Consider the following 72089-nt stretch of genomic DNA (forward strand, 5'->3'; position numbering starts at 1 on the left):
AATACCTATTTTTAAAACATAAGTCTGTTACTTACTTTTGCAAACATTGATGGTGAGGTTGAAAGAAATAGTTAAAACATTGTTCCATTTTACTTTATAATTTTTTTATTTGATTTGTTAAATAATAAAATTGCTAATTTGTCTTACTTTTTGACATGCTTAGTGGCCAATAAATAACAACCATGAAAACAAATATGATTTTGAATTACCGTGCGTTTATCTGATAAGACTATTCTGGTTAAACAAAACAAATTATTATGATTATTATTATTATTATTATTTTTTGTGTTATTATCATTCTACTTATCACTATAATTCTTATTATTATTTTTAGTATTGTTCTTATCAGTAGTGGTATTATAAATACAATTATTAATATCAGTACTATTTCTTTAGAAACAAGTTTTGAGAAATAAGTGCTTGCCGTATTTGGATTTAAAAAATCATATTTAAAAACCTTCCAAACTGCTATTAGAAATGTGTGTATTATTGTCTGTATGATTAATCAAAATCTTCTAGTTCAACCATAAGTCTTTCATCAATTATAAAAGTCAATAAACAATATGTTTGCAATTTGATTGTGAATGGAGTAGGAATAGTTTTGCCTGTTATAATAAAGGGTAATATGGGATTAACTTTTGACGTTTGAGTTCATTTAGGTTCTATAAGTGATGATCATGATGACCACTGAGAAAAGAGATGTCAGCCATGTCACACAGCTAGAAGTGAGACCCTCAGAGCTGGATTTGTTGTCGTTGCATTTTGATTCAGTACAACATGATGTGCAACTGGTAACACCATTCGCCGAAGTGCAGTAAGGTCCATCTCCATGCAAGTTAGCAATGCATGGGTTATCCGTGCATCCACGCGACACAACCGTGTGTGATGAGTTCTCATAATGATCAGTCTGCAAGAAAAGAAGAAGTTTTATTATTTTATACGGTTATCTAACTTCATCTTTCGTACCGTGTTGAGTTTGTGACAGTATTCATTTTTTAAACGTTATTGTAGAATTTTCATTTCATCATTTGATTTTTTCAAAATACAAATCGCACGGCTCTTTCCCCTTTCCAGTTAACTTGGTGATTTTTGTTTGTTTTTGATGGACGTACCCCTGTGTTTGGTCTCTTGCTCTGTAATGTATTTGAATATCTGTTTCCTTTTATTAACCAAAAAGAGAAATAGGAGAAAAATCAAACGAAACAAGAAATAAACTAAAACAGACGGACGAACTATCACTTACCCCAAGTATGTGAAAACGGAATGAATATACAATTAAGACAAAATATAACATCAGGTGAAAATTCTAGATTAATGTTTACTTTGTATAAATTCATGTTTTGCGTTTCCCAACATCAATTTAGAGACACATCCTCTTTGTATTTTCACTTATCAACCCAAACTATATACACATGCCAGATCAACCCTGTGAAGAAATGTAAATGTCAAAGTAATTAAATACCCAACAACGCTGTCCTTCATAGCATGTAGGAGTTAGTACTCCAGAACCGCTTGCAAGGTCATCAGCAGTAGAGCAAACATCCGTTATGGAGTTAGTCGAACAGGAATAACATTGAAGAGTCTGGAAGGAAAATCAAGATGCACATTGAATTATTTGCAATGGTACTGAAAGAATAGATTATCTTATTATCTTATTCTAGGATATGTGGACAGCATTTAACACTAAAACTGCACAAATAATATCCCCTTCCATGTTCCCCATCAAAGGTAAACCAAAACCATATTAAAACAAAATTATGTGTAGTGACAAAAAAATGTAAACAGCAGAATTGAAAAATATTTTATAAACAATTAATTTCTGCTTTTTGTTCAGAATATATATTAGATGTATTATATAGGCAACAAGTCATTAACTTAAGCACGAAGAAGAAGGTTCTTTCTCAAGAAATCTCTCTCATATATCTTCCTAACAAAGAATTATACATGTCTAGCTCATTATTATTGGTAAAGATATTATACATAGCCACAAAAACGTGTACAATATTGAAGAAGCCTCTCCCATCAAGCTTTAGAATATTTCAATTCACTTACCCCTAGCATTCTTGTGGCCGGGGTAGGTGCTGTAGTGGTGGAAGTTTGATAAGGTATCATTATTGATATGATCTACAGACATGAAATGTTAGCAATACATAATTATGTTCCATACCTTGCTAGGTCATTCAGAAGGAGGTAGGGGTGGAGCTGCTGAACGTTTCCAATATCATTTGGAAAGTAGGGGCAGTGTTTCGAGGGGTAAGTGAGATGTCAAATTTGTGAGGAAATGTTTCAAAAGTATCCCAGAAATATAATTATAAAATATATATTGTTATTAAATAGATACGTTAAACTTGTTCTGATCTTTGGAATGTTTTGTTTTCCTTTAATCCATTTTCATCATTTTGTAAGTGTTATTCCTCATGTTTACTGACAATTCTAGATATTTGTGCTTTAAAATAAAACTCTTACTTTCGGTGTAATTTATTAGCATTCTTAAATAATGTATAGTTTTTGGTCACAGCTGGCCGTGGACATCCCTGCTTCCCTTTATGATGGATTCCACAGAAAAATCGCTCCTTTAGACGCAGTGTTCCGCACCTTTTTTTTGGGGGGGGGGGGTTCTCGGCAGTTACGGGCACACAAGGTGGCAGCGAGAGGCTGGTACGATAGGCATGTATGTCCAACACGTACTTTGACAATCACATTTATATGTGCCAAAAAGCGCACGGCAAGATGAGACCATAGCATAACTTATCCAGAACGAGTATAATTACTGGCTATAATACAAACTACTTTCAAATAGAACATCTTACCTTCGCTGCATGATGTACAGTCTACACACGTCACCCCATCGCAGATAACTGGGAAATTAAAAAAAAAATGATAAATCAATTTACTGACCAATGAAATCGTATGATGTTTTTAACATGTTTGATTTAAGTCTTCCAAAAATTCAATTTTGAACATAGTTTTAGGGGCGCATATTTTCAAAAGGTTTCCACACACTTGACAATAGCTGTACACAGAAGTGATTGTCATTCAGTTTCTTGGAGTTGATTCAAATTCGAAATAATTCGAGTTACACTTTTATTTGCATTCAATACTACACGCTATTGTTATATTTCATATCCGTAATAATATCCACATGTTTGTACGTGTTCTGTCTGTATCTCTTGTTTATTCCTTCGCCACCGGAGATGTCGCGGATGCATTATGTTTTTGGAGTTGTCCTTGGAGGTGAACTTCGAACTTGATGATAATATGTATCATTATAGGAGGACAATCTGATTATAGGTAAAGTAAAAAGGGCATAAGTAAAATATCCCCCTCTTTTTTTCCCTATTTGTGTCACATATCCACAGGAGCTACCGTTCGAAATTTCTCAATTTAAACGTGGGGTTTGCTGCCCACTGATCAGGCGCAGTAAGGAAGATGGTCAAGGGATACAAGAAGCCTAGCTGCGTCTAATTTATGTTTATCATGCATTCAGCGTGTGTATTTAATTTCTCACAATTATCTTTTCATATATTTGGACATGCTGTATCAAAATAATATGTGTAGTATGTGAACTTATACATTGCCTCCATGTTACATGTTACACACACATAGATAATGTACACTGTTGTGTGGTACTCTGTTATACCATGGACCTATTACGGATGGACATTCAACGTGATTCTTTCTTTGATCCAATGATAGTCACCGCCTCCTGATTATGTGCATCTTAAAATGAGAACATTCAGCTGTTTTAACAATAACGACTGCGTAAGCATTTTCTTTATAAACCCTGTGCGTTGTAATTCTGGAATATTATGAGGAAATTGGGGAAAACGGGATTTTAAATCACAAACAAAACCTTTCTCGTAATATCAACATGTTTTTCAAAAATAGAACACAGTACACAGAACAACAGAACTGCACATCGATTTCCCATGATTTAAGCGATTTATTATCTTCTGCGCATGTATATTAACATGTTTAAAATCACTATCTTGATTATGTCCCGGCTTATTGGCGGTGACCATCATGAGATCAAAGTGAAGAAACATGTACGGAATGTTATTGAGACGACATTAACGGAGACAATCACAATGAATTCGTTAAGAAAACGATGAATGTCCATTCGTAATAGGTCCATGGTTATACCCAATACAATCAGGCTGGCTGGATTGAAACCTAACTCTGATATATATCTATGTGTCATCATTTCAGTACTAATCACACAGCTTAACCAACCCCATTTTATACTATGCATGTTATGAAATTGTTCGTAGGGAATATGGAAATATCAACCAATAAAATTGGTTAATCAAAAGGTGACAGAAAAATCTTAATGTTTTGTAGGAAATATATATATAGCGCGCTAGGATTATGCTGTAAATCTTTTTATCGCCTCGCGTAGTTTAACTTGTCTGGCCTATGCTTTTATTGAGATCTTCTTTACCAATGCACTCCACCACATTGTGGTAGCTTATATCTATAGTGTCGAGCGCATTGCTTTGATATAAAAACACTATGTGTGTGTTATTACTCACGAGTTATGCCAGAAACCGTTGTACCGTAGGGAACTCCATTTTCGTTCAAGATTTGGATATTAGATGCATTCAGAGTGGAAGCCACAGAGCTGTCAAACTCAGCATTGAAATTAACTACTAGAGAACCATTGAAGAATCCTGTTACATTCACCATGATTCGGCAAGCAGTGCCGTCCCTTGAATCGGCTGTAGCATTGCAGTAACCGCCAGCGATCTATGAGTAAGCAGGCAATAATTTAATGATAGAATGCACCCTATAGCGAATTTTCAGGTACATCTAGTTCACATAAATGATGACGATGATGGTGATTTTTTGTGCACATAGATAATATCAGGCAGTGTACACACATAAATGCATATTCATAGTGTGCTTCAATAGTACATGTACAATGTACTACGGAAATGACTTGCTGAGACAGTCAAGTGTTTTTTTGAAACATACACCTAAATTTTGTAATGTTCATATGAAACAAACGAATGAATTGATTTCTGTAGAAATAAATGGTTATCGCATGAACAAAAATTAATGTGAACCACGACCAGGATGAACCGTGGAGTTATACTAACTCCATGGTAAAACTTGTGTTGATTATCGTTTGTAAGTTAGTGAATTTGAAATGCATGTTATGATGCGTTTTAATTAGAGGAAACTATCCTATCGGTTGAAAGGGCAATTGCAATTGTAAAAACAGGTTTGTTTGTTTTTAATACCAAAATCATGAGACTGTATAACATTTTAAGGCATTTGAGGCCCAATAGCTTTAAAACGTTTTTTTTTTAACCACCTGTGACAAGCATCTTCTGATCCAATCTAGGCAGATAACTGAAGCCTGCGTTGTATGTTAACGCGCCCCTCCCCTGTTTCATAGTTACAGTTTCATAGTTCTATGATACAGTGGAAAACACTCTGTTATAGCCCCATTGTACTACTTGTAGTTACTTGCTCCCTTGATATAGAAAACAATGCCTAAGCGGTGCGTGTTGGTCCCCCATGATCCTCTTTTTCTTCTCTTAATTGAGAGCTGAGTTGATGAGATAACCACCTGTCAGTGACCACCCTAATTCCTCTAAGCCCCCCCCCCCCCCCGGCCAAACTAGTGCAGAGGAGCTTTAAATGGAGGCTCTGTGTAAAGGAGAGTCGTTGCTATTCGCATAAGAGTAAGGGGAACGTACCCCTGTTTAGTGGTCCATCTGCACACCCCAATCAGTTATACTGGGAGGAGAGACCAGAGGGTTAAAGCTAAGATCACCTTTTCACCTTTCAGTTAGGTGATGCTGAATATTTGATAATGATAGTAATAATAATAGATAAATAGATAAATAAATAAATAGATTGGTTCATTGATATGAAAGGTTGAATAAAAAAATAGGTAAGCTGCTCACCCTTTCTTCCCACAGTTCAGCGGCTTCCACGAATTCAGTTGAAGAAGTGTCACCCAATTCAGTTGTATATTTTACCCCACTGACTTTGATCGCAGCACTTAATGAGTTGAACTCTGTATCAAGATAATTATATAAACAAATTATTAAGTTTCCGCTTAACAATTACTACATGAAATGTAAAGATAAAAAATGTTTCTCTGGTACATGATTAATTTGAAATTGTTAAAGCTTGGAAATCATGTCAGAATTTTCTTCCTCCCACAAATTGCACAGAGGCTTAGACGAGGACCCCTAAAATTATGGAGTGTAAATTATACACGTATTATATACTAATAATCATCGCACATCTGTTGGATAGACTACAGTTGGATTAGAAAGAAACGGAACTAGAATTACACAGTAACTGTGACAGGTATTTGTAAAAGTTACAGATTTTTGAAGAAAAAATGTTTTCAATTATGAAAACTCCGTAGAATCTTTTCATTCCATGTTCACGTTGAAAAGCAACATGCATCTGTGATAAAATACAAAGTGGAATCAGGGAAATTTGAAACCCAACGACAAGTTGTGAATACACATTTGGTATCTTAAAAATGGCTATAACTTATATATAGGATTTCCCGGCCAAATTCGCGTGTTTGTCATTCGAATTCATTTACTTTGCATTTAAGTTAGCGCAGATCGGCTTTGCCATGCCAATTATCATTCAACTTTCCAGTTTTTGTATTTAATTTAGGATTTTGGTCGAAGGGTTTCATAGATCTGTCATTCAATTTAGAAACTGCTCAACTAGCATTCAAATTAATATTTACTTGTCGAAGCGTAATTTTTATCTTTCAAATTAACACATGTCATTCGTATTCGTAATATTTGTATTCAAGTTAGGAATGTTAGGGGGAAAAATTGCAACAAACTTTTATAGTTTTTAAATAATGCAGTTAAAATGCATGATTTGCCATTGGGGTCTAAGCTGTTATTCCATTTATTTATTGTCAGGACAATGCAGATGGGTGTAGTCAGACATAAAGTAAAGAAGGGGTGAAATCAATTGACATGGTATTTCTGCACGGACATGTTCATATACCCGGGAAAGGTGGGGGTACCCTCAGTCGCCCCTATTTACTACAGACTCGGAATTTTACAAAAGTAATTCACACCGTCTCTTATACCCAGCACATCCCTCTGTTTTTCTTAAAGAGTTTCATAGTTTACTTGCCCGCCAGCAGATCGATGGCTAAAGATATGTTGAAATGGTTGACTCTAGTCCCTACCCCAGTCACAATATTGTACCCTTCTGCCATAATGAAATTATGATGAAACTATGATCAATTTATGATGAAACATAAGACAAACAACTTCCTTACATGAACATTTACAAATTATACTGAGACCATCAAGTCCGTAGATGCATGTCGTTTTTTTTTCTTATTAACAATCAAACTTAAATGCTGATGAATATCAGATAAATCTAATAAGTATGAATAAATATGGTGAAATTCACATGAAAAAACAATCTTGAAAGAAAAAGAATGAGCTATAAAAAGTGTGTAATAAACGAGAAATGTGTATTGACCATCAAATTAAGTGCACAAAGTGCTAATTTGAATGCTATAAATGAATTAGAATGCTAAAAGTAGACCGTCGTGTTGTCAGAAAATCGTGTTGCGCCAAGTCGAATGACCAAATAGCGAAAGAAGCACATTGTTCATTAATTTGAATGAAACATACGTAAATTCTAACGAAAATTCCATAGATTTGAAAACTAGAAAAGGGAATATAAACCCGAGATATACCTGACTGCACTATAACCGTCGAATTTGAACGCAAGACAAATTAATTTGAATGACAAACTCGCGAATTTGGCCGGGAAATCCTATATTATGATGAAATCATTGGTTCCGGTCTATCTATTCATCCGCATATGGCCTAAACGTCAGACGGACAAGTCTTCGTTAGGATACCCCAGAAGGAAGTGATACTTAAACTCAAAACAAAACTGTAAATCTTCCTCCCGCCCCCCCCCCAACCCCACACACACTCCGTGAACGGAGGGATACCATGCGTGTTCCCAAAATGTCCGGTAAAGGTGTTTTGGTGATGCTGCCCCCAGTGTTCCGTCTTCTATAGGTTAAAAAGATCATATTTTGGTGGGTGTCTAGTGTGCGCTATGCAGGTCATATTTAATGACGGATTTCTTTCAAATTTTGTATTGAGAATTAGAAATGTATCTTGGTACGTTCCGTCTTTTATATGGTCAAAGGTCATATATGTCTTGTATGCGCTCTAACTGCACATTTCTTGGCAGATTTCTTTCGAATTTTCTACAGAGATGTATTATACTCTAATCTACACAGATTGCTTCAGTGATGCTGCTCCTAGTCTTGACAATAGTCTGAGCCACTAGTGGCGATCTCTACGTCATCTTTTTGTCTCAGGGAGGAGAGAGGGGAACTATGTGCCTCCTTCAAACATTAGGATGACACAAAATCGCTGCAACTGCCAGGGGGTACATTCGCATTGCGCGGCAATACGGATTGCGATATTTCTAGTAAGAATTGTGAATCTAGAAAGTGTGAATAAATTACAATGACCATCATGACATTTATAGTAAAACATCCTACTTTGTTACTCTTTAGCTTGATCACTAGTTGGTTACGTTTTTTAAGTTGATCTTAAATATTTTCTATCACAAATAAATACGATTTTATATATGGCTAGTAATAGGTGTCTTCTGAAGAGATAGCAGATAAAAAACAAGTGTAAGTTTCATTTGGAGTAAAAAGATAACTTCTGGTAATGTTTTCAGAGCATTATTTTAAAGTAATACGATGTGGAAATGTCAAAATCGTTTTTAGTGAGTGTTGTTGGGATTACCCCTCAAAATGAATCCTTGTTTAGATATAAAGGCCCGGTCACACAGAGGGGACGCATGGGGGACGCACGGCCGGCGCATGGAAAATTTGTAATTTTGGCCAGTGCGTTGTCGTGCGCCCAACTTTTGTCGAAGCTATACAGCTAGCTGACACCAAATGCATAGCGCGCTGGACGCATACAGGGCGTATACAGGGCGCACACAGGGCGCACACAGGGCGCACACAGAGCGCACTTGAAAACAACTTCCACGAATGCACAGCGTGTTGCTAGCGCGCTGGACGAATGGTCCACGCATGCACCGCGTTCTACGACGCACGGCCAGCGCATTGGAAATCGGAAAAGAACGTGTGCCTGAAGGCCCGGTCACACAGAGAGGACGCATGGGGAACGCACGGCCAGCGCATGGGAAATTTGCAATTTTGGCCAGTGCGTTGTCGTGCGCCCAACTTTTGACACCAAATGCATAGCGTGTTGCTAGCGCGCTGAGCGCATACAGGGCGCATACAGTACGCATACAGACCGTACCCAGAGCGCACATGATAACAACTTCCACGAATGCACAGCGTGTTGCTAGCGCGCTGGACGAATGGTCCACGCATGCACCGCGTTCTACGACGCACGGCCAGCGCATTGGAAATCGGAAAAGGTCGTGTGCCTAACTTTTGTCATGATTTTGGAAAAGTTAGCGAGCTGACACAAAATGCACAGCGTGTAGCTAGCGCGCTGTGCGTATACAGGGCGTGTGCCCCGCGTATGTCTGGCGCTGGTCTAGCGCGCTCAACGCACGTCTGGCGTGCCTTTGGCGTGTACATTCATGCGTCGAGCTCCGCGCACACTTTTGAGCATGCTCAAAAAATCCTGACGCACACAGCGAATGACGACGAATGCATAGCGCTGGTCCAGCGTTGGTCCAGCGCGCTCGACGAACGAGTAACGAGTGATGACGCACGCCTAGCGAACGACAACGCACTGGCCAAAATTGGAAATTTTCCATGCGCCGGCCGTGCGTCCCGCATGCGTCCTCTCTGTGTGACCGGGCCATAAGGAGAAGTGAATAGATGAATAGGACGAATAGTAATGAACCACACAGACATTTCAAAGAATAGTTTGCATGTTTTTCCAACTTAATTTCTCTGCGTGTATTATTAGGTCCCAGCCCTAAGTTGTTGCTTCATTTGCGCCTTGTAACAATATGCACTTGGTCTTTATTAAAATGCAAAATGTATTGAGAAGAAAACACACATTAGATCTGCAATTCTCTAATAAGAATCGACAATTTTGTTAGTAGTAGCAGTAAAAGCTTAATATATCTTACCCGCTGTAACGCAGGTAGCTCCAGTAAACCCTGTTGCACATGTACATGTACCGGCCGCCTCACAGGTACCACCGTTCATACACTGGCTGTTTTCAGTACAGTCGACTAAAGAAGGAGAGAAATTACCCTTATATTAATTACAAATCTTACATTGATCGCTAACGACCGAACAGCTCCAAAATCCTGGAATTTAAGAATGGTCTAATTAGAATTGTAAATCTAGAAAGTGTGTAGACTTTTTCACCTTCTTAATGAAAACTCGGGGAGGAGGGGGGGTTGAGGAGCGTGAGTAAATTACAATGACCATCATGGCATTTATAGTAAAACATCCTTCTTTGGTACTCTTTAGCTTGATCACTAGTTGGTTACGTTGTTTAAGTTTGATCTTTAATATTTTCGATCACAAATAAATACGATTTTATATATGGCTAGTAATAGGTGTCTTCTGAAGAGATAGCAGATAAAAAAAACAAGTGTAAGTTTCATTTTGAGCAAAAAGATAACTTCCGGTATTGTTTTCAGAGCATTATTTTAAAGTAATACGATGTGGAAATGTCAAAATCGTGGTGAGTGAGTGTTGTTGTGATTATCCCTGAAAATGAATCCTTGTTCAGATATAAGGAGAAGTGAATAGATAAATAGGACGAATAGTAATGAACGACACAGACATTTCAAAGAATAGTTTGCATGTTTTTCCAACTTAATTTCTCTGCGTGCATTATTAGGTCCCAGCCCTAAGTTGTTGCTTCATTTGCGTCTTGTAACAATATGCACTTGGTCTTTATTAAAATGCAAAATGTATTGAGAAGAAAACACACATTCCATCTGCAATTCTCTAATAAAAATCGACAATTTTGTTAGCAGTTGCAGTAAAAGCTTAATATATCTTACCCGCTGTAACGCAGGTAGCTCCAGTAAACCCTGTTGCACATGTACATGTACCGGCCGCCTCACAGGTACCACCGTTCATACACTGGCTGTTTTCAGTACAGTCGACTAAAGAAGGAGAGAAATTACCCTTATATTAATTACAAATCTTACATTGACCGCTAACGACCGACCAGCTCCAAAATCCTGGAATTTAAGAATGGTGGAATTAGAATTGTAAATCTAGAAAGTGTGTAGACTTTTTCACCTTCTTAATGAAAACTCGGGGAGGAGGGGGGGGGTTGAGGAGCGTGAGTAAATTACAATGATCATCATGGCATTTATAGTAAAACATCCTTCTTTGGTACTCTTTAGCTTGATCACTAGTTGGTTACGTTGTTTAAGTTTGATCTTTAATATTTTCTATCACAAATAAATACGATTTTATATATGGCTAGTAATAGGTGTCTTCTGAAGAGATAGCAGATAAAAAAAACAAGTGTAAGTTTCATTTTGAGCAAAAAGATAACTTCCGGTAGTGTTTTCAGAGCATTATTTTAAAGTAATACGATGTGGAAATGTCAAAATCGTGGTGAGTGAGTGTTGTTGTGATTATCCCTGAAAATGAATCCGTGTTCAGATATAAGGAGAAGTGAATAGATGAATAGGACGAATAGTAATGAACGACACAGACATTTCAAAGAATAGTTTGCATGTTTTTCCAACTTAATTTCTCTGCGTGCATTATTAGGTCCCAGCCCTAAGTTGTTGCTTCATTTGCGTCTTGTAACAATATGCACTTGGTCTTTATTAAAATGCAAAATGTATTGAGAAGAAAACACACATTCCATCTGCAATTCTCTAATAAAAATCGACAATTTTGTTAGCAGTTGCAGTAAAAGCTTAATATATCTTACCCGCTGTAACGCAGGTAGCTCCAGTAAACCCTGTTGCACATGTACATGTACCGGCCGCCTCACAGGTACCACCGTTCATACACTGGCTGTTTTCAGTACAGTCGACTAAAGAAGGAGAGAAATTACCCTTATATTAATTACAAATCTTACATTGACCGCTAACGACCGACCAGCTCCAAAATCATGGAATTTAAGAATGGTGGAATTAGAATTGTAAATCTAGAAAGTGTGTAGACTTTTTCACCTTCTTAATGAAAACTCGGGGAGGAGGGGGGGGGTTGAGGAGCGTGAGTAAATTACAATGATCATCATGGCATTTATAGTAAAACATCCTTCTTTGGTACTCTTTAGCTTGATCACTAGTTGGTTACGTTGTTTAAGTTTGATCTTTAATATTTTCTATCACAAATAAATACGATTTTATATATGGCTAGTAATAGGTGTCTTCTGAAGAGATAGCAGATAAAAAAAACAAGTGTAAGTTTCATTTTGAGCAAAAAGATAACTTCCGGTAGTGTTTTCAGAGCATTATTTTAAAGTAATACGATGTGGAAATGTCAAAATCGTGGTGAGTGAGTGTTGTTGTGATTATCCCTGAAAATGAATCCGTGTTCAGATATAAGGAGAAGTGAATAGATGAATAGGACGAAAAATAATGAACCACATAGACATTTCAAAGAATAGTTTCCATCAACAATGTTTTTCCAACTTAATTTCTCTGCGTGCATTATGAGGTCCCAGCCCTAAGTTGTTGCTTCATTTGCGCCTTGTAACAATATGCACTTGGTCTTTATTAAAATGCAAAGATTATTGAGAAGAAAACACAAATTCGATCTGCAATTCTCTAATAAGAATCGACAATTTTGTTAGCAGTAGCAGTAAAAGCTTAATATATCTTACCCGCTGTAACGCAGGTAGCTCCAGTAAACCCTGTTGCACATGTACATGTACCGGCCGCCTCACAGGTACCACCGTTCATACACTGGCTGTTTTCAGTACAGTCGACTAAAGAAGGAGAGAAATTACCCTTATATTAATTACAAATCTTACATTGATCGCTAACGACCGACCAGCTCCAAAATCCTGGAATTTAAGAATGGTGGAATTAGAATTGTAAATCTAGAAATAGGTAGACTTTTTCACCTTCTTAATGAAAACTCGGGGAGGGGGGGGGGGTTGAGGAGCGTGAGTAAATTACAATGACCATCATGGCATTTATAGTAAAACATCCTTCTTTGGTACTCTTTAGCTTAATCACTAGTTGGTTACGTTGTTTAAGTTTGATCTTTAATATTTTCGATCACAAATAAATACGATTTTATATATGGCTAGTAATAGGTGTCTTCTGAAGAGATAGCAGATAAAAAAAAACAAGTGTAAGTTTCATTTTGAGCAAAAAGATAACTTCCGGTATTGTTTTCAGAGCATTATTTTAAAGTAATACGATGTGGAAATGTCAAAATCGTGGTGAGTGAGTGTTGTTGTGATTATCCCTGAAAATGAATCCTTGTTCAGAATTAAGGAGAAGTGAATAGATAAATAGGACGAATAACAATGAACCACATAGACATTTCAAAGAATAGTTTGCATGTTTTTCCAACTTAATTTCTCTGCGTGCATTATTAGGTCCCAGCCCTAAGTTGTTGCTTCATTTGCGCCTTGTAACAATACGCACTTGGTCTTTATTAAAATGCAAAGATTATTGAGAAGAAAACACAAATTCGATCTGTAGTTCTCTAATAAGAATCGACAATTTTGTTAGCAGTAGCAGTAAAAGCTTAATATATCTTACCCGCTGTAACGCAGGTAGCTCCAGTAAACCCTGTTGCACATGTACATGTACCAGCCGCCTCACAGGTACCACCGTTCATACACTGGCTGTTTTCAGTACAGTCGACTAAAGAAGGAGAGAAATTACCCTTATATTAATTACAAATCTTACATTGATCGCTAACGACCGACCAGCTCCAAAATCCTGGAATTTAAGAATGGTGGAATTAGAATTGTAAATCTAGAAAGTGTGTAGACTTTTTCACCTTCTTAATGAAAACTCGGGGAGGAGGGGGGGGGGGGGTTGAGGAGCGTGAGTAAATTACAATGATCATCATGGCATTTATAGTAAAACATCCTTCTTTGGTACTCTTTAGCTTGATCACTAGTTGGTTACGTTGTTTAAGTTTGATCTTTAATATTTTCGATCACAAATAAATACGATTTTATATATGGCTAGTAATAGGTGTCTTCTGAAGAGATAGCAGATAAAAAAAACAAGTGTAAGTTTCATTTTGAGCAAAAAGATAACTTCCGGTATTGTTTTCAGAGCATTATTTTAAAGTAATACGATGTGGAAATGTCAAAATCGTGGTGAGTGAGTGTTGTTGTGATTATCCCTGAAAATGAATCCTTGTTCAGAATTAAGGAGAAGTGAATAGATGAATAGGACGAATAGTAATGAACCACACAGACATTTCAAAGAATAGTTTGCATTAATAATGTTTTTCCAACTTAATTTCTTTGCGTGCATTATTAAGTCCCAGCCCTAAGTTGTTGCTTCATTTGCGCCTTGTAACAGTATGCACTTGGTCTTTATTAAAAAGCAAAGATTATTGAGAAGAAAACACAAATTCGATCTGTAGTTCTTTAATAAGAATTGACAATTTTGTTAGCAGTAGCAGTAAAAGCTTAATATATCTTACCCGCTGTAACGCAGGTAGCTCCAGTAAACCCTGTTGCACATGTACATGTACCGGCCGCCTCACAGGTACCACCGTTCATACACTGGCTGTTTTCAGTACAGTCGACTAAAGAAGGAGAGAAATTACCCTTATATTAATTACAAATCTTACATTGATCGCTAACGACCGAACAGCTCCAAAATCCTGGAATTTAAGAATGGTATAATTAGAATTGTAAATCAAGAAAGTGTGTAGACTTTTTCACCTTCTTAATGAAAACTCGGGGAGGGGGGGTTGAGGAGCGTGAGTAAATTACAATGACCATCATGGCATTTATAGTAAAACATCCTTCTTTGGTACTCTTTAGCTTGATCACTAGTTGGTTACGTTGTTTAAGTTTGATCTTTAATATTTTCTATCACAAATATATACGATTTTATATATGGCTAGTAATAGGTGTCTTCTGAAGAGATAGCAGATAAAAAAAACAAGTGTAAGTTTCATTTTGAGCAAAAAGATAACTTCCGGTATTGTTTTCAGAGCATTATTTTAAAGTAATACGATGTGGAAATGTCAAAATCGTTGTGAGTGAGTGTTGTTGTGATTATCCCTGAAAATGAATCCTTGTTCAGATATAAGGAGAAGTGAATAGATGAATAGGACGAATAGTAATGAACGACACAGACATTTCAAAGAATAGTTTGCATGTTTTTCCAACTTAATTTCTCTGCGTGCATTATTAGGTCCCAGCCCTAAGTTGTTGCTTCATTTGCGTCTTGTAACAATATGCACTTGGTCTTTATTAAAATGCAAAATGTATTGAGAAGAAAACACACATTCCATCTGCAATTCTCTAATAAAAATCGACAATTTTGTTAGCAGTTGCAGTAAAAGCTTAATATATCTTACCCGCTGTAACGCAGGTAGCTCCAGTAAACCCTGTTGCACATGTACATGTACCGGCCGCCTCACAGGTACCACCGTTCATACACTGGCTGTTTTCAGTACAGTCGACTAAAGAAGGAGAGAAATTACCCTTATATTAATTACAAATCTTACATTGACCGCTAACGACCGACCAGCTCCAAAATCCTGGAATTTAAGAATGGTGGAATTAGAATTGTAAATCTAGAAAGTGTGTAGACTTTTTCACCTTCTTAATGAAAACTCGGGGAGGAGGGGGGGGGTTGAGGAGCGTGAGTAAATTACAATGATCATCATGGCATTTATAGTAAAACATCCTTCTTTGGTACTCTTTAGCTTGATCACTAGTTGGTTACGTTGTTTAAGTTTGATCTTTAATATTTTCTATCACAAATAAATACGATTTTATATATGGCTAGTAATAGGTGTCTTCTGAAGAGATAGCAGATAAAAAAAACAAGTGTAAGTTTCATTTTGAGCAAAAAGATAACTTCCGGTAGTGTTTTCAGAGCATTATTTTAAAGTAATACGATGTGGAAATGTCAAAATCGTGGTGAGTGAGTGTTGTTGTGATTATCCCTGAAAATGAATCCGTGTTCAGATATAAGGAGAAGTGAATAGATGAATAGGACGAAAAATAATGAACCACATAGACATTTCAAAGAATAGTTTCCATTAACAATGTTTTTCCAACTTAATTTCTCTGCGTGCATTATGAGGTCCCAGCCCTAAGTTGTTGCTTCATTTGCGCCTTGTAACAATATGCACTTGGTCTTTATTAAAATGCAAAGATTATTGAGAAGAAAACACAAATTCGATCTGCAATTCTCTAATAAGAATCGACAATTTTGTTAGCAGTAGCAGTAAAAGCTTAATATATCTTACCCGCTGTAACGCAGGTAGCTCCAGTAAACCCTGTTGCACATGTACATGTACCGGCCGCCTCACAGGTACCACCGTTCATACACTGGCTGTTTTCAGTACAGTCGACTAAAGAAGGAGAGAAATTACCCTTATATTAATTACAAATCTTACATTGATCGCTAAGGACCGACCAGCTCCAAAATCCTGGAATTTAAGAATGGTGGAATTAGAATTGTAAATCTAGAAATAGGTAGACTTTTTCACCTTCTTAATGAAAACTCGGGGAGGGGGGGGGGGGGGGGTTGAGGAGCGTGAGTAAATTACAATGACCATCATGGCATTTATAGTAAAACATCCTTCTTTGGTACTCTTTAGCTTAATCACTAGTTGGTTACGTTGTTTAAGCTTGATCTTTAATATTTTCGATCACAAATAAATACGATTTTATATATGGCTAGTAATAGGTGTCTTCTGAAGAGATAGCAGATAAAAAAAAACAAGTGTAAGTTTCATTTTGAGCAAAAAGATAACTTCCGGTATTGTTTTCAGAGCATTATTTTAAAGTAATACGATGTGGAAATGTCAAAATCGTGGTGAGTGAGTGTTGTTGTGATTATCCCTGAAAATGAATCCTTGTTCAGAATTAAGGAGAAGTGAATAGATAAATAGGACGAATAACAATGAACCACATAGACATTTCAAAGAATAGTTTGCATGTTTTTCCAACTTAATTTCTCTGCGTGCATTATTAGGTCCCAGCCCTAAGTTGTTGCTTCATTTGCGCCTTGTAACAATACGCACTTGGTCTTTATTAAAATGCAAAGATTATTGAGAAGAAAACACAAATTCGATCTGTAGTTCTCTAATAAGAATTGACAATTTTGTTAGCAGTAGCAGTAAAAGCTTAATATATCTTACCCGCTGTAATGCAGGTAGCTCCAGTAAACCCTGTTGCACAAGTACATGTACCAGCCGCCTCACAGGTACCACCGTTCATACACTGGCTGTTTTCAGTACAGTCGACTAAAGAAGGAGAGAAATTACCCTTATATTAATTACAAATCTTACATTGATCGCTAACGACCGACCAGCTCCAAAATCCTGGAATTTAAGAATGGTGGAATTAGAATTGTAAATCTAGAAAGTGTGTAGACTTTTTCACCTTCTTAATGAAAACTCGGGGAGGAGGGGGGGGGGTTGAGGAGCGTGAGTAAATTACAATGATCATCATGGCATTTATAGTAAAACATCCTTCTTTGGTACTCTTTAGCTTGATCACTAGTTGGTTACGTTGTTTAAGTTTGATCTTTAATATTTTCGATCACAAATAAATACGATTTTATATAAGGCTAGTAATAGGTGTCTTCTGAAGAGATAGCAGATAAAAAAAACAAGTGTAAGTTTCATTTTGAGCAAAAAGATAACTTCCGGTATTGTTTTCAGAGCATTATTTTAAAGTAATACGATGTGGAAATGTCAAAATCGTGGTGAGTGAGTGTTGTTGTGATTATCCCTGAAAATGTATCCGTGTTCAGATATAAAGAGAAGTGAATAGATGAATAGGACGAAAAATAATGAACCACATAGACATTTCAAAGAATAGTTTCCATTAACAATGTTTTTCCAACTTAATTTCTCTGCGTGCATTATGAGGTCCCAGCCCTAAGTTGTTGCTTCATTTGCGCCTTGTACCAATATGCACTTGGTCTTTATTAAAATGCAAAGATTATTGAGAAGAAAACACAAATTCGATCTGCAATTCTCTAATAAGAATCGACAATTTTGTTAGCAGTAGCATTAAAAGCTTAATATATCTTACCCGCTGTAACGCAGGTAGCTCCAGTAAACCCCGTTGCACATGTACATGTACCAGCCGCCTCACAGGTACCACCGTTCATACACTGGCTGTTTTCAGTACAGTCGACTAAAGAAGGAGAGAAATTACCCTTATATTAATTACAAATCTTACATTGATCGCTAACGACCGAACAGCTCCAAAATCTTGGAATTTAAAAATGGTCTAATTAGAATTTTAAATCTAGAAAGTGTGTAGACTTTTTCACCTTCTTAATGAAAACTCGGGGAAGGGGGGTTGGGGAGGCTAAGTTAATTACAATAACCATCATGGCATTTACAGTAAAACATCCTTCTTTGGTACTCTTTAGCTTGATCACTAGTTGGTTACGTTGTTTAAGTTTGATCTTTAATATTTTCGATCACAAATAAATACGATATTATATATGGCTAGTAATAGGTGTCTTCTGAAGAGATAGCAGATTAAAAAAACAAGTGTAAGTTTCATTTTGAGCAAAAAGATAACTTCCGGTATTGTTTTCAGAGCATTATTTTAAAGTAATACGATGTGGAAATGTCAAAATCGTGGTGAGTGAGTGTTGTTGTGATTATCCCTGAAAACGAATCCTTGTTCAGATATAAAAAGAAGTGAATAGATGAATAGGAAGAAAAATAATGAACCCCATAGACATTGTAAAGAATAGTTTGCATTAATAATGTTTTTCCAACTTAATTTCTCTGCGTGCATTATTAGGTCCCAGCCCTAAGTTGTTGCTTCATTTGCGTCTTGTAACAATATGCACTTGGTCTTTATTAAAATGCAAAATGTATTGAGAAGAAAACACACATTCGATCTGCAATTCTCTAATAAAAATCGACAATTTTGTTAGCAGTAGCAGTAAAAGCTTAATATATCTTACCCGCTGTAACGCAGGTAGCTCCAGTAAACCCCGTTGCACATGTACATGTACCGGCCGCCTCACAGGTACCACCGTTCATACACTGGCTGTTTTCAGTACAGTCGACTAAAGAAGGAGAGAAATTACCCTTATATTAATTACAAATCTTACATTGATCGCTAACGACCGACCAGCTCCAAAATCCTGGAATTTAAGAATGGTGGAATTAGAATTGTAAATCTAGAAAGTGTGTAGACTTTTTCACCTTCTTAATGAAAACTCGGGGAGGAGGGGGGGGGGTTGAGGATCGTGAGTAAATTACAATGATCATCATGGCATTTATAGTAAAACATCCTTCTTTGGTACTCTTTAGCTTGATCACTAGTTGGTTACGTTGTTTAAGTTTGATCTTTAATATTTTCTATCACAAATATATACGATTTTATATATGGCTAGTAATAGGTGTCTTCTGAAGAGATAGCAGATAAAAAAAACAAGTGTAAGTTTCATTTTGAGCAAAAAGATAACTTCCGGTATTGTTTTCAGAGCATTATTTTAAAGTAATACGATGTGGAAATGTCAAAATCGTGGTGAGTGAGTGTTGTTGTGATTATCCCTGAAAATGAATCCGTGTTCAGATATAAAGAGAAGTGAATAGATGAATAGGACGAAAAATAATGAACCACATAGACATTTCAAAGAATAGTTTCCATTAACAATGTTTTTCCAACTTAATTTCTCTGCGTGCATTATGAGGTCCCAGCCCTAAGTTGTTGCTTCATTTGCGCCTTGTAACAATATGCACTTGGTCTTTATTAAAATGCAAAGATTTATGAGAAGAAAACACAAATTCGATCTGCAATTCTCTAATAAGAATCGACAATTTTGTTAGCAGTAGCAGTAAAAGCTTAATATATCTTACCCGCTGTAACGCAGGTAGCTCCAGTAAACCCTGTTGCACATGTACATGTACCGGCCGCCTCACAGGTACCACCGTTCATACACTGGCTGTTTTCAGTACAGTCGACTAAAGAAGGAGAGAAATTACCCTTATATTAATTACAAATCTTACATTGATCGCTAACGACCGACCAGCTCCAAAATCCTGGAATTTAAGAATGGTCTAATTAGAATTGTAAATCTAGAAAGTGTGTAGACCTTTTAACCTTCTTAATGAAAACTCGGGGAGGGGGGTTGAGGAGCGTGAGTAAATTACAATGACCATCATGGCATTTATAGTAAAACATCCTTCTTTGGTACTCTTTAGCTTGATCACTAGTTGGTTACGTTGTTTAAGTTTGATCTTTAATATTTTCTATCACAAATAAATACGATTTTATATATGGCTAGTAATAGGTGTCTTCTGAAGAGATAGCAGATAAAAAAAACAAGTGTAAGTTTCATTTTGAGCAAAAAGATAACTTCCGGTAGTGTTTTCAGAGCATTATTTTAAAGTAATACGATGTGGAAATGTCAAAATCGTGGTGAGTGAGTGTTGTTGTGATTATCCCTGAAAATGAATCCGTGTTCAGATATAAGGAGAAGTGAATAGATGAATAGGACGAAAAATAATGAACCACATAGACATTTCAAAGAATAGTTTCCATTAACAATGTTTTTCCAACTTAATTTCTCTGCGTGCATTATGAGGTCCCAGCCCTAAGTTGTTGCTTCATTTGCGCCTTGTAACAATATGCACTTGGTCTTTATTAAAATGCAAAGATTATTGAGAAGAAAACACAAATTCGATCTGCAATTCTCTAATAAGAATCGACAATTTTGTTAGCAGTAGCAGTAAAAGCTTAATATATCTTACCCGCTGTAACGCAGGTAGCTCCAGTAAACCCTGTTGCACATGTACATGTACCGGCCGCCTCACAGGTACCACCGTTCATACACTGGCTGTTTTCAGTACAGTCGACTAAAGAAGGAGAGAAATTACCCTTATATTAATTACAAATCTTACATTGATCGCTAACGACCGACCAGCTCCAAAATCCTGGAATTTAAGAATGGTGGAATTAGAATTGTAAATCTAGAAATAGGTAGACTTTTTCACCTTCTTAATGAAAACTCGGGGAGGGGGGGGGGGTTGAGGAGCGTGAGTAAATTACAATGACCATCATGGCATTTATAGTAAAACATCCTTCTTTGGTACTCTTTAGCTTAATCACTAGTTGGTTACGTTGTTTAAGTTTGATCTTTAATATTTTCGATCACAAATAAATACGATTTTATATATGGCTAGTAATAGGTGTCTTCTGAAGAGATAGCAGATAAAAAAAACAAGTGTAAGTTTCATTTTGAGCAAAAAGATAACTTCCGGTATTGTTTTCAGAGCATTATTTTAAAGTAATACGATGTGGAAATGTCAAAATCGTGGTGAGTGAGTGTTGTTGTGATTATCCCTGAAAATGAATCCTTGTTCAGAATTAAGGAGAAGTGAATAGATAAATAGGACGAATAACAATGAACCACATAGACATTTCAAAGAATAGTTTGCATGTTTTTCCAACTTAATTTCTCTGCGTGCATTATTAGGTCCCAGCCCTAAGTTGTTGCTTCATTTGCGCCTTGTAACAATACGCACTTGGTCTTTATTAAAATGCAAAGATTATTGAGAAGAAAACACAAATTCGATCTGTAGTTCTCTAATAAGAATCGACAATTTTGTTAGCAGTAGCAGTAAAAGCTTAATATATCTTACCCGCTGTAACGCAGGTAGCTCCAGTAAACCCTGTTGCACATGTACATGTACCAGCCGCCTCACAGGTACCACCGTTCATACACTGGCTGTTTTCAGTACAGTCGACTAAAGAAGGAGAGAAATTACCCTTATATTAATTACAAATCTTACATTGATCGCTAACGACCGACCAGCTCCAAAATCCTGGAATTTAAGAATGGTGGAATTAGAATTGTAAATCTAGAAAGTGTGTAGACTTTTTCACCTTCTTAATGAAAACTCGGGGAGGAGGGGGGGGGTTGAGGAGCGTGAGTAAATTACAATGATCATCATGGCATTTATAGTAAAACATCCTTCTTTGGTACTCTTTAGCTTGATCACTAGTTGGTTACGTTGTTTAAGTTTGATCTTTAATATTTTCGATCACAAATAAATACGATTTTATATAAGGCTAGTAATAGGTGTCTTCTGAAGAGATAGCAGATAAAAAAAACAAGTGTAAGTTTCATTTTGAGCAAAAAGATAACTTCCGGTATTGTTTTCAGAGCATTATTTTAAAGTAATACGATGTGGAAATGTCAAAATCGTGGTGAGTGAGTGTTGTTGTGATTATCCCTGAAAATGAATCCTTGTTCAGATATAAAGAGAAGTGAATAGATGAATAGGACGAAAAATAATGAACCACATAGACATTTCAAAGAATAGTTTCCATTAACAATGTTTTTCCAACTTAATTTCTCTGCGTGCATTATTAGGTCCCAGCCCTAAGTTGTTGCTTCATTTGCGCCTTGTACCAATATGCACTTGGTCTTTATTAAAATGCAAAGATTATTGAGAAGAAAACACAAATTCGATCTGCAATTCTCTAATAAGAATCGACAATTTTGTTAGCAGTAGCAGTAAAAGCTTAATATATCTTACCCGCTGTAACGCAGGTAGCTCCAGTAAACCCCGTTGCACATGTACATGTACCAGCCGCCTCACAGGTACCACCGTTCATACACTGGCTGTTTTCAGTACAGTCGACTAAAGAAGGAGAGAAATTACCCTTATATTAATTACAAATCTTACATTGATCGCTAACGACCGAACAGCTCCAAAATCCTGGAATTTAAAAATGGTCTAATTAGAATTGTAAATCTAGAAAGTGTGTAGACTTTTTCACCTTCTTAATGAAAACTCGGGGAAGGGGGGTTGGGGAGGCTAAGTTAAATTACAATGACCATCATGGCATTTACAGTAAAACATCCTTCTTTGGTACTCTTTAGCTTGATCACTAGTTGGTTACGTTGTTTAAGTTTGATCTTTAATATTTTCGATCACAAATAAATACGATATTATATATGGCTAGTAATAGGTGTCTTCTGAAGAGATAGCAGATTAAAAAAACAAGTGTAAGTTTCATTTTGAGCAAAAAGATAACTTCCGGTATTGTTTTCAGAGCATTATTTTAAAGTAATACGATGTGGAAATGTCAAAATCGTGGTGAGTGAGTGTTGTTGTGATTATCCCTGAAAATGAATCCTTGTTCAGATATAAAAAGAAGTGAATAGATGAATAGGACGAAAAATAATGAACCCCATAGACATTTAAAGAATAGTTTGCATTAATAATGTTTTTCCAACTTAATTTCTCTGCGTGCATTATTAGGTCCCAGCCCTAAGTTGTTGCTTCATTTGCGTCTTGTAACAATATGCACTTGGTCTTTATTAAAATGCAAAATGTATTGAGAAGAAAACACAAATTCGATCTGTAATTCTCTAATAAAAATCGACAATTTTGTTAGCAGTAGCAGTAAAAGCTTAATATATCTTACCCGCTGTAACGCAGGTAGCTCCAGTAAACCCCGTTGCACATGTACATGTACCGGCCGCCTCACAGGTACCACCGTTCATACACTGGCTGTTTTCAGTACAGTCGACTAAAGAAGGAGAGAAATTACCCTTATATTAATTACAAATCTTACATTGATCGCTAACGACCGACCAGCTCCAAAATCCTGGAATTTAAGAATGGTGGAATTAGAATTGTAAATCTAGAAAGTGTGTAGACTTTTTCACCTTCTTAATGAAAACTCGGGGAGGAGGGGGGGGGTTGAGGATCGTGAGTAAATTACAATGACCATCATGGCATTTATAGTAAAACATCCTTCTTTGGTACTCTTTAGCTTGATCACTAGTTGGTTACGTTGTTTAAGTTTGATCTTTAATATTTTCTATCACAAATAAATACGATTTTATATATGGCTAGTAATAGGTGTCTTCTGAAGAGATAGCAGATAAAAAAAACAAGTGTAAGTTTCATTTTGAGCAAAAAGATAACTTCCGGTATTGTTTTCAGAGCATTATTTTAAAGTAATACGATGTGGAAATGTCAAAATCGTGGTGAGTGAGTGTTGTTGTGATTATCCCTGAAAATGAATCCTTGTTCAGATATAAGGAGAAGTGAATAGATGAATAGGACGAAAAGTAATGAACCACATAGACATTTCAAAGAATAGTTTCCATTAACAATGTTTTTCCAACTTAATTTCTCTGCGTGCATTATTAGGTCCCAGCCCTAAGTTGTTGCTTCATTTGCGCCTTGTAACAATATGCACTTGGTCTTTATTAAAATGCAAAGATTTATGAGAAGAAAACACAAATTCGATCTGCAATTCTCTAATAAGAATCGACAATTTTGTTAGCAGTAGCAGTAAAAGCTTAATATATCTTACCCGCTGTAACGCAGGTAGCTCCAGTAAACCCTGTTGCACATGTACATGTACCGGCCGCCTCACAGGTACCACCGTTCATACACTGGCTGTTTTCAGTACAGTCGACTAAAGAAGGAGAGAAATTACCCTTATATTAATTACAAATCTTACATTGATCGCTAACGACCGACCAGCTCCAAAATCCTGGAATTTAAGAATGGTCTAATTAGAATTGTAAATCTAGAAAGTGTGTAGACCTTTTAACCTTCTTAATGAAAACTCGGGGAGGGGGGTTGAGGAGCGTGAGTAAATTACAATGACCATCATGGCATTTATAGTAAAACATCCTTCTTTGGTACTCTTTAGCTTGATCACTAGTTGGTTACGTTGTTTAAGTTTGATCTTTAATATTTTCTATCACAAATAAATACGATTTATTATATGGCTAGTAATAGGTGTCTTCTGAAGAGATAGCAGATATAAAACAAGTGTAAGTTTCATTTGGAGCAAAAAGATAACTTCCGGTAATGTTTTCAGAGCATTATCTTAAAGTAATACGATGTGGAAATGCCAAAATCGTTGTGAGTGAGTGTTGTTGTGATTATCCCTGAAAATGAATCCTTATTCAGATATAAGGAGAAGTGAATAGATGAATAGGACGAATAGTAATGAACCACACAGACATTTCAAAGAATAGTTTGCATGTTTTTCCAACTTAATTTCTCTGCGTGCATTATTAGGTCCCAGCCCTAAGTTGTTGCTTCATTTGCGTCTTGTAACAATATGCACTTGGTCTTTATTAAAATGCAAAATGTATTGAGAAGAAAACACAAATTCGATCTGTAATTCTCTAATAAGAATCGACAATTTTGTTAGCAGTAGCAGTAAAAGCTTAATATATCTTACCCGCTGTAACGCAGGTAGCTCCAGTAAACCCCGTTGCACATGTACATGTACCAGCCGCCTCACAGGTACCACCGTTCATACACTGGCTGTTTTCAGTACAGTCGACTAAAGAAGGAGAGAAATTACCCTTATATTAATTACAAATCTTACATTGATCGCTAACGACCGACCAGCTCCAAAATCCTGGAATTTAAGAATGATCTAATTAGAATTGTAAATCTAGAAAGTGTGTAGACTTTTTCACCTTCTTAATGAAAACTCGGGGAAGGGGGTTGGGAAGGGTGAGTAAATTACAATGACCATCATGGCATTTATAGTAAAACATCCTTCTTTGGTACTCTTTAGCTTGATCACTAGTTGGTTACGTTGTTTAAGTTTGATCTTTAATATTTTCTATCACAAATAAATACGATTTATTATATGGCTAGTAATAGGTGTCTTCTGAAGAGATAGCAGATATAAAACAAGTGTAAGTTTCATTTGGAGCAAAAAGATAACTTCCGGTAACGTTTTCAGAGCATTATCTTAAAGTAATACGATGTGGAAATGTCAAAATCGTTGTGAGTGAGTGTTGTTGTGATTATCCCTGAAAATGAATCCTTATTCAGATATAAGGAGAAGTGAATAGATGAATAGGACGAATAGTAATGAACCACACAGACATTTCAAAGAATAGTTTGCATGTTTTTCCAACTTAATTTCTCTGCGTGCATTATTAGGTCCCAGCCCTAAGTTGTTGCTTCATTTGCGCCTTGTAACAATATGCACTTGGTCTTTATTAAAATGCAAAATTATTGAGAAGAAAACACAAATTCGATCTGTAATTCTCTAATAAGAATCGACAATTTTGTTAGCAGTAGCAGTAAAAGCTTAATATATCTTACCCGCTGTAACGCAGGTAGCTCCAGTAAACCCTGTTGCACATGTACATGTACCGGCCGCCTCACAGGTACCACCGTTCATACACTGGCTGTTTTCAGTACAGTCGACTAAAGAAGGAGAGAAATTACCCTTATATTAATTACAAATCTTACATTGATCGCTAACGACCGACCAGCTCCAAAATCCTGGAATTTAAGAATGGTCTAATTAGAATTGTAAATCTAGAAAGTGTGTAGACTTTTTCACCTTCTTAATGAAAACTCGGGGAGGGGGGTTGAGGAGGGTGAGTAAATTACAATGACCATCATGGCATTTATAGTAAAACATCCTTCTTTGGTACTCTTTAGCTTGATCACTAGTTGGTTACGTTGTTTAAGTTTGATCTTTAATATTTTCTATCACAAATAAATACGATTTTATATATGGCTAGTAATAGGTGTCTTCTGAAGAGATAGCAGATATAAAACAAGTGTAAGTTTCATTTGGAGCAAAAAGATAACTTCCGGTATTGTTTTCAGAGCATTATTTTAAAGTAATACGATGTGGAAATGTCAAAATCGTTGTGAGTGAGTGTTGTTGTGATTATCCCTGAAAATGAATCCTTATTCAGATATAAGGAGAAGTGAATAGATGAATAGGACGAATAGTAATGAACCACACAGACATTTCAAAGAATAGTTTGCATGTTTTTCCAACTTAATTTCTCTGCGTGCATTATTAGGTCCCAGCCCTAAGTTGTTGCTTCATTTGCGTCTTGTAACAATATGCACTTGGTCTTTATTAAAATGCAAAATGTATTGAGAAGAAAACACAAATTCGATCTGTAATTCTCTAATAAGAATCGACAATTTTGTTAGCAGTAGCAGTAAAAGCTTAATATATCTTACCCGCTGTAACGCAGGTAGCTCCAGTAAACCCCGTTGCACATGTACATGTACCAGCCGCCTCACAGGTACCACCGTTCATACACTGGCTGTTTTCAGTACAGTCGACTAAAGAAGGAGAGAAATTACCCTTATATTAATTACAAATCTTACATTGATCGCTAACGACCGACCAGCTCCAAAATCCTGGAATTTAAGAATGATCTAATTAGAATTGTAAATCTAGAAAGTGTGTAGACTTTTTCACCTTCTTAATGAAAACTCGGGGAGGGGGGTTGGGAGCGTAAGTAAATTACAATGACCATCATGGCATTTATAGTAAAACATCCTTCTTTGGTACTCTTTAGCTTGATCACTAGTTGGTTACGTTGTTTAAGTTTGATCTTTAATATTTTCTATCACAAATAAATACGATTTATTATATGGCTAGTAATAGGTGTCTTCTGAAGAGATAGCAGATAAAAAACAAGTGTAAGTTTCATTTGGAGCAAAAAGATAACTTCCGGTAACGTTTTCAGAGCATTATCTTAAAGTAATACGATGTGGAAATGCCAAAATCGTTGTGAGTGAGTGTTGTTGTGATTATCCCTGAAAATGAATCCTTATTCAGATATAAGGAGAAGTGAATAGATGAATAGGACGAATAGTAATGAACCACACAGACATTTCAAAGAATAGTTTGCATGTTTTTCCAACTTAATTTCTCTGCGTGCATTATTAGGTCCCAGCCCTAAGTTGTTGCTTCATTTGCGTCTTGTAACAATATGCACTTGGTCTTTATTAAAATGCAAAATGTATTGAGAAGAAAACACAAATTCGATCTGTAATTCTCTAATAAGAATCGACAATTTTGTTAGCAGTAGCAGTAAAAGCTTAATATATCTTACCCGCTGTAACGCAGGTAGCTCCAGTAAACCCTGTTGCACATGTACATGTACCGGCCGCCTCACAGGTACCACCGTTCATACACTGGCTGTTTTCAGTACAGTCGACTAAAGAAGGAGAGAAATTACCCTTATATTAATTACAAATCTTACATTGATCGCTAACGACCGACCAGCTCCAAAATCCTGAAATTAAGAATGGTGGAATTAGAATTGTAAATCTAGAAAGTGTGTAGACTTTTTCACCTTCTTAATGAAAACTCGGGGAGGGGGGTTGAGGAGCGTGAGTAAATTACAATGACCATCGTGGCATTTATAGTAAAACATCCTTCTTTGGTACTCTTTAGCTTGATCACTAGTTGGTTACGTTGTTTAAGTTTGATCTTTAATATTTTCGATCACAAATAAATACGATTTATTATATGGCTAGTAATAGGTGTCTTCTGAAGAGATAGCATATATAAAACAAGTGTAAGTTTCATTTGGAGCAAAAAGATAACTTCCGGTAATGTTTTCAGAGCATTATTTTAAAGTAATACGATGTGGAAATGTCAAAATCGTGGTGAGTGAGTGTTGTTGTGATTATCCCTGAAAATGAATCCTTATTCAGATATAAGGAGAAGTGAATAGATGAATAGGACGAATAGTAATGAACCACACAGACATTTCAAAGAATAGTTTGCATGTTTTTCCAACTTAATTTCTCTGCGTGCATTATTAGGTCCCAGCCCTAAGTTGTTGCTTCATTTGCGCCTTGTAACAATATGCACTTGGTCTTTATTAAAATGCAAAGATTATTGAGAAGAAAACACAAATTCGATCTGTAGTTCTCTAATAAGAATCGACAATTTTGTTAGCAGTAGCAGTAAAAGCTTAATATATCTTACCCGCTGTAACGCAGGTAGCTCCAGTAAACCCTGTTGCACATGTACATGTACCGGCCGCCTCACAGGTACCACCGTTCATACACTGGCTGTTTTCAGTACAGTCGACTAAAGAAGGAGAGAAATTACCCTTATATTAATTACAAATCTTACATTGATCGCTAACGACCGACCAGCTCCAAAATCCTGAAAATTAAGAATGGTGGAATTAGAATTGTAAATCTAGAAAGTGTGTAGACTTTTTCACCTTCTTAATGAAAACTCGGGGAGGGGGGTTGAGGAGCGTGAGTAAATTACAATGACCATCATGGCATTTATAGTAAAACATCCTTCTTTGGTACTCTTTAGCTTGATCACTAGTTGGTTACGTTGTTTAAGTTTGATCTTTAATATTTTCTATCACAAATAAATACGATTTTATATTTGGCTAGTAATAGGTGTCTTCTGAAGAGATAGCAGATAAAAAAAACAAGTGTAAGTTTCATTTTGAGCAAAAAGATAACTTCCGGTATTGTTTTCAGAGCATTATTTTAAAGTAATACGATGTGGAAATGTCAAAATCGTGGTGAGTGAGTGTTGTTGTGATTATCCCTGAAAATGAATCCTTGTTCAGATATAAGGAGAAGTGAATAGATGAATAGGACGAATAGTAATGAACCACACAGACATTTCAAAGAATAGTTTGCATGTTTTTCCAACTTAATTTCTCTGCGTGCATTATTAGGTCCCAGCCCTAAGTTGTTGCTTCATTTGCGTCTTGTAACAATATGCACTTGGTCTTTATTAAAATGCAAAATGTATTGAGAAGAAAACACAAATTCGATCTGTAATTCTCTAATAAGAATCGACAATTTTGTTAGCAGTAGCAGTAAAAGCTTAATATATCTTACCCGCTGTAACGCAGGTAGCTCCAGTAAACCCTGTTGCACATGTACATGTACCGGCCGCCTCACAGGTACCACCGTTCATACACTGGCTGTTTTCAGTACAGTCGACTAAAGAAGGAGAGAAATTACCCTTATATTAATTACAAATCTTACATTGATCGCTAACGACCGACCAGCTCCAAAATCCTGGAATTTAAGAATGGTCTAATTAGAATTGTAAATCTAGAAAGTGTGTAGACTTTTTCACCTTCTTAATGAAAACTCGGGGAGGGGGGTTGAGGAGCGTGAGTAAATTACAATGACCATCATGGCATTTATAGTAAAACATCCTTCTTTGGTACTCTTTAGCTTGATCACTAGTTGGTTACGTTGTTTAAGTTTGATCTTTAATATTTTCTATCACAAATAAATACGATTTATTATATGGCTAGTAATAGGTGTCTTCTGAAGAGATAGCAGATATAAAACAAGTGTAAGTTTCATTTGGAGCAAAAAGATAACTTCCGGTAATGTTTTCAGAGCATTATCTTAAAGTAATACGATGTGGAAATGCCAAAATCGTTGTGAGTGAGTGTTGTTGTGATTATCCCTGAAAATGAATCCTTATTCAGATATAAGGAGAAGTGAATAGATGAATAGGACGAATAGTAATGAACCACACAGACATTTCAAAGAATAGTTTGCATGTTTTTCCAACTTAATTTCTCTGCGTGCATTATTAGGTCCCAGCCCTAAGTTGTTGCTTCATTTGCGTCTTGTAACAATATGCACTTGGTCTTTATTAAAATGCAAAATGTATTGAGAAGAAAACACAAATTCGATCTGTAATTCTCTAATAAGAATCGACAATTTTGTTAGCAGTAGCAGTAAAAGCTTAATATATCTTACCCGCTGTAACGCAGGTAGCTCCAGTAAACCCTGTTGCACATGTACATGTACCGGCCGCCTCACAGGTACCACCGTTCATACACTGGCTGTTTTCAGTACAGTCGACTAAAGAAGGAGAGAAATTACCCTTATATTAATTACAAATCTTACATTGATCGCTAACGACCGACCAGCTCCAAAATCCTGAAAATTAAGAATGGTGGAATTAGAATTGTAAATCTAGAAAGTGTGTAGACTTTTTCACCTTCTTAATGAAAACTCGGGGAGGGGGGTTGAGGAGCGTGAGTAAATTACAATGACCATCGTGGCATTTATAGTAAAACATCCTTCTTTGGTACTCTTTAGCTTGATCACTAGTTGGTTACGTTGTTTAAGTTTGATCTTTAATATTTTCGATCACAAATAAATACGATTTATTATATGGCTAGTAATAGGTGTCTTCTGAAGAGATAGCATATATAAAACAAGTGTAAGTTTCATTTGGAGCAAAAAGATAACTTCCGGTAATGTTTTCAGAGCATTATTTAAAGTAATACGATGTGGAAATGTCAAAATCGTTGTGAGTGAGTGTTGTTGTGATTATCCCTGAAAATGAATCCTTATTCAGATATAAGGAGAAGTGAATAGATGAATAGGACGAATAGTAATGAACCACACAGACATTTCAAAGAATAGTTTGCATGTTTTTCCAACTTAATTTCTCTGCGTGCATTATTAGGTCCCAGCCCTAAGTTGTTGCTTCATTTGCGCCTTGTAACAATATGCACTTGGTCTTTATTAAAATGCAAAGATTATTGAGAAGAAAACACAAATTCGATCTGTAGTTCTTTAATAAGAATCGACAATTTTGTTAGCAGTAGCAGTAAAAGCTTAATATATCTTACCCGCTGTAACGCAGGTAGCTCCAGTAAACCCTGTTGCACATGTACATGTACCGGCCGCCTCACAGGTACCACCGTTCATACACTGGCTGTTTTCAGTACAGTCGACTAAAGAAGGAGAGAAATTACCCTTATATTAATTACAAATCTTACATTGATCGCTAACGACCGACCAGCTCCAAAATCCTGAAAATTAAGAATGGTGGAATTAGAATTGTAAATCTAGAAAGTGTGTAGACTTTTTCACCTTCTTAATGAAAACTCGGGGAGGGGGGTTGAGGAGCGTGAGTAAATTACAATGACCATCGTGGCATTGATAGTAAAACATCCTTCTTTGGTACTCTTTAGCTTGATCACTAGTTGGTTACGTTGTTTAAGTTTGATCTTTAATATTTTCTATCACAAATAAATACGATTTTATATTTGGCTAGTAATAGGTGTCTTCTGAAGAGATAGCAAATAAAAAAAACAAGTGTAAGTTTCATTTTGAGCAAAAAGATAACTTCCGGTATTGTTTTCAGAGCATTATTTTAAAGTAATACGATGTGGAAATGTCAAAATCGTGGTGAGTGAGTGTTGTTGTGATTATCCCTGAAAATGAATCCTTGTTCAGATATTAGGAGAAGTGAATAGATGAATAGAACGAATAGTAATGAACCACACAGACATTTCAAAGAATAGTTTGCATGTTTTTCCAACTTAATTTCTCTGCGTGCATTATTAGGTCCCAGCCCTAAGTTGTTGCTTCATTTGCGTCTTGTAACAATATGCACTTGGTCTTTATTAAAATGCAAAATGTATTGAGAAGAAAACACAAATTCGATCTGTAATTCTCTAATAAGAATCGACAATTTTGTTAGCAGTAGCAGTAAAAGCTTAATATATCTTACCCGCTGTAACGCAGGTAGCTCCAGTAAACCCTGTTGCACATGTACATGTACCAGCCGCCTCACAGGTACCACCGTTCATACACTGGCTGTTTTCAGTACAGTCGACTAAAGAAGGAGAGAAATTACCCTTATATTAATTACAAATCTTACATTGATCGCTAACGACCGACCAGCTCCAAAATCCTGGAATTTAAGAATGATCTAATTAGAATTGTAAATCTAGAAAGTGTGTAGACTTTTTCACCTTCTTAATGAAAACTCGGGGAAGGGGGGTTGGGAAGGGTAAGTAAATTACAATGACCATCATGGCATTTATAGTAAAACATCCTTCTTTGGTACTCTTTAGCTTGATCACTAGTTGGTTACGTTGTTTAAGTTTGATCTTTAATATTTTCTATCACAAATAAATACGATTTATTATATGGCTAGTAATAGGTGTTTTCTGAAGAGATAGCAGATATAAAACAAGTGTAAGTTTCATTTGGAGCAAAAAGATAACTTCCGGTAACGTTTTCAGAGCATTATCTTAAAGTAATACGATGTGGAAATGCCAAAATCGTTGTGAGTGAGTGTTGTTGTGATTATCCCTGAAAATGAATCCTTATTCAGATATAAGGAGAGGTGAATAGATAAATAGGACGAATAGTAATGAACCACACAGACATTTCAAAGAATAGTTTGCATGTTTTTCCAACTTAATTTCTCTGCGTGCATTATTAGGTCCCAGCCCTAAGTTGTTGCTTCATTTGCGTCTTGTAACAATATGCACTTGGTCTTTATTAAAATGCAAAATGTATTGAGAAGAAAACACAAATTCGATCTGTAATTCTCTAATAAGAATCGACAATTTTGTTAGCAGTAGCAGTAAAAGCTTAATATATCTTACCCGCTGTAACGCAGGTAGCTCCAGTAAACCCTGTTGCACATGTACATGTACCGGCCGCCTCACAGGTACCACCGTTCATACACTGGCTGTTTTCAGTACAGTCGACTAAAGAAGGAGAGAAATTACCCTTATATTAATTACAAATCTTACATTGATCGCTAACGACCGACCAGCTCCAAAATCCTGAAAATTAAGAATGGTGGAATTAGAATTGTAAATCTAGAAAGTGTGTAGACTTTTTCACCTTCTTAATGAAAACTCGGGGAGGGGGGTTGAGGAGCGTGAGTAAATTACAATGACCATCGTGGCATTTATAGTAAAACATCCTTCTTTGGTACTCTTTAGCTTGATCACTAGTTGGTTACGTTGTTTAAGTTTGATCTTAATATTTTCGATCACAAATAAATACGATTTATTATATGGCTAGTAATAGGTGTCTTCTGAAGAGATAGCATATATAAAACAAGTGTAAGTTTCATTTGGAGCAAAAAGATAACTTCCGGTAATGTTTTCAGAGCATTATCTTAAAGTAATACGATGTGGAAATGCCAAAATCGTTGTGAGTGAGTGTTGTTGTGATTATCCCTGAAAATGAATCCTTATTCAGATATAAGGAGAAGTGAATAGATGAATAGGACGAATAGTAATGAACCACACAGACATTTCAAAGAATAGTTTGCATGTTTTTCCAACTTAATTTCTCTGCGTGCATTATTAGGTCCCAGCCCTAAGTTGTTGCTTCATTTGCGCCTTGTAACAATATGCACTTGGTCTTTATTAAAATGCAAAGAATATTGAGAAGAAAACACAAATTCGATCTGTAGTTCTCTAATAAGAATCGACAATTTTGTTAGCAGTAGCAGTAAAAGCTTAATATATCTTACCCGCTGTAACGCAGGTAGCTCCAGTAAACCCTGTTGCACATGTACATGTACCGGCCGCCTCACAGGTACCACCGTTCATACACTGGCTGTTTTCAGTACAGTCGACTAAAGAAGGAGAGAAATTACCCTTATATTAATTACAAATCTTACATTGATCGCTAACGACCGAACAGCTCCAAAATCCTGGAATTTAAGAATGGTCTAATTAGAATTGTAAATCTAGAAAGTGTGTAGACTTTTTCACCTTCTTAATGAAAACTCGGGGAGGGGGGTTGAGGAGCGTGAGTAAATTACAATGACCATCATGGCATTTATAGTAAAACATCCTTCTTTGGTACTCTTTAGCTTGATCACTAGTTGGTTACGTTGTTTAAGTTTGATCTTTAATATTTTCTATCACAAATAAATACGATATTATATATGGCTAGTAATAGGTGTCTTCTGAAGAGATAGCAGATAAAAAAAACAAGTGTAAGTTTCATTTTGAGCAAAAAGATAACTTCCGGTATTGTTTTCAGAGCATTATTTTAAAGTAATACGATGTGGAAATGTCAAAATCGTGGTGAGTGAGTGTTGTTGTGATTATCCCTGAAAATGAATCCTTGTTCAGATATAAGGAGAAGTGAATAGATGAATAGGACGAATAGTAATGAACCACACAGACATTTCAAAGAATAGTTTGCATTAATAATGTTTTTCCAACTTAATTTCTCTGCGTGCATTATTAGGTCCCAGCCCTAAGTTGTTGCTTCATTTGCGCCTTGTAACAATATGCACTTGGTCTTTATTAAAATGCAAAGATTATTGAGAAGAAAACACAAATTCGATCTGTAGTTCTCTAATAAGAATCGACAATTTTGTTAGCAGTAGCAGTAAAAGCTTAATATATCTTACCCGCTGTAACGCAGGTAGCTCCAGTAAACCCTGTTGCACATGTACATGTACCGGCCGCCTCACAGGTACCACCGTTCATACACTGGCTGTTTTCAGTACAGTCGACTAAAGAAGGAGAGAAATTACCCTTATATTAATTACAAATCTTACATTGATCGCTAACGACCGAACAGCTCCAAAATCCTGGAATTTAAGAATGGTCTAATTAGAATTGTAAATCTAGAAAGTGTGTAGACTTTTTCACCTTCTTAATGAAAACTCGGGGAGGGGGGGTTGAGGAGCGTGAGTAAATTACAATGACCATCATGGCATTTATAGTAAAACATCCTTCTTTGGTACTCTTTAGCTTGATCACTAGTTGGTTACGTTGTTTAAGTTTGATCTTTAATATTTTCTATCACAAATAAATACGATTTATTATATGGCTAGTAATAGGTGTCTTCTGAAGAGATAGCAGATATAAAACAAGTGTAAGTTTCATTTGGAGCAAAAAGATAACTTCCGGTAATGTTTTCAGAGCATTATCTTAAAGTAATACGATGTGGAAATGCCAAAATCGTTGTGAGTGAGTGTTGTTGTGATTATCCCTGAAAATGAATCCTTATTCAGATATAAGGAGAAGTGAATAGATGAATAGGACGAATAGTAATGAACCACACAGACATTTCAAAGAATAGTTTGCATGTTTTTCCAACTTAATTTCTCTGCGTGCATTATTAGGTCCCAGCCCTAAGTTGTTGCTTCATTTGCGTCTTGTAACAATATGCACTTGGTCTTTATTAAAATGCAAAATGTATTGAGAAGAAAACACAAATTCGATCTGTAATTCTCTAATAAGAATCGACAATTTTGTTAGCAGTAGCAGTAAAAGCTTAATATATCTTACCCGCTGTAACGCAGGTAGCTCCAGTAAACCCCGTTGCACATGTACATGTACCAGCCGCCTCACAGGTACCACCGTTCATACACTGGCTGTTTTCAGTACAGTCGACTAAAGAAGGAGAGAAATTACCCTTATATTAATTACAAATCTTACATTGATCGCTAACGACCGACCAGCTCCAAAATCCTGGAATTTAAGAATGATCTAATTAGAATTGTAAATCTAGAAAGTGTGTAGACTTTTTCACCTTCTTAATGAAAACTCGGGGAAGGGGGGTTGGGAGGGTAAGTAAATTACAATGACCATCATGGCATTTATAGTAAAACATCCTTCTTTGGTACTCTTTAGCTTGATCACTAGTTGGTTACGTTGTTTAAGTTTGATCTTTAATATTTTCGATCACAAATAAATACGATTTATTATATGGCTAGTAATAGGTGTCTTCTGAAGAGATAGCATATATAAAACAAGTGTAAGTTTCATTTGGAGCAAAAAGATAACTTCCGGTAACGTTTTCAGAGCATTATCTTAAAGTAATACGATGTGGAAATGCCAAAATCGTTGTGAGTGAGTGTTGTTGTGATTATCCCTGAAAATGAATCCTTATTCAGATATAAGGAGAAGTGAATAGATGAATAGGACGAATAGTAATGAACCACACAGACATTTCAAAGAATAGTTTGCATGTTTTTCCAACTTAATTTCTCTGCGTGCATTATTAGGTCCCAGCCCTAAGTTGTTGCTTCATTTGCGCCTTGTAACAATATGCACTTGGTCTTTATTAAAATGCAAAGATTATTGAGAAGAAAACACAAATTCGATCTGTAGTTCTCTAATAAGAATCGACAATTTTGTTAGCAGTAGCAGTAAAAGCTTAATATATCTTACCCGCTGTAACGCAGGTAGCTCCAGTAAACCCTGTTGCACATGTACATGTACCGGCCGCCTCACAGGTACCACCGTTCATACACTGGCTGTTTTCAGTACAGTCGACTAAAGAAGGAGAGAAATTACCCTTATATTAATTACAAATCTTACATTGATCGCTAACGACCGAACAGCTCCAAAATCCTGGAATTTAAGAATGGTCTAATTAGAATTGTAAATCTAGAAAGTGTGTAGACTCTTTCACCTTCTTAATGAAAACTCGGGGAGGGGGGAGGAGAGTGAGTAAATTACAATGACCATCATGGCATTCATAGTAAAACATCCTTCTTTGGTACTCTTTAGCTTGATCACTAGTTGGTTACGTTGTTTAAGTTTGATCTTTAATATTTTCTATCACAAATAAATACGATTTATTATATGGCTAGTAATAGGTGTTTTCTGAAGAGATAGCAGATATAAAACAAGTGTAAGTTTCATTTGGAGCAAAAAGATAACTTCCGGTAACGTTTTCAGAGCATTATCTTAAAGTAATACGATGTGGAAATGCCAAAATCGTTGTGAGTGAGTGTTGTTGTGATTATCCCTGAAAATGAATCCTTATTCAGATATAAGGAGAAGTGAATAGATGAATAGGACGAATAGTAATGAACCACACAGACATTTCAAAGAATAGTTTGCATGTTTTTCCAACTTAATTTCTCTGCGTGCATTATTAGGTCCCAGCCCTAAGTTGTTGCTTCATTTGCGTCTTGTAGCAATATGCACTTGGTCTTTATTAAAATGCAAAATGTATTGAGAAGAAAACACAAATTCGATCTGTAATTCTCTAATAAGAATCGACAATTTTGTTAGCAGTAGCAGTAAAAGCTTAATATATCTTACCCGCTGTAACGCAGGTAGCTCCAGTAAACCCTGTTGCACATGTACATGTACCGGCCGCCTCACAGGTACCACCGTTCATACACTGGCTGTTTTCAGTACAGTCGACTAAAGAAGGAGAGAAATTACCCTTATATTAATTACAAATCTTACATTGATCGCTAACGACCGAACAGCTCCAAAATCCTGGAATTTAAGAATGATCTAATTAGAATTGTAAATCTAGAAAGTGTGGAGACTTTTTCACCTTCTTAATGAAAACTCGGGGAGGGGGGTTGAGGAGCGTGAGTAAATTACAATGACCATCATGGCATTTATAGTAAAACATCCTTCTTTGGTACTCTTTAGCTTGATCACTAGTTGGTTACGTTGTTTAAGTTTGATCTTTAATATTTTCTATCACAAATAAATACGATATTATATATGGCTAGTAATAGGTGTCTTCTGAAGAGATAGCAGATAAAAAAAACAAGTGTAAGTTTCATTTTGAGCAAAAAGATAACTTCCGGTATTGTTTTCAGAGCATTATTTTAAAGTAATACGATGTGGAAATGTCAAAATCGTGGTGAGTGAGTGTTGTTGTGATTATCCCTGAAAATGAATCCTTGTTCAGATATAAGGAGAAGTGAATAGATGAATAGGACGAATAGTAATGAACCACACAGACATTTCAAAGAATAGTTTGCATTAATAATGTTTTTCCAACTTAATTTCTCTGCGTGCATTATTAGGTCCCAGCCCTAAGTTGTTGCTTCATTTGCGCCTTGTAACAATATGCACTTGGTCTTTATTAAAATGCAAAGATTATTGAGAAGAAAACACAAATTCGATCTGTAGTTCTTTAATAAGAATCGACAATTTTGTTAGCAGTAGCAGTAAAAGCTTAATATATCTTACCCGCTGTAACGCAGGTAGCTCCAGTAAACCCTGTTGCACATGTACATGTACCGGCCGCCTCACAGGTACCACCGTTCATACACTGGCTGTTTTCAGTACAGTCGACTAAAGAAGGAGAGAAATTACCCTTATATTAATTACAAATCTTACATTGATCGCTAACGACCGAACAGCTCCAAAATCCTGGAATTTAAGAATGGTCTAATTAGAATTGTAAATCTAGAAAGTGTGTATACTCTTTCACCTTCTTAATGAAAACTCGGGGAGGGGGTGGTTGAGGAGAGTGAGTAAATTACAATGACCATCATGGCATTTATAGTAAAACATCCTTCTTTGGTACTCTTTAGCTTGATCACTAGTTGGTTACGTTGTTTAAGTTTGATCTTTAATATTTTCTATCACAAATAAATACGATTTATTATATGGCTAGTAATAGGTGTTTTCTGAAGAGATAGCAGATATAAAACAAGTGTAAGTTTCATTTGGAGCAAAAAGATAACTTCCGGTAATGTTTTCAGAGCATTATCTTAAAGTAATACGATGTGGAAATGCCAAAATCGTTGTGAGTGAGTGTTGTTGTGATTATCCCTGAAAATGAATCCTTATTCAGATATAAGGAGAAGTGAATAGATGAATAGGACGAATAGTAATGAACCACACAGACATTTCAAAGAATAGTTTGCATGTTTTTCCAACTTAATTTCTCTGCGTGCATTATTAGGTCCCAGCCCTAAGTTGTTGCTTCATTTGCGTCTTGTAGCAATATGCACTTGGTCTTTATTAAAATGCAAAATGTATTGAGAAGAAAACACAAATTCGATCTGTAATTCTCTAATAAGAATCGACAATTTTGTTAGCAGTAGCAGTAAAAGCTTAATATATCTTACCCGCTGTAACGCAGGTAGCTCCAGTAAACCCTGTTGCACATGTACATGTACCGGCCGCCTCACAGGTACCACCGTTCATACACTGGCTGTTTTCAGTACAGTCGACTAAAGAAGGAGAGAAATTACCCTTATATTAATTACAAATCTTTCATTGATCGCTAACGACCGAACAGCTCCAAAATCCTGGAATTTAAGAATGATCTAATTAGAATTGTAAATCTAGAAAGTGTGTAGACTTGTTCACCTTCTTAATGAAAACTCGGGGAGGGGGGGGTTGAGGAGCGTGAGTAAATTACAATGACCATCATGGCATTTATAGTAAAACATCCTTCTTTGGTACTCTTTAGCTTGATCACTAGTTGGTTACGTTGTTTAAGTTTGTTCTTTAATATTTTCTATCACAAATAAATACGATATTATATATGGCTAGTAATAGGTGTCTTCTGAAGAGATAGCAGATAAAAAACAAGTGTAAGTTTCATTTTGAGCAAAAAGATAACTTCCGGTATTGTTTTCAGAGCATTATTTTAAAGTAATACGATGTGGAAATGTCAAAATCGTGGTGAGTGAGTGTTGTTGTGATTATCCCTGAAAATGAATCCTTGTTCAGATATAAGGAGAAGTGAATAGATGAATAGGACGAATAGTAATGAACCACACAGACATTTCAAAGAATAGTTTGCATTAATAATGTTTTTCCAACTTAATTTCTCTGCGTGCATTATTAGGTCCCAGCCCTAAGTTGTTGCTTCATTTGCGCCTTGTAACAATATGCACTTGGTCTTTATTAAAATGCAAAGATTATTGAGAAGAAAACACAAATTCGATCTGTAGTTCTTTAATAAGAATCGACAATTTTGTTAGCAGTAGCAGTAAAAGCTTAATATATCTTACCCGCTGTAACGCAGGTAGCTCCAGTAAACCCTGTTGCACATGTACATGTACCGGCCGCCTCACAGGTACCACCGTTCATACACTGGCTGTTTTCAGTACAGTCGACTAAAGAAGGGAGAAATTACCCTTATATTAATTACAAATCTTACATTGATCGCTAACGACCGAACAGCTCCAAAATCCTGGAATTTAAGAATGGTCTAATTAGAATTGTAAATCTAGAAAGTGTGTATACTCTTTCACCTTCTTAATGAAAACTCGGGGAGGGGGGTGGTTGAGGAGAGTGAGTAAATTACAATGACCATCATGGCATTTATAGTAAAACATCCTTCTTTGGTACTCTTTAGCTTGATCACTAGTTGGTTACGTTGTTTAAGTTTGATCTTTAATATTTTCTATCACAAATAAATACGATTTATTATATGGCTAGTAATAGGTGTTTTCTGAAGAGATAGCAGATATAAAACAAGTGTAAGTTTCATTTGGAGCAAAAAGATAACTTCCGGTAATGTTTTCAGAGCATTATCTTAAAGTAATACGATGTGGAAATGCCAAAATCGTTGTGAGTGAGTGTTGTTGTGATTATTCCTGAAAATGAATCCTTATTCAGATATAAGGAGAAGTGAATAGATGAATAGGACGAATAGTAATGAACCACACAGACATTTCAAAGAATAGTTTGCATGTTTTTCCAACTTAATTTCTCTGCGTGTATTATTAGGTCCCAGCCCTAAGTTGTTGCTTCATTTGCGTCTTGTAACAATATGCACTTGGTCTTTATTAAAATGCAAAATGTATTGAGAAGAAAACACAAATTCGATCTGTAATTCTCTAATAAGCATCGACAATTTTGTTAGCAGTAGCAGTAAAAGCTTAATATATCTTACCCGCTGTAACGCAGGTAGCTCCAGTAAACCCCGTTGCACATGTACATGTACCAGCCGCCTCACAGGTACCACCGTTCATACACTGGCTGTTTTCAGTACAGTCGACTAAAGAAGGAGAGAAATTACCCTTATATTAATTACAAATCTTACATTGATCGCTAACGACCGAACAGCTCCAAAATCCTGGAATTTAAGAATGATCTAATTAGAATTGTAAATCTAGAAAGTGTGTAGACTTTTTCACCTTCTTAATGAAAACTCGGGGAAGGGGGGTTGGGAAGGGTAAGTAAATTACAATGACCATCATGGCATTTATAGTAAAACATCCTTCTTTGGTACTCTTTAGCTTGATCACTAGTTGGTTACGTTGTTTAAGTTTGATCTTTAATATTTTCGATCACAAATAAATACGATTTATTATATGGCTAGTAATAGGTGTCTTCTGAAGAGATAGCATATATAAAACAAGTGTAAGTTTCATTTGGAGCAAAAAGATAACTTCCGGTAACGTTTTCAGAGCATTATCTTAAAGTAATACGATGTGGAAATGCCAAAATCGTTGTGAGTGAGTGTTGTTGTGATTATCCCTGAAAATGAATCCTTATTCAGATATAAGGAGAAGTGAATAGATGAATAAAACGAATAGTAATGAACCACACAGACATTTCAAAGAATAGTTTGCATGTTTTTCCAACTTAATTTCTCTGCGTGCATTATTAGGTCCCAGTCCTAAGTTGTTGCTTCATTTGCGCCTTGTAACAATATGCACTTGGTCTTTATTAAAATGCAAAGATTATTGAGAAGAAAACACAAATTCGATCTGTAGTTCTTTAATAAGAATCGACAATTTTGTTAGCAGTAGCAGTAAAAGCTTAATATATCTTACCCGCTGTAACGCAGGTAGCTCCAGTAAACCCTGTTGCACATGTACATGTACCGGCCGCCTCACAGGTACCACCGTTCATACACTGGCTGTTTTCAGTACAGTCGACTAAAGAAGGAGAGAAATTACCCTTATATTAATTACAAATCTTACATTGATCGCTAACGACCGAACAGCTCCAAAATCCTGGAATTTAAGAATGGTCTAATTAGAATTGTAAATCTAGAAAGTGTGTATACTCTTTCACCTTCTTAATGAAAACTCGGGGAGGGGGGGAGGAGAGTGAGTAAATTACAATGACCATCATGGCATTCATAGTAAAACATCCTTCTTTGGTACTCTTTAGCTTGATCACTAGTTGGTTACGTTGTTTAAGTTTGATCTTTAATATTTTCTATCACAAATAAATACGATTTATTATATGGCTAGTAATAGGTGTTTTCTGAAGAGATAGCAGATATAAAACAAGTGTAAGTTTCATTTGGAGCAAAAAGATAACTTCCGGTAACGTTTTCAGAGCATTATCTTAAAGTAATACGATGTGGAAATGCCAAAATCGTTGTGAGTGAGTGTTGTTGTGATTATCCCTGAAAATGAATCCTTATTCAGATATAAGGAGAAGTGAATAGATGAATAGGACGAATAGTAATCAACCACACAGACATTTTAAAGAATAGTTTGCATGTTTTTCCAACTTAATTTCTCTGCGTGCATTATTAGGTCCCAGCCCTAAGTTGTTGCTTCATTTGCGTCTTGTAGCAATATGCACTTGGTCTTTATTAAAATGCAAAATGTATTGAGAAGAAAACACAAATTCGATCTGTAATTCTCTAATAAGAATCGACAATTTTGTTAGCAGTAGCAGTAAAAGCTTAATATATCTTACCCGCTGTAACGCAGGTAGCTCCAGTAAACCCTGTTGCACATGTACATGTACCGGCCGCCTCACAGGTACCACCGTTCATACACTGGCTGTTTTCAGTACAGTCGACTAAAGAAGGAGAGAAATTACCCTTATATTAATTACAAATCTTTCATTGATCGCTAACGACCGAACAGCTCCAAAATCCTGGAATTTAAGAATGATCTAATTAGAATTGTAAATCTAGAAAGTGTGGAGACTTGTTCACCTTCTTAATGAAAACTCGGGGAGGGGGGGGTTGAGGAGCGTGAGTAAATTACAATGACCATCATGGCATTTATAGTAAAACATCCTTCTTTGGTACTCTGTAGCTTGATCACTAGTTGGTTACGTTGTTTAAGTTTGTTCTTTAATATTTTCTATCACAAATAAATACGATATTATATATGGCTAGTAATAGGTGTCTTCTGAAGAGATAGCAGATAAAAAAAACAAGTGTAAGTTTCATTTTGAGCAAAAAGATAACTTCCGGTATTGTTTTCAGAGCATTATTTTAAAGTAATACGATGTGGAAATGTCAAAATCGTGGTGAGTGAGTGTTGTTGTGATTATCCCTGAAAATGAATCCTTGTTCAGATATAAGGAGAAGTGAATAGATGAATAGGACGAATAGTAATGAACCACACAGACATTTCAAAGGATAGTTTGCATTAATAATGTTTTTCCAACTTAATTTCTCTGCGTGCATTATTAGGTCCCAGCCCTAAGTTGTTGCTTCATTTGCGCCTTGTAACAATATGCACTTGGTCTTTATTAAAATGCAAAGATTATTGAGAAGAAAACACAAATTCGATCTGTAGTTCTTTAATAAGAATCGACAATTTTGTTAGCAGTAGCAGTAAAAGCTTAATATATCTTACCCGCTGTAACGCAGGTAGCTCCAGTAAACCCTGTTGCACATGTACATGTACCGGCCGCCTCACAGGTACCACCGTTCATACACTGGCTGTTTTCAGTACAGTCGACTAAAGAAGGAGAGAAATTACCCTTATATTAATTACAAATCTTACATTGATCGCTAACGACCGAACAGCTCCAAAATCCTGGAATTTAAGAATGGTCTAATTAGAATTGTAAATCTAGAAAGTGTGTATACTCTTTCACCTTCTTAATGAAAACTCGGGGAGGGGGGTGGTTGAGGAGAGTGAGTAAATTACAATGACCATCATGGCATTTATAGTAAAACATCCTTCTTTGGTACTCTTTAGCTTGATCACTAGTTGGTTACGTTGTTTAAGTTTGATCTTTAATATTTTCTATCACAAATAAATACGATTTATTATATGGCTAGTAATAGGTGTTTTCTGAAGAGATAGCAGATATAAAACAAGTGTAAGTTTCATTTGGAGCAAAAAGATAACTTCCGGTAATGTTTTCAGAGCATTATCTTAAAGTAATACGATGTGGAAATGCCAAAATCGTTGTGAGTGAGTGTTGTTGTGATTATTCCTGAAAATGAATCCTTATTCAGATATAAGGAGAAGTGAATAGATGAATAGGACGAATAGTAATGAACCACACAGACATTTCAAAGAATAGTTTGCATGTTTTTCCAACTTAATTTCTCTGCGTGCATTATTAGGTCCCAGCCCTAAGTTGTTGCTTCATTTGCGTCTTGTAGCAATATGCACTTGGTCTTTATTAAAATGCAAAATGTATTGAGAAGAAAACACAAATTCGATCTGTAGTTCTCTAATAAGAATTGACAATTTTGTTAGCAGTAGCAGTAAAAGCTTAATATATCTTACCCGCTGTAACGCAGGTAGCTCCAGTAAACCCCGTTGCACATGTACATGTACCGGCCGCCTCACAGGTACCACCGTTCATACACTGGCTGTTTTCAGTACAGTCGACTAAAGAAGGAGAGAAATTACCCTTATATTAATTACAAATCTTACATTGATCGCTAACGACCGACCAGCTCCAAAATCCTGGAAATTAAGAATGGTGGAATTAGAATTGTAAATCTAGAAAGTTTGTAGACTTTTTTACCTTCTTAATGAAAACTCGGGGAGGGGGGTTGAGGAGCGTGAGTAAATTACAATGACCATCGTGGCATTTATAGTAAAACATCCTTCTTTGGTACTCTTTAGCTTGATCACTAGTTGGTTAAGTTGTTTAAGTTTGATCTTTAATATTTTCTATCACAAATAAATACGATTTATTATATGGCTAGTAATAGGTGTTTTCTGAAGAGATAGCAGATATAAAACAAGTGTAAGTTTCATTTGGAGCAAAAAGATAACTTGCGGTAATGTTTTCAGAGCATTATCTTAAAGTAATACGATGTGGAAATGCCAAAATCGTTGTGAGTGAGTGTTGTTGTGATTATCCCTGAAAATGAATCCTTATTCAAATATAAAGAGAAGTGAATAGATGAATAGGACGAATAGTAATGAACCACACAGACATTTCAAAGAATAGTTTGCATTAATAATGTTTTTCCAACTTAATTTCTCTGCGTGCATTATTAGGTCCCAGCCCTAAGTTGTCGCTTTATTTGCGCCTTGTAACAATATGCACTTGGTCTTTATTAAAATGCAAAATATATTGAGAAGAAAACACAAATTCGATCTGCAATTCTCTAATTAGAACGTACAATTTTGTTAGCAGTAGCAGTAAAAGCTTAATATATCTTACCCGCTGTAACGCAGGTAGCTCCAGTAAACCCCGTTGCACATGTACATGTACCGGCCTCCTCACAGGTACCACCGTTCATACACTGGCTGTGTTCATTACAGGCTAAAGAAGGAGAGAAATTACCCTTATATTAATTACAAATCTTACATTGATCGCTAACGACCGAACAGCTCCAAAATCCTGGAATTTAAGAATGGTCTAATTAGATTTGTAAATCTAGAAAGTGTGTAGACTTTTTCACCTTCTTAATGAAAACTCAGGGAAGGGGGGTTGGGGAGGGTAAGTAAATTACAATGACCATCGTGGCATTTATAGTAAAACATCCTTCTTTGTTACTCTTTAGCTTCATCACTAGTTGGTTACGTTGTTTGAATTTGTTCTTTAATATTTTCTATCACAATAATCTAATATTTTCTTTGTGTAGACTTTTTCGGGGAGGGGTTTTGGGGAGCGTGAATAAATTACAATGACCATCTTGACATTTATAGTAAAACATCCCAGTTTGTAACTCTTTAGGTTGATCACTAGTTGGTTATGTTGTTTAAGTTTGATCTTTGATATTTTCTATCAAATAAACTATTATTTTCTTTGTGTAGACTTTTTCGGGGAGGGGGTTTTGGGGAGCGTAAGTAAATTACAATGACCATCTTGATATTTATAGTAAAACCACCAGTTTGTAACTCTTTAGCTTGATCACTAGTTGGTTACGATGTTTAAGTTTGATCTTTAATATTTTCTATCGTGTAATTTGATCACTAGTTGGATACATTGTTTACGTTTTTTCTTTAAAATACTATAGATCTATTTTGTTTGTATCTCTCTGTCATTAAGTATGTATAACGTATACGAATTGTGTTTACAAGTTCTGCCTTGTTATTTATACTTTTATGTTTGTTTATACTCTCATACCCCGAGATGGGTTTAAAGAGTCAATAAAATACCACAGTTCTACAATTCTGCAATTAAGAGGACATTGAGGTATGTTCTTTTATTCGAATGATTATCGCATATTTTCTATCACAAATAAATACGATTGCATATATGGCTAGTAACAGGTGTCTTCTGAAGAGATAGAAGATAAAAAAAAAACAATTTTAACTTTTATTTGAAGCAAAAAGATCCCATTCCTTAGTTTTTACTTCATTTTTGCCTTGTAACAATTTGAACTTTGTCTTTTAAATTTAGAAAGGGGGTTTAAAACAATGATAGTTACGAAATTCATTTAAAGGTTAATGTCACGATATATGTCATTAATGTATGTTCTTCATTCGTAGAATTATCCCTTTTTTTTTTTAAAATAAATATGATGTTTGGCTCGTAACAGTTGTTTTGGACAACATGTAAGCTTGCCTGAGGCTTGCAACTGGCTTCCAAGTATTGTAATTCATTCATTAATAACAATTTAATAAAATAACTCGTTACTAGGTCCCAGGAAAGAAACATCCATCTGGTCTATTTTCTACAACACATTAACACACACTTTCTCCTAAGAACAGTTTCGTAGAACAAAGCGTTGTGTCGGGAACGTCTTCTATCTTTATGAATAAGGACCAGGAATCCAGAACATCGTTGGGCCCCTGTCGTATCGGACGCTCTTTAAAGTCTTTCCCCCTTACCTCTCTTTATCTCTCTCTCTCTCGATTTCATTTCTCCCTTCACCTTCCTTTCTTTTCCTTCTCACCCTTCCTTTTCTCTCTCTTCTTTCTTGCTGATTTTCTTGATTATCCTTTTGTTTCCGCGACAATAATGGGGAAGGACCGCAGCCGATTCGCCCTCTCCCTATCCGCCATTTATTTATGCATATATGTATACAAATTGCGGTGGGTTAAGGTTTCCATTCCATTCAATACGTTGTCGATCTCTTACTCAAGGCAGTGACGGATCCAGGGGGCGGGGGGCCCGAGCACCCTCCCCTGGGAAAAAATACGGTTAAAACACGTTAATTTTACATTTTGAGGGGGATGGGCCCCCTCCCCTGGCGCTCAAGGGGGGTGCGATTTTTCAAAATTTCGACGGCTCCCCCCCAAAAAAAAAAAATGATGCTCACTACTCCCCCCCCCCCCCCCCGCTTATTCACCGGCTGGCTGTTTCGCCGCTAATTATTCTTTCACGAATTGGGCCCCCTCTTGGGCCCCTCCCCTGCTGCCGGCTGGATCCGCCCCTGACTCAGGGTAGCGATCACAAATAAAATCCTCTCTTCTTCTTTTTTACCTTCTTTTCTCTTTCTTTACTTCTTTTTTCTTCCGTCGCTCTCCCATTTTTTTAGGCTGCCAAACTCTGTGGATTGACTGGTGACGTTCTTTATAATTTTAATTCAGTTGTATACACTATAAAGAGACGATGAAATCAAAGTATTCTTACCTGCTCTGGTTCCGTTGAATCCTGCTGACCAAGGTTGATAATCAAGGGAAGCATCCCCCAAAATAGATGAAGAAAGAAACAAGTGTTAGTGTGGTCAAGGAATATGAATGTATTTTTCCACATTAGATCTTTTATCTCTGTTTTTACTTCTCCCTCCCCCCCCCCCCACAAAAAAATTGTCTTGAAGGTCAATGGAAGTCAATACTGATACATTGTTAAGTTACTAATGTTAAATTATTCCTTATTGAGACCTATGTAGAATGTCAATATTATCAGATATGTATTTTGTAAATGTGGTTATGTTATGCACTGTATAAACATAGTAAATAAATAAACTTGAAGTTCTTCTTTTTTTCCTTCTTTTTAAAATGACTTGTTATGGTCGGCGAATCGACCTCACACCCCTCCAGCGGAATTTCTACGCTACAAAAATGGTGGGTTCGGCCTGTTCAGCATTTTGCTCTGTATCTTTCCAAGTATAAAGTATAAAGATATTTAGGAGACAGACCTTGCTCTATTAAACAAAAAATTATGATTTAGAAATGGATAGGTTCGTCAACTATTCTACAACTAATGTCCAACCATTCGGCGTATTTGTAAACTATCCTGTTGTTAATCCTCAACTACTCTTCTTACTATTCTAAAAGGAGCGAATGTCAATCTATTTGCAACTGAAGTTAGATATCCCTCAGTTACACCCGTGAGACCGATCATAGGCCAAACCAACACCGAACCAAAATTACATGACTCCGAATGACCACGAACCAGTTCGTTTGGAGTTGGTTCGAACCCTCTTAGGCGGTGTGACAAAGATGTACACTGTTGGTCATAATGGTGGAATAATTATTTTTACCCCAATTTATTGAATGATTTTGACAATGATTTATTCCTAATAGATCTAGATAATAGTATACATTCTCAGATTTTATTGAATAACAATTGGGGAGTGTTTGTTTTGCGTGACTGCTAAAGCATGTGTGTGCTACTATGCTAATCAACTAGGGTACCTACGTCCTTAAGTCATAACTGACAGTAATGGGGATTAATGCCTCATAAAAGGGCACTAATATAGCACATCGACACGGTTTTCATCATGGGGGCTCACAGTAACGAGGCCATTGCTTAGCCAATGAATCATGACTGTACGCAGCGGGCGCTAGGGTACGTCGACGCCCCCACAAAAACAAAAAACAAAGAAAATGCAATAAATTTTCAATAATTCATTGCATTTTCCCCCAGTCCCCAACAGGAAAAATTCCTCTGTAGGGCCATGCATTATGGTTCAAGACATGCCCACATAGAAAATTTGTTTATGTTGGGGGTCGGGGCAAAATGCAATAAATTATTGAAAAATTATTGCATTTTCTTTGTTTTTATGTTTTTGTAGGGGCGTGGACGGGCGGTGTCAAATGAGACTAAACGGAGCTATGTGGCCGCTAGGTCAAAGGCAGCCGAGCGGTCGCCGCCCAGTCCCCGCTCGGTCGCCGCTGGAAGATCAGTTGGTCACTTGGCGGCAAGTTTAAAATCGGTCGGCGTCCGCGGGTAGCGCCATCTCGATTTACCGCCGCGACTGCCCGATCATGGCTACTGGCAGGGGCGTACGCAGGGGGGGGGGGGGGGGGGGGGTTGGGGGTTTCAAACCCCCCCCCCCTTTGGTATTTTTATGTGTGTAAACCCCCTAAAAAAACCTAACCCCCCCCCCCCCTTTGGTTTTATTTATTTTTATTTTTTTAAATTATTACAATAATTAAAAATTTAAAATTTAAAAAAAATTATACCCACGGCTAAACTAAAAAAGGTGACCTTACCCCCCCCCCCCCCCCAACGAAGAAAAATGTCAAATTTTGACATTTCGAGACCAAAAAAAAAAAATTATACCCACGGCTAACCTAAAAAAGGTGACCTTACCCCCCCCCCCCCCCCCCCCCACGAAGAAAAATGTCAAATTTTGAAATTTCGAGACCAAAAAAAGAAAAAAAAGTTTCCGCTTACCCCCCCCCCCCCCCCCCCCCCCCCCCCCACTGAGCGACTTTTCGGCCGGCGCGATTTTCAAATTCCCCCCCCCCCCCCCTTGAAAAAATCCTGCGTAAGCTCCTGGCTACTGGATACTGCATTTTATTACTGGTGTTATAAACATACAAAAATGGAAACGCTGAATTAACTATCAACCCCGTTTCCTCCCTCTTTCTTTTTTCTATTTTTCTTTTATTTGTCTCCTCCTGTTTTTCTTTTTCTTTCTTTTATCATATCAATTTTTGTACTGTATGTCTTAATTAGGATTTTGCCTTTTTTAAATCGTACTATTTGCATGTACTTTATATGATGTATTTTTATTTGTAAACTCAAGGTGTATCACTTTTGAGTTGTACGTTTTAATTTTTTCAATACACCTTGTCCATTCCATTGAATTTAATTCAATAAATACGTCACGTAACAACACGAGGTGAAATATTTTGGTCACATCTAAATTCGAATTGTAACACGATCTTAAATAGACAGTTTTAAGGAAGCAGATTAAGAGCCATGTGAAAATTCGAATATAAACCTGTCTTACATATTTTCGTTGTGTTGATTATACTTGATTAACGACCAACAAAGTAGCACATTACATCAGCTAGCCTTGCCCTTTTCTGGTCGTATACACGAAGCCTTGCCAGTAACAATTGCCAAAATATTATACAAATATACACTGCCTTGAGAGGTTCTGGTTAAAACTTTGCGCAAGAGGTGACTCCAATAGTTGCTGAGGGGCGCAGCCACGAAGCAAATGTTACTTTTGGAGTCACTGAGGCCCATAGTTTTTTTATATCCTGCATCAAAAATTTATTTTTAAAAATTAAAAAAAACATTTTTGGGAAAAAACAAAAAAAATCGTCAATTTTTATCTAAAAAGATTTAAAATATTTTGTTTTCATTAAATTTAGATTTGAAGGAAAAAAAATGATTCAATTAAAAAAAAAAAAAAAAACTTTTTTTTTTCAACTCCCAAATAGTAAACCAAAATAGTACTCTCATATAGTGCTTTCTAAAAATAGGTCAAATATTTCTGGTCAAGTGACGAGCTCTCAACCAATCAAAAGCCAACAAATTTTTGATGCAGGATATAAATTTGAATATATCTAAACAAAAATAAAACAACAGGGCACATAAGGTGTTTATTTAACGTTACCAAAATAAAGAGATAGTAAATAATTACTTACCTATAATGATTAACATCAGGACCAAGGCAATTGTCTTGTAATACCCCATTCTTGATTATTGTTTGAAACCCTGAAATAGAATAGATACACTGTATATCTTAAAAAGGTCAATATAAAAACATCCCCCCTCTCTCTCTCTCTCTCTCTCTCTTTTTCTCCCTCTCTGTCTGTATCTTTTCGATTCTTTGTTTCTTTCATGTCTATAATTCTGTGCTCTAATGTTTCTAGTTTAAAGAATTACAAAGAGCTGTATCATCAAACGTTTCTGTAGTTAGATAGACTCTTCGATGTAAATTCTCGTCGTATATTGATTTATGATTCAGGGGTTGTCATTTAATTTACAAGTAAGCATTTTATCGAATGTATATAATTTGGTTGTATATACTTTAGCTGTTACGCTGTAAGTCTATGACAACTTCGAACAAATAAATACATTACAGTACAAGAACAAATAAAGCTTACACTAATATTTTTCCAAAATTGTATAAAACGTTAACTAAGACTTGAATTAATTAATTATGGTTTGATTTGATTTGATCAATACCCCACTCGTGAGTTCGATTGCCTCTGTCACCTATTAGCTGTTTTTCAAAGGGGTCCAAGCAAAATAATGAAAATGAAAATATAAATAAAATATTTATAAACAAGCAATCATAGATTATAAATGATGTGCTAAGTAACAAAATAACGGTCATATTACAGAGAAAAAATGCATATGATATATCCCTGACTATGAGATTGAATTTCTTTAAATAGAAGTGAAGGCTATTTTACGTTCTTTAAAACTATGAACATCTATGATGGCCACGTTTTTCAAACGTATCGATTTTTTCGTAAAAGAAACATTGACTATGTTTAGATATTTTATTGAAGTAGATTGCAAAATCGTAAATATGCATTATACTTATGCACCTGAATTAATGGAAGCATTACGATGGAAGCATGACGTGAACTCTAAGAAAGGCCAAGTTCCTACCATAGTGCCTACAATTATTTTAATTTACGAAAGTTTATTGAAAGAATATATTTTTTTAAATAATTGAATGATTAGAATTAACCGGTATTTTGACTAGGGCTGAACACAAGTAAGAAAAAAAAGATATTGCAAACAACGCTTTCTTTTGTCGATACGGTAAATAAATCCATTTTCATATTCCAGTCAGTTATTATTAGGTTTTCTTCTCTGCAAAGACAGTAACTAGACGAAAGTCAACGCAGTTGATACCAGGATGGGGAGAAACCTGCTTTATCTACTTTTTCCTTCAATTCAGTGTTAAAGAAATCGAGCTCCAGATAAAAGCATTCTTAAAGGTAATACAAAGTTTTGTTATGGGGTCATGAATTTGGTTTAAGTGAACATATTGGAAGCATATGCGATCCTACGATATCCAGTGATCGTTGTCGCGGTTGAAATCGAGTCTAAAGTTATGAAATTGTAAATAATAACTCTTTATGTTGTATAGCTCCCTCTCAAGGTCAAGCTATTAATTAAGCTATAAAACGAGGTTTCTCGACTAAAATCGACCGATTAGCTATTCCCGTTTGGAAATTATATATCACAACTACATATTCTGACATTTTCATGGTCACAGCTACCATTGTACGGCCGCAGGCGGTATTTGAAATTTTTCAGAATTTACCGGGAGCACCGGTAAATTTTTATATTCAATTTTTCTCGAAAGCAGAAGTGTTTTAGGGGCTAAATTTTGTAGTGCTTTTAATACATCCACAAGGGCATCCAAATATATCAAAATTGTATGAATCACTTATCCACCCAATTTTCAAAATTTCCCAAAACTTTGTATTACCTTTAAGTAATCTGAGCAGCTTTATATTTACATGTATAAGAAATGTTACAATATCGGGATGCATTGAGGAATTTGTTTCCTTTTAAAGCGTTAACATCTTGAAAGATATATTTATGGCATATTGTGTTATTTAACTTTAAGATTCAGATGAGTGATAATAACAAAAGACGATTGCCAACGTACGTTCAATAAAGAAAATAGGTTCTGAATCGGAATTGTGTGATGGAGATCGAAAGACAGAAATAATTGCAATTACGATTGAATAAAAAAGTATGCATATCTAACACTTTTATTATTTTAAGTATCATAAAATCTAAAGAGATAATTATTACAAGACAACTACTTACAAGTGTAAATGAGAAACCAATAAGAATGAAAATGATAATGGTAATAATACTAAAATTGCACTTACCTCTATTTGACTAAGGTAATGTATGTAATCCCAATAAAACCCGTCCTTATAGACCCTATAGGATTGTAATAAGTGAATATGAGCAAAGATATGATTCTGCACTACTTATATATCACTTCTACCAAAGCAACGCCCCTTTTGTATTGTCATGACTACAGTGTGGGCCACATTTGAATAACCAATCAGAGGCGCACTTTTTTACCTGAAACGAATAAAATATTGACCTATATTGACCATTGGGTTTACAGTTCGTTAAAGCAGTGTTTTATTCCTTCGGCTTTCATGATAATTATGTGTGTATGCAGGGATATTCGGTGACCTTGTTACTGAATTCGTACAAAATGCATGGAGAAAGATATAAGGGTATGGGATGCCTGAGCTAAATGCAAAGAAAAATGAATGCATTACTGCCCATGTATAGACCTTGCAACGGGGTCAAAACCGGAACACGTGTACATGTAAATAATTGTATATACACTGTTGGTCATAATGGTTGAATAATTTGTTTTAAACCCAATTTATGGAATGATTGTGACAATGATTTATTCCAAATAGATCTAGATAATATAGGATTTCCCGGCGAAATTCGCGAGTTTGTCATTCGCATTAATTTACTTTGCATTGAAGTTAGCGCAGATTGGCTTTGCCATGCCAATTATCATTCTTTTAGTATTCAATTAAAAATTTTGGTCGAAGGGTTTCATAGATCTGTCATTTAATTTAGAAACTGCTCAACTAGCATTCAAATTAATCGTCACTTGTCGAGGCGTCATTTTTATCATTCAAATTAACACCTGTTAGGAATGTTAAGGGGAAGAAATGCAACAAACGTTTACAGTTTTTAAAAAATGCAATGAAATGCATGATTTGCCATTAGGGTCTTTTCTGTTATTCCATTTATTAATTTTGAGGACAATGCATATGGGTGTAGTCAGACATTTGGTAAAGAAGGGGCGAAATCAAGGGATATGGCATTTCTGCACGGACATGTTCATATACCCCGGAAAGGTGGGAATACAAAAATACCTGTCCCAGTAACAATATTGTACCCTTCCTCCATAATGAAATTGTGATAAATTTATGATGAAACACAAGACAAACAACTTCCTAACATGAAAATTTACAAAGATATTGAGACCATCAAGTCCGTAGATGTAAGTCTTTTTTTTCTTCTTAAAAAATCAAACTTAAAGGATGAGTAAAGTATATAAAGTGTAAAAATGCAAGAAAATAGAATATGTTTAATACACATGGAAAAAACAATCTTGAAAGAAAGAGAATGAGCTATAAAAAGTGTGTAATAAACGAGAAATATATATTGACCATCAATTTAAGTGCACAAAGTGCTAATTTGAATGCTACAAATGAATTCGAATGCTAAAAGTACACCTTCGCGATGCCAGAAATCGTGTTGCGCCAAATCGAATGACCAAATAGCGACAGAAGCACACTATTCATTAATTTGAATGAAACATACATAGATTCTTACGAAAACTTCATAGATTTGAAAACTAGAAAAAGGAATATAAACCCAAGACATATCTGACAGCACTAAAACCGTCGAATTTGAACGCAAGACAAATTAATTTAAATGACAAACTCGCGAATTTGGCCGGAAAATCCTATAGTATACATTCTCAAAATGTATTGAATAATAATCTGTGGTGTTTGTTTTGCGTGACTGCTAAAGCATGTGTGTGATACTATGCTAATCAACTAGGGGTCCTACGTCCTTAAGTCATAACTGACAGTAATGAGGATTAATGCTTCATAAAAGGGCACTAATATAGCACATTGACACGGTTTTGATTCTGGGGGCTCACAGTAACGAGGCCATTGCTTAGCCAATGAATCATAACTGTATACGCAACGGGGGCTAGGGTACGTCGCCGCCCCCACAAATACAAAAGAAACAAAGAAAATGCAATAAATTATCAATAATTCATTGCAATTTGCCCCGACCCCTAACATAAACAAATCCTCTATGTGGGCATGCCTTGAACCATAATGCATGGCCCCCTACAGAGGAATTTTTCCTTTTGGGGACCGGGGGAAAATGCAAACTCTCCACAACCTCTCCTTAATATAATTTAACTCGGAATTAGTTTTGGTTCAAAGTTGGAAACATTTAGATCTTCCTGGTCCTATTCAAATAAATGGTATCGAACCAGAATATTCATAAATCATGTTAAAAGTACATTTCCTTTACCGGTGTTATCATCACTATATACAATGAACCCTAATAAAGCCTCCTTTACACATGGAGCAGTAAACTACCTCAAAATTATTCTTTTCTTCATTAGAGAGATGCATCGATCTTCTCACCCTACACGCTTCAAGCGCATATTGTGGTAGACATGGTTTGTACAATGATTTGTGCGGCCAATTTTACACTTTTTTCATTCAAGTTCATATTTCAAGCATTCTAATTCGCGCGCGCATTTGCAGCGTTGACTCAGCTTTCAAATTCAAAATCCGTTCATTCGAAATCACTATCCGTGCAATCATTCAAAATGTATTACCAAGATATGGCTAAGATAAGAAAATGTCAAACGTGATGTTTACTTTTTGGTCGACTCGGGTGTACATAATATGTCTGAGTATTGTGAAATTGTGTATGCTTATCTTAGGATGGGTGAATTATACTTGTTCTTGTAGGGGATGTATCCGAGTTTAATGTTGTATGATTACATCAGCAAAGTGTATCTTTATAGGTGATGTATTTTGATCCATATGTGAATGGTATTCAGCTTATCATTTCTGATTAGGCCTAGAAAAAGAAAGGGAAAAAAAAAATTTAAAGAAAGATGGGGAGCTGGTAAAAAAAGAAAAGAGGAGAAAGGTTGAGGGAGAGAGATTGGAGAGAGACAGAGAGTGAGAGAGAATGGGGAGAGGGTGACATGGGATAGAGAGAGAAAGCGAGAGAGAGAGAGAGAGAGAAGGAGAGAGAAAGGATGGGAGAGGGACAGAGATTGGGGAGAGAGAGAGGGGGAAGGGAGAAGGAGAGAGAAAGGGTGGGAGAGGGAGTATATATATATTTAAAAATTTCCCCAGTACTATAGCAGAAATCACCTCCAAATCACTAGTTTTTTGGTTTTAACATTTTATCAATGTTTCCAATTTTTTAGAATATGTATATATATTGAAAGAAATGTGTAGTACGGGATATTCATGAATATACATAATTAGCGATATGATAATCAAATACATGATCAAAAGGCAAAAAAAGACAGATAAACAAAGTACATTAACTAAACTGTTGAGATTTCATTGTGAAACAATGATTAACAATAATTCCAAGTATTCTATTTCAGGCAATGAAAGTTTCCTTTTTATTTACGATATCTCTCTAAATATTGCACTAATTTGAATGTACGAAGTAGGAAATTGTACGCACATTCGTGAATTTGATTTCACCGAATATGAGTAGAGAGTGCCGATTAATGATTTTGGATTTGAATGCCCGAATTGACCTGCGAGCGACCTCTTTGTGAATTGGAATGAAAAAATTGCGAAACCGGCCGCAAAAACGTATACTAAAGTGTGATTGAAGGTAGTGACCGAGCGGAAAATAGCATCGTGGAAGTTTAAAGTGTATTTTGGAGCACTTAAAAGCTTATCCGTACTGCAACATTAATAAATACAATTGTGTTGTTGTCTTGCAGGGCGAACGGGGGTTAAACAAGTTAATCAGGTTATACAAGAATCACTACATGAAATGAAGTGAGAGGGAGCGTAAAGACAAATTGTCACTTTGAAAATGATACCAAGAACATGTTTATTATTATAATATTGGTTAGCATGCGTGAATTTGAAAGGTATTGAGTGAGTGATGTCACAGGATAGTTTTGCACAGAAGTGATGTATAGTTCTAATGCAAATTCGTATAAGTACAATGCGAAGAAACACAACAAACAATAAATGACTCAGTTCCAAGAAATGTGATATTTAATTATGTTTTTTTATTCACCTTTCAACATTTTATGCAACCTTGAATGAGATATGCGTCCATTATTAGCCCTTTTTTTTTTTAATAGGACAATAGGATTAAAAGACCAACAAGAAATGAAAGCGGAGAGAGGTTCAATTAATGGTCATTCATTATGTTGATGCAAAGATTCCACTCTCGTGTGCAACTAATTGTCTACATTGTTGGTTCAGTGTTTTTGTTCAGTGATCCCAGGTTCTATGATCACAAATGCATAGAACCATTATGATATGGAACACGAATTTCTTTGTTAAGATGTATTACCGTGTATGTAGTTATGGTTGCCAAGATGTTGCTGGAGAAAGTTCTGGTGCTCTTTTGATAAACGCATAACCCCGTGCATAACAAGTGATCTCCATACATTCGTTTCGATGTATTTTAAGGGTTTAGGTGCAACTACTTCTTCGGTCTGGTAGATACTGGAAGGTTTTACATTTATTTTGGTATCATTAACAAGAGCCGCAGATAAACAACTAAACCGGGATTTGACAGGTATAGAATGCAAATATTCAACACATTGGACCTCCATATAAAGTCCTATCTGAAGGACTGATTTATTTCACAATGAATACTTACAAAACAGTTGTAAAGCACTCTTCCACGTAACACATCCTTTCAATTTGACGTAGGGCTCACTCAACCATGATCAACTTATGGAAGGAATAAATGTTTAGTTCATTTGTTTTATCTGACTGTTAAAAATCATATGTATGTTTTGTAATGTAAGCAACCAATGGCTTTAACTCCTCTCCGAATGACTGTTTAATGACGATTAATGCCTTATATTTCATATTGTAACATTATATGGGCAAATTCGAAAAGCAACGTTGACGCCATTTTACTGTTACAAAAGAAAGCCATGCGCATATGTACTGATTCTTCCTATCGCGACCACACCAATCCCTTGTTTTCAAAACTAAAAACTCTAAAAGCTGATGATATAAATATTCTACAAATATCACTTTTCATGTTTCGCTTACAAAATGGTCTACTACCTTCATACTTTCCCCCATTCTTTAATTTGAATAAAACCATCCACTCTTACCCTACAAGGCAAACTGAAAAATCCCATTTCAGAAATCCAAAAACCGCATTGGCTCTCAAATCCATTAGACACGCCGGCCAAGACATCTGGAACTCTCTGCCCATTGTAATACGAAACCTTAGGACATTGTATTCTTTTTAAAGGGCAGTCAAAACTATGTTATTGTCTAAGTATTGATCCTGTCGTGTGTAATTTTACTGTATTCATGTTCGCGTGTACATTGACTGTATATTCAACAATGATGTGTAATCGTCCATGACCTAACATCGTTTATCCATTCATGAATGAACCTGCATTCAATCAGCAGATGTATGAGATTTATTGTATTATTACCAACGCTCCTTCTCCCCCCTTTCCTTTTCTTCTCTGCAAGTCACACTCTTTTTTAAAATTATTTTTGTATTGTTGTATCTAAGTTGAGGGCTGCGGGCACGTCAAGCTACTTTGCTTATTTATGTAGCCCTCCTACATCTAATGTATGTTAATTGTGCATTCAATATATTTGTTTAATTTCGTTTATTAATTTCGTTTATTGTAAATATTGTATCAAACCATATTGTGTTCATGAAATTGTATGATAAAAAAAAAGATGCAGAAACCAATAAATCAAATCAAATCAAATCAAATGCCTCATATACCAAAATGCGCATCGACTTGGTTTTTAATCCAAGGCCGCCCAGTTACGAGACCACTGCTCTACCATCGAGTCATCACGATTGATCATGTACTTTAGATGAGGCATTTGCAGTGATAAAATAGCGGCAATGTATATTAAAGGGATCCGGTAACTTTGTCTTAGACCCTTTAAAAATAATCCTTGATTTAGCTCATGCTGCAATGATAATTATAAACCTTTAGGTCAGTCAGGAACTCCATGACTTTTACAAGCCGATCGCCTGTCTGATTATCAAGATATTAATGATTGGAATTACAAATTTTGAAAACCGTTCGCCGAACGGTTTTCATAACACTACAGTCTATTGGGGAAAACGAGTATGGTAAAACCGGTCACTCAAAGATTTTTACTTTTTTGAGGCACTTCTTGATCATTTTGAAGCGCGATTTTTTTTTTAGGGCTTCAATATTACACCATATCACAGACACTGGTAACATGTAGGACCGTGTATCTCAGATTTGACATTGTTAAACGATCCCTTTAAGTAGACCAGCCAAACATAAAAAGGCTCTAGAAAACAATTCCATGGTATTTTTTTGTAATGCATGGCATCCGTGCTAAAACTCTTGCAAAAAAATCGTATTATCTGATAAAGACCTTTACATGGATATAATTTTCATTATCAGTTTGAAGTATATATATATAATAAACCCTTTTTTTTAACAATTGAATGTTGGACATTACACACATATGTTTGACACAATGAAACATAAAGGTTTGATTTACTCAGAAAATGGAGTTATACAATTATATTTAAAGGTTTCTTACACACCGTAAATCTGTCCATTTAAGTACTTTTTCTTTATTAACATAAAATATATGCTGTATGCCATACACAGAAAATGAATGATGAATAATGTGATAGATAAGTCATTTTCCCTAAATGAATTAATGCAATTTTACAGGAAGCGCAATTTGAGTGGTAAAACACTATACATGTACTTTATATGGCGATTCCCACATATTTACAGTATTAGTCCATGGGCCAAAATCTTAAAAGGCACACATCCCCTAGGACACAATCTTAAATGATTTTTTTTCTGTAAGGTAGGACCCTTCCCTATCAGCTTGTTGGCTCTACAGTTTGGGGTGGATGTGACCACTAGGACTATTACATTGGTCCCCGGTCAAGAACATTGTAATTTTAAAATATTCATATAGGCCTATTTGCTTATTTGCGTTAAACTTAAAACGAATTTTAAAACTGAAAAATAAAGATTTGCATAATTTTAAATCATTACTTTCTTTTTTATCATATGGAAACGTTGAATCATCCGCTCAATCTCAAAAGACTAAGAATGAGATAAGGACGAATGGAATTGTCTCTGAACGGGGTGGTTGGACTATAAACTAGTTGGAACAAGTTGCGAACTAGAAAGAATGGTTTGGACGTATATTGGGAACGAAGTAGAACTAGTTAATAATGGGTTTACGAGTGCACAAATTTGTTATATCTCTCTCTCTCTCTCTCTCAGCACGTTATATTTTGATAGATACTGTTGGATAAATTAGAACATCCAGTAAATAGTACTACTAATAATAATTAAAAAATAATGCTAATAATAATTGATTGAAGTTGTGTTGCGTCCTTGGGTTTCAAATAGAAATTCAAAGTGTGCTGAAGTAAGATCTTCATGTACAACTGTCCCTGTATCTTTCACGTTTTTGTTATTCTTAGCATGCTTGATGAGCTATTGACGTTTCCTGTCCGACCATTATTGAACATGAACCCCACGACATCCTAGCATTCATTCGACGTCCCGAGGCCGCCATCTCTTCTTATTTAATGTACTTAAAACTTTTTAATTATGTATAATGAAAAAATATTTATTAATTTATGTATTTGATTATGTATCAAATTGAAAACGCAGACATTAAAAACAAACAAACAAATCAGTCGTCTATACTGCATCTTCAAGTTTAGATTACCTTTCATCCTGTATCTGGTCGGTAGTCTTTACTGCATCTCCAAGATGAAAAATACATTCATCCTGTTACAGATCGAACGTCTTTACTGCATCCCAAGATGATGAAGACATTCATCCTGTCACGGAGCGAATGTGTATACTGCATCTTCAAGTGGAGAAAAACGTTCATCATGTCACTGATCGGTCGTCCTTATTGCATTTTCAAGTTGGAATACTTCATCTTCGACGACTGGACAAGTTTACGTAATTTGTTATGTCAATCAGGTATATTCATATTTTTATACAGTGGGGGGGGGGTTAAAACAAATAATGAATCTCATTATACTGCTGACAATTCTTTTCTTTTTTTTAATATTTGTATATATTTCGATTTTTTTTCTACGTTAGTTTGACAATGAGATGGTGTTCATTTTTTAGTCATTTTGTTTTTATATGTGCACAGACTCCATGAAAAGCAGTTCTTTTTTTGACTGAGTTTGCGTTTAAACCATGATTAAATAAAGACATATAAAACAATACAAAGTTGAAAAAAGATGTTAATTTGGCGTTTGATTCTATCGAGTACTTTGTCTAGTTTACTGCCCCTATAGTAGCCGACAAGAATTCTTCCGTCAAATATATCTTGAAGAATCTTAGCAAAAGATCCCAGTTTCCAGTCATGATGGTGTCTAGAGCCCAGTTCGAGGATGCTATTGTTGACAAGGTTGAAAGTATCTCAACTGATGTTTGAAATATACTAATGAGATAATAAGAATAATAATAATAATGATTATTATTATTACAATAATGAGAATTAAAAAGATGATAATGATATTAATACAAATGATGATAATTGTAGTAATAATAATTTTGATGATGATAATAATAATACAAATTATGATGATAATCATTATAGTTATAATAATATTTCCATAAAGATCATGATCGAAATCATCAGCATCATTTGAAATTCAAACTGATACATCTGAATCCTAAATAAAAAAATCGATTAAAGGCTACATTTCGTGAATAAGGCTTCCTAAAAAGACAACACCACACTGTCCTACTTGTAGCTACTTGCTCCCTCTATATAGAAAACAATGCCTAATCGGTGACCATTGGTCCCCCATAATCCTCTTTTTGTTATGTTAATTGAGAGCTGAGTTTATGGGGAGACAGGGAGACAGATCCAATGTTAAAATGAGAAAGCTTCATTATAGGATGTTATCGTTTAAAGGGACGATTTATAGGCGGATCAAGGGGGATGAATCGCTGTCTCCCCCCCCCCCCTCCCCCCCCCCCTCCTCATCATGAAAAATTATCATAATTCGGAATCTTTAACTTCTTTTTTAGTTTCGGAATTATGAACCATTTCGTTGTTTTTTCAAACAGACTTACAATCAACTCCAGGAAAACAAATTCAGTGCTTCTAAACATTCGAAGGATGAGGAAAAGCTGCTATATTTGAGCAGTCTGGTGAACCCTCGAAAAGTTGTCAGGAGGTCCACGAGACTGAAATTGTCAGTCTAGTGGTCTGTCTGTTTAGTGAGCCGTCAAAAAAGATGTCAAAAGGCCTGTGAGACCGACATTGTAGGTCTTGTGGGCTGTCATCTCTAAAAACCAATTATACTCTAGGACCGCGTACTTGTCCACATTAGTGGATATAGTTAGAAGATTTGATTTCACTATTCTTAAGAAATAAGTCCACATTAACTAGATTAATGACACCTCAATCCAAAATTTATTTAGAACTTTAAAAGAAAATAAATTGACAATACATTATCAAGTAACAATTCATTGAATATTTGTGATTATGTACATCCATTGCAAAGAACACAATGCGAATGCTCTAGTAATTTCAGCATTATGACATATTGTTTAATGTCATGTACAACCAAAAAATTAAATACACTCCTCCCTATAGTTAAATTGTAATACAATTATTAAGAAAATAGCTCTGCATCAACAACATCATTCTTTTTGTACAGATAACAGGCTTCTAAACAGAAAACTACAAAGTGAAAATCGAGACTAAAATTCAAGGTGATGGAGCATAACATATAAAATTTTAGGAAGATAGTTTAAATCTATTTACAATTTTGTTTTTTACACTGATCGTTTCAATGCAATCGCTTTAAAGGCGTATTTTTCTTAATGTGCATCCAAATAGAATCCATAAATATACAATATGAGACTGAAGCACAACTTTCTAGTAAAGGATGTAGTAAGTTAGTTTGTAGGCGAAATTAATATCTCATTTCCTAGAGGGACCAATGAACTTAAATAACTACAAGTAGGTATTCCCCTAACCTAGGAGACTTAGACAAATAATTGCTTCTTTTGTTTACAGTGCTGTAATAATTTAAAAGTACAATTATATGTTTGTTTCGTTTGGTCTATGTCTTCCTTTATGTATTGATAATTATCACAGATGTAAAGTACTTAACACCGTTTTAATTATCACAGCCCTGGACACGGCCAGCAAATAATGTGTGCAACATCTCGCCTTATCCCCCCCCCCCCTCCCCTCCATTAGTTCATGTAGGGCAATATGAGTAGACAACCACACAAATTTAGTATATCTTACCAGGTTCCTCATTCAAATACCATGTATGGAGCTAACTCACAATTCCAAGACTACAAAATACATTTCCATTCCAACCTTCCAGACAGTTACTTAAGGCAGTGAATACAATTCACTCATAAGTGTTGATAAAGTGAAAAGCGAATATTTTACAATATCACAGTGTAAGACTGTGTCTGTTTGTAAGCAGTTTACATACCTTTCAGGTCAACGTCAACATACTGGCAATCATTAGCTGATTGATACGTACACTACATTTTGATAAGAGAAAACACATCATGGAAACAAGCTATAGAAGCCTGATACCCAGGTCATTTGTGTCATTCAAATGTTAATGTAATGAGAATGTTAAACAGAGTTCTATCAGAATTTTCTATAACATGAAAATATTTGTAACATTGTATTATCTTATTCTCTTATTTTCTAAATTTAATTCAGCGAATACTTTTCACTCATTATTTAAACTACATTTAGGTACGGACACAAATCTACAGAAAGTTTGAAAACTTCAAGGTACTATATATCATTTTTGATGTCTCCATTCTTCTGTTTAACCTTCAATAAAAAAAAAAGTGTGAACACGCAATGAGAATTTCAATTGATATGTTGTGTAACAAGTGTTTTGTACGCTTGACAAGTATCTTAACTTTTCTTCTCTTTGAAAGATATTACTTGTCCAATTAAATCAACAAATGTTATTTTTCCTGGTAAAATGCTAATATTCTCGTGCAGAAAATTCTGGAAGGATTTTATGACATTTTTGATGTAAATAGTACATTAACGCCATTCTAAACTTTTGTAGCGATAAATATGTACAATAGAGGAAATCTTACCATGACTCAAATTGATCGAATTTCATTTATTTTCAATGAAGTGTTTTATTCAATCAGTACCTATTTGTAAAACATTAGTCTGTTACTGACTTTTGCAAACACTTATGGTGTGGTTGTAAGAAATGGTTGAAACATTGTTTCATATTTTATTTATAAATTTGTGTTGATTTTTTAAATAATAATTTTGCAAATTTTTCTTATAAATTAATATGCTAAGTGGCCAATAATAAATAACGAATAAGAAATATGATTTGCATTATCGTGCGTTTATCTGATAAGACTATCCCGGTTATCAAGCAAGACATATTATTATTATTATTATTATTATTATTATTATTATTATTATTTATATTATTATAATTATCATTATTGCTATCATTATCATCTTTATAATTCTCATTAATATTGTTGTTAGTATTGTTATTATTAGTAGCAGTAGTATTATTAATATAATAATTAATTTTATCTTAAGAAATTTAATTCATTGAGTACATAAGTGCTTGCCATATGTGGATTAAAAATTTCATATTTCAAATTTCATATTACAAATCTGTGTAGAATACTGTTTGATCAATCAAAATATCCTAGTTCGACCATTAGTCTTTCATCAATTACAAAAGTCAATAAACAATGTATTCACATAATGATTGTGAATGGAGTGGGAATATTTTGTCCTGTTATAATAAATGGTAATATGGGAACAGCTTTTGACATTTGAATTTATTTAGGTTCTATAAGTGATGAGCATGATGACCACTGAGAAAAGAGATGTCAGCCATGTCACACAGCTAGAAGTGAGACCCTCAGAGCTGGATTTGTTGTCGTTGCATTTTGATGCAGTACAACATGATGTGCAACTGGTAACACCATTCGCCGTTGAGCAATCAGGTCCATCTTCATGCAAGTCGCTGCATTGGTCATCTTTGCATCCACGTGACACAATCGTATGTGATGAGTTCACATAATGATCAGTCTGCAAGAAATGAAGAAGTTTTATGATAGCTATGCAGCTTCATCGTTCATACCTAGTTGAGTTTTTGGCAGTATTTGTTTGTAACGATATTGTAGAATTTTCATTTCATCTTTTGATTTCTTGAAAATACGAATCGCACGGCTTTTTCGCTCATCCAGTTAACTAATGTTTTTGTCCATTGGTTTTGTATAGACATCCAACTAAAAGAATTGTTCTCTTGCTTAGTAATGTATTTTTTTTTTTTTTCTTTGAAAAAAAAATTAAAGCAAAAGAGAGAAGAACAAAATTAAAACCAAAATAAATGGACAAAACTATCACTTACCCCGAGAATATGAGGACGAAATAAATAAACAGATGAGACACAACATAAGATTAGGTGAAAATTACTGTTTACTTTGTATGAATTCATGTCACCTGTTTCACAACATCAATTTAGAGACATTTCCTCATTGTATGTTCACTTATCAACCCAAACTATATACACATGCCAGATCAACCCTGTGAAGAAATGTAAATGTCAAAGTATTTGAATACCCAACAACGCTGTCCTTCATAGCATGTAGGAGTTGATACTCCAGAACCGCTTGCAAGTTCATCAGCAGTAGAGCAAACATCCGTTATGGAGTTAGTCGAACAGGAATAACATTGAAGAGCCTGCAAGGAACAGTTATATGCACATGTTATTAGTTTCAAGAATGGATTATCTAATTAATTAGACTTGGAAACGTGGTCAGCATGTATCGCTAAAAGTTCACAAATGCTATCCCTTCCATGTTCCACGTCAAAGGTAAACCCAAACTATATTAATACAAAAAGTGTATTTAGTGACAAAAAAAATTAAAAAATTGTAAAATATTTTCTAAGCAATGATTGCCGTTTTTCTTCAGAACAAAATGCTTTCGTTCAGAATATCAATCAAATGTATTCTGTAGACAACAACTCATTGCCTTAAGCACGAAGGAGAAAGTTCTTTCATAACAAATGTCTTTCATAGACCTTCCTAACAAAGAATTATACATTTTTAGATCATTATTATTGGTAAACACAAATACATAGCCACGCAAAACATGTACGATATTGAGAAAGCCTCTCCCCCATCAAGCATTAAAAGATTTTACTTCACTTACCCCTGGAATTCTCGTGGTCGGGGTAGTCGCTGTGGTGATGGAAAGATAAACCAGTGTCACTTCCTCTTGATTGAGTTTTCAAGTATCCATGACAATAGTAATGTTGAATTTACAGTTTGCTTTCAAGTTGGAGAAAGGGTCGGTTGGTTGTGAATCATATGAACCAGTGGCATGGCTGGCCTTCAACTGTCACCTTTTCTCTCATTGGAATACTTAAAATACCATTTGATTTTCAATGTTCAAATGACCATTTGGGAAGCCAATCAGTTACAATTTACATTTAGAAATATCCATATCTACTCATATCGCAATTTTTTTCAAAATCCACTGATAGCCGAGAGTTGGGTGGTAAGCTATGGCCTTAAAACGTTTTTACCAAAATTACGGAATGTGGCATAAATCGTGAAATGGCTGATGTGGAACATCATAATTGCAATATGAACTTCTGTCCCTATTAATTTGTGAGATTAAAAATACAAACCAGACTTCCTCACCTTTTCACTACATTAAAATTATATTTGATATCCTTAACCCGAGATTGGTAACCAAAGATTTAATTTCTTTGCAATTTTTCGTTGAATCAAAGCTACCGAGCGCCGGATTTAATTTCCAGTCTCACCCCTAAGAAATTCGAGTCCCCTTGTATTTAACAATTTTTTTTCGAGTGACATTTTAACATACACAATAAATTCAGCTGACAGTGCAGTGAGGGGGGGGGGGGCTTGGGAGCGCTCTCGCGCATTAGCCCAACTTGCTATGTCACAAATCGTACCAGCAAACATCGGGCTGATCAAGGGCGGAAAAACGGGTAGCAATTTTATCACTCTTGGTAGAAGATTAATCAATTCTTTTTTTGAAAAGTAAATATGAATTATTAGGAAGATTGTAACGTTCCCTTTGTACTGATGCCAACATTATTAAGGATACAAGCATTTTTAAATCTTCGCATACCTACTTTAAATTAATAACGAATCTTTATATTCACCGTTCACGTGGAAAACAAGATTGGCACACACGAGGGAGCGTGGTGCGCAGTGTCATATTTTGTTTAAATCCCTTTAGTGATGAAAATTGCACAACAAACGAGACGTGACAAAGCCAAATTATTGGTAGAGGCAGGGCATAAAAGATATTCATAATCGAGAAAAATATAGGAATAATAAAAGGAATGCATTTCAAAATATAAACAATAATTAACGAGTAAACAAACTGATTATCAATATACATGACTGTACTGTGCTATCCCTTCTCTCTCCTCTATAATTGATCATCACCAGACGGCAAAGAGGCAAAACCGCTACAGTAAATGTTATTGTATATGTAATTGTAAGCAATACCAGTAATATCAGTAGTTTCAGAAGCTTGAGTAGTAGTTCCAGAAACTTCAGTAGTAGTATTTCCAGAAGCTTCAATAGTAGTTCCAGAAGCTTCAGTAGTATCTTCAGAAGCTTCAGTAGTAGTTACAGAAGCTTCAGTAGTAGTATTTCCAGAAACTTGAGTAGTAGTATTTCCAGAAGCGTCAGTAGTAGTTACAGAAGCTTCAGTAGTAGTATTTCCAGAAACTTGAGTAGTAGTATTTCCAGAAGCGTCAGTAGTAGTAGTTCCAGAAGCTTCAGTAGTTAGCAGATATAAAATATAACATTCAGTTAGTATTATACATGGTAGAGGCGAGACCAAACCTTGTCAATTATTTACGTATATACATAAATAAATATATATGCCAATTAATGAAAGACTACAGAAGTAAATGACGTACCTGATATTATCAGTTGTTTTAGCCAATCTTTCGGCATTATAGCCTGGGTCGTGGGCTGTACGTCAATGAGAATTTTATAAAATTATACTCACAATTTGGAAAAATATATAGATGTAGAGTAACGAGAAGGGATTTTCTACATGTAGACTGTAAATACGCCTTTAATGAGACTCTCTCAGACCGATGTTCATCCTCCCCTCTCCCATAAGTGGGTTTACAAAATACGACTAACAATGGAAACATGAACTAAAATCATATTAATAACATTGAGACAGCTAACCCGTAAGATATCTTTATTACCTTGCAGTACGAACAGGATAAGAAGAACATTTGCCAACGTTGCCACCGTAAAAGATTCCATCTTGAAAATTCGAAGTTTAGTGCTGCCTGGAATAAATCCTCGGAGAATGTCTATGATAAATTATGTCAAACAAGATATATGATATGCTTATACATTTATCACACACCCACACACACTTGATTTTGTTTCCATTTTTTTTTTATTTATTATTGATTTCATTCCAAATGAATCATTACATAAAGAATCAATGTAAATAATTGCATGCAATACAAATGTTTATTCATTTTCTTAACATAAATAAATTATTCACAAAACAGTGAGCAAAGAAGGAGAATAATGGAATGAAATCAGTAATTTTTTCTAATAGTAATAATAATCACATACCAAACTTAGTTATTACCATCATTCATGAAAAAAACATTATACATACTTGTATACAACGCTTATCCACCCAACACAACAAACACTGTACAAACACGCCATTCAAACAACAACACCCAGCCATACAACTAACACACATACCTGACATCCTAACTCCTTTATTAGATTTAGATTTAGATTAATTACAAGATGCTTTGAAAACAACTAAAGGCACGGACACTATTTGATTACGTGTCACTCATTACTTTATCAAAATCATTCAACTTTCTTCAAATACTGTCAATATTTAAATTAGTTCACATAAACCACACACAGACGCGTAGCCAGGGGCCGATGGAGGCGTTCATCCAAACGCCCCCCCCCCCTCCCAAAAAAAAAGAGAGAGAGAGAGAGAGAGAGAGAGAGAGAGAAGAGAGGAAAAAAAGGGAAAAGGACGAAAAAAGAAAAAGGAACAGACAAGGAACATTTTTTATTAATGGAACGTCAGAGCTTCCACACTTTGCGCGGGAGAAGGGAAACTGAATTCAGACAAGGATTAAATGTCGAGAACGGTACAACGAATCGTTTTCTTTCTCTAAAAATCTGATGAAATGTCACAGCTTCTGCGCTTCGTGCGGAGGGGAAACTGATTTTAGACAAGGATTAAGAGACGAGAACGGTACAACGAATCGTCTTCTATCTCTAATAATTTTAATGAAACGTCAAAGCTTATGCGCTTCGCGCGGGAGGTGGGGGACTGAATTCAGACAAGGATTAAAAGTCGAGAACGGTACAACGAATCGTCTTCTTTCTCTCATAATTTAATGAAACGTCAAAGCTTCCGCGCTTTGTACGGGAGGGGGGATTTCCCCCTCCCTGCACCCACCTCCTAGGGGGGGCGCTTTGCACGCTTAGCGTGGTCACTACCGTATGATATCACTTTAGTTCGCTGACCTCAAGTAGGAAGAAGGATGATGAAATATGAGAGAGAGAGAGAGAGAGAGAGAGAGAGAGAGAGAAAGAGAGAGGGAGAGGGGGATCACAACGTTTATAAGGGAGGTGTCTCTACCTCGCTATTTATATATATTATACTGTTGCCCATAAAGTTGAAATAAATGTTTTTTGCCTCTTTCAATGTTATGATTGTGATGATATGATTCAATCTTGATAAATGAATTTTATAACTCCTCAGGACTTTCATGATCAAACTTTATTCATCAATAAGATTCTGAAAAGATATCGATTGTATCTATCAAGAATCAACTCTATTGTCACAATCAGTTTATGGAAAGATGTAAGAAGAATTTTAGGAACAGATATACAGAGAAATGAATGGTTTTCCTGGAAATCGGATGGAGTGTAGGCTTATACTGTACTAATAGGGAAAGGAAGAGAGATATATAGAGATACACTGTACTATTTGTAGCTACTTGCTCCCTCTATATAGAAAACAATGGCTAAGCGGTGCCCGTTGGTCCCCCATGATCCTCTTTTTCTTATGTTAATTTGACAGCTGAGTTGATGAGATAACCACCTGTCAGTGACCACGCTAATCCCTACTGGCCAAACTAGTACAGAGGGGTTTTGATATGGGAAGAAAACGGGGATGTAAATGGGAGATATAGTGATGTATTCAATAAGAGGGTTCATTGCAATGTGCATAATCAAATAAAACAGTAATTATGCACATATTTTCTTCATGGCTACACAGTCTTTCTAAAGAATAAAGTTAAATTAACGAAAATGCAACATTATTTTTCATTTAAATATACTAGTATTTTTTACCAAACAAAAGGAAAATAGGCCTTTTATATAGAATATTATTTAAAAATTGGTTTGTTATTTTGTCCTATGGTTGTTTTTACAATGTCCAAAGAAAGAATTAAGTAAAAATTTAAGCAAATCAGTTCGAAATATATAATATATAATGAACATTTGTTCGTCTACAGGAATACATGTATAATTGAATATAACTATACAGTGCGTCCCAGAAAAAACGAAACCGTGAATTATCGATGTTTTATCATAACTTAATCACAATTATTATTAATAAATTACCCATATTTGTAAAACGTAGAGCCTCCTCTTTCATTTGATGCATATTTCACGCCTGAGTGATTAAAATGGATTTGAAGAGAGGGAACCAAAAAGTCGTTTGGCGCACGGTATATCTGAATTTCAAAGAAAAAAAAATCACATTTCTAGAAAGTTGAGTTTCTGCCCTTTCATATGACACCTCAACAGGGGCGTAGACAACGGGGGGGGGGGATGAGGGGGATGGCATGTACAATCATCCCCCCAGGTTTTGGGGAATGATATTTGCTTACTTAATAAGTCATAATGATGATAATAATAATAGTAATAATAATAGTGATAACAATTATAATATTAATAATAATAATAATTATGATGATGATAATAATAATCCTCATCATTATTGTTATTGTGTTTATTGTTATTAGCCGCATTCACAAGGTGAAAGCCAATTCAGACGGTAAAAAAAAGAAAATCTTACAAGTATTTTGTGGTTATCTTGTGGTTTGGAAACCACAAGATAACCACAAGATTAAACAGGCGCGGATCTACGGGGGGGGGTTAGGGGGTTTAAACCCCCCCCCCCCCCCCTTGGGCGGCCCAAAAAACAAACAAAACAAAAAGAAGAAAAAAGAAAAAGAAAAAGAAAAAAAGAAAGAAATAAGAACGCACGCTGGAGAGAAACCCTTTCAAGTGCAAATATTGTGAGAAGATATTCAACTCATTTGGTAACTTAACCAAACACATGATAACTCTGGATATAACTGTGTATTTAACTGTTACTTGATTTAAAAAGACGTTATCATGCACTGCTTTTTATGGTCTCCATTGTGTTAATAGATGCCAGGAAAACATCACTTACGGGGTTCAAATAAACACCCCCAAAAAAAATCGGTTCGCCGCTTCGCGGCTCGTGGACGATGCTCCGCATCGTCATTATTTTGGTCAACCACCCCCTTAGCAAAAAGCTAGATCCCCCCAGGTGTACG

At 35.6% G+C, this 72089-nt stretch overlaps 1 protein-coding gene across 1 annotated transcript; it reads right to left on the minus strand.

Moving 5' to 3' along the window:
* Window positions 1-654: 654 nt before the first annotated feature.
* On the minus strand, window positions 655-53538 carry LOC587522 (neurogenic locus notch homolog protein 1-like). Its single transcript, XM_030999787.1, has 50 exons — window positions 53517-53538; window positions 51297-51366; window positions 48097-48117; window positions 45736-45837; window positions 44844-44948; window positions 43956-44060; window positions 43060-43164; window positions 42177-42281; window positions 41291-41395; window positions 40404-40508; window positions 39510-39614; window positions 38623-38727; window positions 37729-37833; window positions 36847-36951; window positions 35962-36066; window positions 35076-35180; window positions 34182-34286; window positions 33298-33402; window positions 32412-32516; window positions 31525-31629; window positions 30641-30745; window positions 29756-29860; window positions 28869-28973; window positions 27985-28089; window positions 27101-27205; window positions 26216-26320; window positions 25332-25436; window positions 24447-24551; window positions 23547-23651; window positions 22652-22756; window positions 21752-21856; window positions 20861-20965; window positions 19967-20071; window positions 19066-19170; window positions 18171-18275; window positions 17270-17374; window positions 16373-16477; window positions 15473-15577; window positions 14585-14689; window positions 13681-13785; window positions 12789-12893; window positions 11889-11993; window positions 10996-11100; window positions 10105-10209; window positions 5916-6028; window positions 4533-4746; window positions 2811-2858; window positions 2053-2081; window positions 1463-1582; window positions 655-907 (listed from the first exon to the last, which is right to left on the minus strand). The coding sequence occupies exons 2-50, from the start codon at window positions 51343-51345 to the stop codon at window positions 656-658; spliced, it is 5148 nt and encodes a 1715-aa protein (XP_030855647.1). The 5' UTR covers window positions 51346-51366; window positions 53517-53538; the 3' UTR covers window position 655.
* Between the last annotated feature and the right edge of the window lie 18551 nt (window positions 53539-72089).

The sequence above is a fragment of the Strongylocentrotus purpuratus genome, unplaced genomic scaffold (genome assembly GCF_000002235.5).
Source record: "Strongylocentrotus purpuratus isolate Spur 01 unplaced genomic scaffold, Spur_5.0 spur5_scaffold_5, whole genome shotgun sequence".
Lineage (NCBI taxonomy): Eukaryota > Metazoa > Echinodermata > Echinoidea > Camarodonta > Strongylocentrotidae > Strongylocentrotus > Strongylocentrotus purpuratus.

Coding starts and splice junctions, on each gene's coding strand:
- LOC587522 (XM_030999787.1), bottom strand. CDS start 51,345: ATGGGGTATTACAAGACAATTGCCTTGGTCCTGATGTTAATCATTATA. Junction 38,728..39,509: donor AGCTACCTGCGTTACAGCGG/GTAAGATATATT, acceptor CTCCTTCTTTAG/TCGACTGTACTGAAAACAGC. Junction 28,974..29,755: donor AGCTACCTGCGTTACAGCGG/GTAAGATATATT, acceptor CTCCTTCTTTAG/TCGACTGTACTGAAAACAGC.